This window comes from Conger conger, chromosome 10 (assembly GCF_963514075.1).
Source record: "Conger conger chromosome 10, fConCon1.1, whole genome shotgun sequence".
NCBI lineage: Eukaryota > Metazoa > Chordata > Actinopteri > Anguilliformes > Congridae > Conger > Conger conger.
Window position 1 is genome coordinate 32,531,394 of NC_083769.1, and position 72,089 is coordinate 32,603,482.

At 42.7% G+C, this 72,089-nt stretch overlaps 1 long non-coding RNA gene across 1 annotated transcript; it reads left to right on the forward strand.

Moving 5' to 3' along the window:
• Positions 1-36,981: 36,981 nt before the first annotated feature.
• On the forward strand, positions 36,982-55,421 carry LOC133139426 (uncharacterized). The gene is made up of 2 exons (XR_009709816.1): positions 36,982-37,108; positions 54,237-55,421. It is a non-coding gene; the product is annotated as an uncharacterized LOC133139426 (long non-coding RNA).
• Positions 55,422-72,089: the final 16,668 nt, after the last annotated feature.

The following is a 72,089-nucleotide window of genomic DNA, read 5'->3' on the forward strand; positions in this document are numbered from 1 at the left end:
AGTGCTGACTCCACTCAAGCTGGTCTGTCTCTCCCTGGCTCTGTCTTAATCATAGCATTGATTCTTTGAGCTCAAAGCTCAGGACCTGTCGGGAAGGGAGGGGTGGAGGTGGGGGTTTATGTGTTGTAGGGTTGGGACTGCAGGGAGCACAAAACTGTCCCCACACAACCCCCCATTTAACTGTGTGTGTGCCAGGGAAGCATACAAATGCGTATACACGGCATTAATCTCTGTGTGTTTCTGCCTTTCATCCATGGTGCATACTTGACCAAACAGTAGGATAATACAAACACGTTTTTTTCTAAAAGATAGGTGAGTGTGTCTGTGTGTGAAATCATTTGTTTGGCAGGTATACCATATCTTCAATTAAAAGATTGTGGCCAGTGTTGCAAAAGTTTTTTTTTTTTTTCAAGTTTGCAAAAATATAAATGTTGGCAAATATGTACATATTGCATATATATCCCAGTATTGACAAAACAGTGAGTTACATGAGCTCAATTAAATTTGTGAATACTCTATATCTGTGGCAAAACATGTTGTAAGGGTTAAGGATAAAAAAATAATAATAATCCAAGATTTAGAATTTAACCTTTGACCTATTCAATACCAATCCACATGATTACAGGGCAACTGACTCCCATGGGAAGGGGATGGAGAGACACAGACTAGGGCTGCTACAATAATAACCAATGAATGTGCTTTACCTAAGCACAGAGAACCAATGAATGTGCTTTACCTAAGCACAGAGAACCAATGAATGTGCTTTACCTAAGCACAGAGAACCAATGAATGTGCTTTACCTAAGCACAGAGAACCAATGAATGTACTTTACCTAAGCACAGAGAACCAATGAATGTACTTTACCTAAGCACAGAGAACCAATGAATGTACTTTACCTAAGCACAAAGAACCAATGAATGTACTTTACCTAAGCACAGAGAATCAATTCATGTACTTTACCTAAGCACAGATAACCAATTAATGTACTTTACCTAAGCACAGAGAACCAATGAATGTGCTTTACCTAAGCACAGAGAACCAATGAATGTACTTTACCTAAGCACAAAGAACCAATGAATGTACTTTACCTAAGCACAGAGAATCAATTCATGTACTTTACCTAAGCACAGATAACCAATTAATGTACTTTACCTAAGCACAGAGAACCAATGAATGTGCTTTACCTAAGCACAAAGAACCAATGAATGTAGTTTACCTAAGCACAGAGAACCAATGAATGTACTTTACCTAAGCACAGAGAACCAATGAATGTGCTTTACCTAAGCACAGAGAACCAATGAATGTAGTTTACCTAAGCACAGAGAACCAATGAATGTGTTTACCTAAGTACAGAGAACCAATGAATGTGCTTTACCTAAGCACAGAGAACCAATGAATGTAGTTTACCTAAGCACAGAGAACCAATGAATGTACTTTACCTAAGCACAGAGAACCAATGAATGTACTTTAGCTAAGCACAAATAACCAATGAATGTGCTTTACCTAAGCACAGAGAACCAATTCATATACTTTACCTAAGCACAGAGAACCAATTCATGTACTTTACCTAAGCACAGAAAACCAATTCATGTACTTTACCTAAGCACAGAGAACCAATTAATGTACTTTAGCTAAGCACAAATAACCAATGAATGTGCTTTACCTAAGCACAGAGAACCAATTCATATACTTTACCTAAGCACAGAGAACCAATTCATGTACTTTACCTAAGCACAGAAAACCAATTCATGTACTTTACCTAAGCACAGAGAACCAATTAATGTACTTTAGCTAAGCACAAAGAACCAATGAATGTAGTTTACCTAAGCACAGAGAACCAATTCATGTACTTTACCTAAGCACAGAGAACCAATGAATGTGCTTTACCTAAGCACAGATAACCAATGAATGTACTTTACCTAAGCACAGAGAACCAATGAATGTAGTTTACCTAAGCACAGAGAACCAATGAATGTACTTTACCTAAGCACAGAGAACCAATGAATGTAGTTTACCTAAGCACAGAGAACCAATGAATGTACTTTACCTAAGCACAGAGAACCAATGAATGTGCTTTACCTAAGCACAGAGAACCAATGAATGTGTTTACCTAAGTACAGAGAACCAATGAATGTGCTTTACCTAAGCACAGAGAACCAATGAATGTGCTTTACCTAAGCACAGAGAATCAAGCACATAGGGGATGGAAATAAACAGTCAACTGTGAAATGGGTTCAGAATATATTTTGCAGGATGTTTACCTATTTTTAAATATTTTGCTATACAGTTTGAAGATGTGTAATATTGACATAAATAAAAAGGCATTCAAGAATGAGTGAATGAAAAATATAATAAAGGAATTTCCAATCCATGAACTTAAAAAACAAAAAGCATTTATGAATAGCTACATGAACCCATGGAAATTAAGTTTTTACTTTTGTATTGTACTGATAAAGTCACAAATATCTGGATAGAATAAAATCATTTTATATATTGTACTGTGTAAGACTGACAGCATGCTGTGCTATCCCCCATTTTGCAAGGGGGTCAGAGGATAGATAGCTTGAAAATATCATTTGAGTCATTCAAGAAATAGCACCTCACTTTAAAGAGAAGATAAAAAAACACACACTGCTGTTTATGGACAATAAAACAAAATGACAGACCCTGCTGTGCATACGTTAAGAAATGATGAGAGGGAGCAATGCAAAAGCTCTGGGGGAAAATGACCTGAAAAACTCAAGAAAGACTGTCCCCACCCACTTAGGGCAGTCCCAGCCCACTCACAAGCATAGTCACACTGAGGAGAGAGAGACAGAGAGAGAGAGAGAGAGAGAGAGAGAGAGAGAGAGAGGAGGGGGGGAGAGGGGAGAGGGTCAAGAGCAGGAGCATGAGGAAGTAAAGAAGGAAGAGGCTGGAGGAGAGTGGGAGGAGGAAAAAGAGATGAAAGGAGTAAAAAAGGAGAGTGAGAAAAGGGGGACGGAGAAAGAAAAGCAGGTGCAATGTGCACAGAGCAGCCAGGGGACAACCAACCCCAAAATGGAGGAGCACAGCGCACCCGTATGGTATATGCACACACACATACATACACGTGTACACACATACACAAACACAAACACACACACACACACATACACATACGCACACACACACAACCGCACAGAGACACACACGTGTACACTCACACACATACACCACGCATGTTTGCAAAGCCATCTATTCACAAGTGTTGCACATTCAGGACTACCGCAATCCTGCTAATCCCAGGTAGAATTAACCCAGTTTTAATTTTGAGCACATGTTTTAAATTATCTCCTTTAAAAAAATCATCTAAACCATTCAGGATCTCTAAAAGCTTGGCTCCAGTGTGAAGGAACCAAACTGCAAGCTAATTAGAAAGTGCACCCACCTCCTGAATCCATTAGGTCTGCTGGTGTCCTGCTAATTTGTATTTAGCTGTCTGTGGGCCCAGGGGAGCGGGTGATGGATCCATTTTGCATTGACTACAGTTCAGTGTAGACTGGTGCAGCAATGTCTGTTTCTCTCAGCATTTCCAAAAAACCCCACAGAGAAAATCAGGAAATTTAGGCAATTTACTATCATATCAGTGATGAGGTAAAATGTTTTTCTTTAACATGATTGTGGGTTGTGGCAGGGGGTGGTATAGCAAAATTAATATGACTTTCTTCTCATAAGCAGAATCTCTTGACTGATGGCAAAATGCAGCGCACATAAATTTACCCTGCCTCCTATGAGACCGCCGTTTGCAGGATGCCTTAGGTTTTAAAAGAACAAAGGCAAACACTCATTAATTCTGCAAGATTTAGTCTACTATGGATCATTTCAAATGGGTAGTAATGATCATTTTGGCGCATAGATGCCACAGTGGGGCAGGAGGCTGTATTTACAGCCATCCATGCTGAAGGAGTTCCCCGTCAGGTGAGAGGTGTGTGAGGAGGCTCCAGGTTTTCACTGGCAGGTGTGTTCATAGATTCCTCCAGAGCCTAGTTTGGCTGCATTAGACACGACCTTGAAACACGCGAGGCGCAATAGACAATAAATCAACATGGAGTGAAAGGAAGCGGGGTGAAAAGCAGAAAGAAAGGAGCCCAATTCCCGTGACACCTGTCATTTTGTGTTTGCTTTATGGACATCAGTGGGCAGCTGGGTCGCAGGTTTCTGTTCAGTGGACTCAGCAGAACAGGAGCCCAGCACCAGGGGCTGACCTTCAGGGCCGAGGGGGCCGCAGACAGGGTGGCGGGGGGAAGCCCACTGAGACCCCAGCTCCTTCACAGACCTGCAGCCTGAGTCCACCACAACACACTGACACAGAGCACAAAGCACTGACAACACACACACACACACACACACGCTCTCACACACACAACACACTGACACAGAGCACAAAGCACTGACAACACACACACACACACACACACACGCTCTCACACACACAACACACTGACACAGAGCACAGAGCACTGACAACACACACACACACACACACACACACACGCTCGCTCTCTCACACACACACACACACACACACACTCTCTCTCTCTCACACACACACGCACACACTCTCTCACACACACACATGCACACACTCTCTCTCACACACACACACATGCACACACTCTCTCTCACACACACACACACTCTCACACACACACACACACACACTCTCACACACACACACACGCACGCATGCACACACACTCTCACACACATGCATACACACACACGCACACACACACTCTCACACACACACACACATGCACGCAGACGCACACACACACATGCACACACACCCACACACACGCACACACATGCACACGCGCGCACGCACACACACACACACACACACACATGCACGCAGACGCACACACACACATGCACACACACCCACACACACGCACACACGCACACACATGCACACGCGCGCACGCACACACACACACACATGCACACACGCTCTCACGCACACACATGCTCTCACACACACGCACACACACATGCACACACACGCACACACGCGTGCACACACACAGACACGCACACGCTCTTGCACACACATGTGCATGTACACATGCACATGCACACACACACGCACACACACGCTCAATCACACACACATAGACATACACACGCACACACATGCACACATGCATATACACACATGCACACACACACATAGACATGCACACACACACACACACACACACACATAGAGATGCATACACATCCCCACACACACACACACATACACACAGAGACATGCATATACATTCACACACACTCACACGCACAGACATGCACATATTTGCAAGCACACACACTCAGAGGGAGAGAGAGAGCGAGAGAGAGATAGAATGCCTGGATATTTCACAGATTGGATCAAAATTCAATCAGTCAAATCCTGCAAAAATGATAAAATGATGCAGAACTGGTTTGATGACACAACAATATAGTGTATCCGTTCCAACCAATTTTATTCTTATCAGCAATATATTATAAAAGCCGGAGTGATTTCAAACAAATGGAACTTGTGTCATGTTCAATTTTCAAAGAATCTGTGTTAGGAAAATGTATTCATAAATTAAATGCATGCTTGGTAAATATTTCTGTCACCCTTGTTTTGCATGATTTTTTCCCTGCCTTTTCCCTCAATAGTTTTGAGATTATAGGCTGGGAATGCTCAGAGCAATCAGACAGGTTTCTGTTGTGCTGAGAGAGAGCCTTTTTCAGCTATTGATGGACACCTGTTTTCTGTGGTCCTGTGTATCTATGAAGGAATACAAATTGCACCAAAATTAAAGTTTTAATCCAACAATAGTGTTACCGTTTTGGCCATATTAAGTGTTAATCAGAATAATGTTCATTGGAGCTTTTTGCATGATATGATATGTGGTGATACACATTAAAAAATAAAGTGCCTTTTATTAGTTCATGCTGGAAAATATGCTTAATAAGACAATAGGTAAATTGAGCTTTTGCCTGAATATTTTTAAACTGAGCTAAAAAACATTCTTACGAATGCAGCGCCTCATTATTAGATGCAGAGTATTTAAAAAGCCTTTGAGTGGAAAAGAAATCCATCCTTTCATCACCATACTGTCAGGTTAGTCCTACATCTGATATGCTTACAAAGGGGTTGCGTTGTACACGCAAACGTTGTGGCTAAATTTGTCACTTCTGAAAATCCTTTTAGGCTAATGCAAAATAATTAAATTAAAGCCATAAGGATATTTTGTCAAATAATAAGACAACAAAGAGTTGAGGTTATTTTTAAAACAGCAGATACAGAAATGCTGATTTTGGGCTCCTGGTCAGGTATCAGATCTGGGCCATACCAGTGGTGGCTGCACTCACAGACCCAGGGGAGGACGCAGATATGGCTCCTGAGATGCTCAGAGAGAAGGAGACTAATACGGGAGGTCCATATCTCATCGTACTCCAGTGACACCCCCTGGTCTATTGGGTGACCACGGTCTGCCTGCACAAGCTACACACAACTCAACGCATGCGTGTGCTTAACTGACGAACTGTGCCGTGAACAGAAACTACTGCTTGACAAAACACAGAGGAGACTCCATGACTCCATGACTCAGTGGTGCGCATGAACCCAAACTGGGTGCTTAAAATTTGGAGAATATAGAGGGAAAAAGTAAAAAGATTATTATTATTATTTTTTTTTTTTTTTACAAATGATGAATCAATGCCACACATAAAACACATTATGTTACACATGAAATTTAGGTTAACACCTCAATAACACCTCAATTTCATATTTTGTGTTCATGGGTGCCAGAATATACATTTTAACATACATTTTTAAATTTTCTCTTTAAAATGCATTATAGATTTTGTTGTACATGTTTCTGCCACTAAATGCTAATAGCCTTCATTACAGCTTCTTTGGGAGTGCAGATGGAGGGCAGGGGAGGGAGAGGAGGAAGGGTGCTACTTTGGCTCAGCAAAGTCATAAATTTCCTCTGAGAATGGACGTAAAAAACCTCTGCATGTTTTATAAAATACATTCATAAGCAACACTAAGTGAAATGCTTTAAGGACGTGATGATTTGCTGCCGAGGTCATTAATAAGGAAAATACACGCGCTGCAAATTTATTAACACTTGGTCCCGACATTCATTATGGGAGACAGCGGTTCTACTGGGCAGCATGAAATATACAGAAAACAGCTTGCCTTGGCAGGAGAATTGAGAAATATGCCTAATATGCTCTTTAGTCAATGCAGTTAAAATGTCATTTTAAGCAATAGGAGTAAATACTAATTGGATAGTGTCCAATTTAGAGACTAGAATCAAAAATCTCACAAAGCGCTTATAAAAGGAAATTTGTTGATGTTCTTTCCTTGAACTTTCACATTTTTTGACTGCATTTGACTGCAGAATGACACAGTCTAGTGAACTAGAAGTCAAATTTACTTTAATCCACTGCAAAAGTTGCAAATACTGGTTTGAAAGATCAATACATAAATTGAAACATAACGATATACACACATTGCCTGTGTCACCATATGTCCAAGAAATATTTAAACTAGAAATAAAACTCCACATACGTACATACAGTATATATAGGGGGGGTGTCAGATAGACAGATAGAGACTGAAATAGGGAGATACACAGATGTCATGCTCACACAAACACACAAACACACGCGCGCGCACACACACACACGCGCGCAGGCACACTAATCTTTCTCGTTTCAGCTGCAATGGCAGATTAGCTCAAAGCTACGCCACAGACTAGCGCGGCACTAAACTGCTGACAGCAGCACAGATAGCATCGCGACACGGCCCCAGCCTCTGTGACAAGGGGACCGAGCGATTGTGTCACTCCACAGCTATGCCACGGCAGCCAGAGAGAGACCTGCTGTCACAACCGCTTACCGGGGCCCTGCCCCTGACCAATTGGGCCCGACCCACGCAGGGCTGTCACGAGCCTTGGACTTTAATAGAACCAGAACCAGTGTTTCAGCCCTGGGAATGGGATCTGTCCAGGCCCCTAACATTTCTGCTTCTGCTCCCACGCATTGTGGGACAGTCTCCACTGTTCAGCTATAAGAGAAACAAATAAAGAAAATATATGAACCAAGGAATTGAGTTAGCCTCATTCGTTTATTAAAGCAAGGTGAATTCATGTGTTTATGTGGTTAAACTTTTATCTAAATACCATATATTCATAAATATGAGTATGAACAAATATCTGAGTCATATCATTTGTCATTATAACGACAGCTAAATGTAATTCGAAGTTCCAGTGTGTAATATGCAGTGACATAAATACTGAAAGCAGTGTTGTAGTCGATTTAAATTCTTGCTGATGCTAAGACAATAGCCAGCCCCACACAGGGGATATATGTTTTAATAACTATAAGCATCACTGCTTCATAAACCATGAATCTCAAAAGATGTCACTGGAAATATCAAATAAAATGCTTTCAAATGAAATTAATTGATGCCATAGTCCATATTCAAATGTGTATGGTAAATCATATATACATTTTCTATGAATTTTCATTCAAATAATATATATCAATGCAATGTTATTGAATCTGCACCGATAAAATGTAAGTTATAGTTGCTGGATTATAGACTCTTAAAAAACACAGAGCAAGGCAATTTGTTCAGTTTGTTCTTCATATCTCTCCCTGATTAATTTTCACAGTGCTACAGTGATCCCTAGAAAATTCTTGTATCAAGAAGTGTCAAGATTAGACAAGAATATAAAAAACAGCAAACTATTCTTCCTCCATAATCAAATACCCTGGCAAAAGTAGACAGAAATAACATACAGTTATTACTTTATCAGTGCTAAGGCACTTACCTGACCGACACACCTGGATGACCAGAATGACCAAATGACCAGCACCGTGCGGAAGAACAGGACTATGGCAAAAATAAAAACTACCAAAGCCACTGTGGGAATCCAGATACCTTTATACACTCCCCAAAGCAACATAAGACTTGACTGCAGTAAGAATCCACAGAACCTCAACATGGTGTCGTTCTATCAAGTAGGATTCCACAAAGTGCAAAACCGTAACTATTGCAGGATCAAATTTGCCAGTCCCTGCACTTCAGTGTTCATTATCTGCAGGCTTCATGCATAATAAGCTCCTGAATTTTAAAGTAGAATTGATATCATACCATCATAAATTTCAACAGCAGCATATTTTAAGTGGAGCGTTTTTGTGTGCCTGTCTTGGCACGTGGGAATCCAGTATCGCTGAACCAAGCGAGAAAGGAAATTAATAACACTCTCTAATGACTAACACTGCGGCCTATAAAAATGCAGATAAGTGTTTTACATCTGAACAAAGGGTGACAACACCTTAAGAGAGTATTAAACACTTCCAGCAGTCAATTTTCATAATTGATTTATTCCAAAGTAAACCACTGCTCAAAAATGCTCATGAGTTACTGTCAATTTGTCTTGAGAATGGGACAGAATCCCGCAGTTGTACGCGTGCAGTGACATACCCGAGTAGAAAGACTACGCACTCAAACAACTAATTCTCTCTCCCAGACACACAAACACAAACAAACGTAAAACACATCAACATACACTCAGTGATCACTTTACTAGGTAGACCTGTACACCAGTATCATGCCAATCATGTGGCAGCAACTAAATGCATAACTTTGACTGTGGAATGATTGTTGGTGCCAGAGAGAGTGATTTGAGAATCTCAGAAACAGCTGATCTCCTGGGATTTTCATGCACAACTAGAGTATGGTAAAAAATAAAAAAAAACAACAAACAAAAAACATCCAGTGAGCAGCAGTTCTTCAGGTAGAAATGCGTTGTTAATGAGAGAGGTCAGAGGAAGGGCCAGACTGGTTGAAGCTAACGGGAAGGTGACAGGAACGCAAATAACCTCGCATTACAACAGTGGTATGCAGAAGCCATACAAAATGTCAAACCTCTTAGGGGATAGGCTACAGCAGCAGAAGACTTCATAAGTTTAAAACAGAAGTCTAATAAATACCTAATAAAGTGCTCACTGAGTGTATATACTCATGAATTGAGGGGCAGACTAATGCCTTTTTAATGTCCTTTTCATAGTTCCATTGTATTGTACTAATACTTGATTACCCTGTCTTATTTGTGGTAACTTTTCAAGTGTTGTATTTCTATGAAGCAGTTTGTGTTACAATGAAATGTACAATAAACAAAATAAAATAAAATAATATATATAGCACAGCTGAAGAATGATAACATAATACGTGTGAAATAATAGCACTGGGAAGAGGTAGAATAATAACATATCGCCACTGGGGTGGGGCTTGTGTAATGGTGTATGAAATATATTATTTATGGTATGGGGAAGAGTATAGATTAATTATAATATCATTGGTGATCGTGTTTGAACATGGTTTCTGAAATATATCATGGGGAGAAAATGTAATAAGAGTCTATGAAGCATAGAATTATAGAGCGGGATACAGCGCATAAATAGCATTGGTCATAAAACATAATTCATGTATTAATGTAATACTATAGTTAAAAATATGGTGTATGAAAGTAAATATCACAGGAGAAGGTAGGGAAATTATTTATGGAATTATGAACATTATGAAATGTAATATCACATGCAAGATGATATTATATTGCATACACCATTTTCCATCCCCTCCCATTAAATATAATATCAGTAGAATGTAACAGGGTATAGCAAATGCAGTATTAATGGGAAGGTGTGGCAAAGTAACAGGTTGCACTAAACATAATATGGGGAGGGGCAGTATACATTAATAACCAGCTGATGTATAGATGGAATTAGTGGATAGCAAGCAGGTGGGAGGGATTATATGGTCACGTGGAGAGGTGGGACGTATCAGTTTGTTAATTAGTTCAAATTAATTATTGGGTTGTCTTAATAAACTGCATATCTAAAAGGTGTGTGGTGATCGTTGGAATGATTGTTGGTGTATCACTGTATGGTGGGAGGGATTATACGGTCATGTGGAGAGGTTGGGCTTATCATTTTGTTAATTTGTTTAAATTAATTATTGGGTTGTTTTAATTAACAGCAGATTTAAAAGGAAAATCAAAGGTTCTGTGCCTGTGATATAAGCATCAAGACGAGAGTTTGTGATTGTGCTTAGTTATAGAGATTTTGTGTTAACTCCAATGGATGCCTGATCATGGAAGCCGTACCTGGAACAATACCGAGCGGTGGAAACAGCTGACACAGCAGAGCGGAGACTATATTTTCCAGCTTCTATCCCGCATGGAAAGAAACAGAAAAAAGACATTTGTGATACTGCGGGCCCGGACGGATGACTGAAGCTTGTTTAAAGGCTCCGGTAGTTGTGCTCAAAAATAAACGCGGGGCCGCTGATTACAGCAGGTGTGAGAGGGGAGATTCCATTCTGGGCACAGCGACATGTGTCCACAGAGATGTGCCTACACCCGCCGAGGCCTGACCGAAGCTTTTAAAACCCCTCTCAGCTGCTACCGTGCCTCAAGCCGTGTCACAGGCCTATTAAAGGGGCTTAATAAAAGTCTGGCCCAAAATATCCTCTGACTGAGGGTAGATTTTGGGATGGTGGTAGCTCCTCTCTCACCAGGGTCTCATTACCAAATCTCCAGTCCGCTTCGTCTTTGTGAACAGCTTATTCACGGGGAATGGTGAATCAGGCCGCTGATAAAACCACACACTAGCTAGCGAGAAACAGTTACTCCAAACTGCAGAAATATTGTACAACACTTATTTCATAGGCTGTAATGTGGCTATCTTTTCCTTATCTCCCACATATTTTAACTTTTGCATATCATGTGTAAGGCAATAGAATAGTTAAGCACTATTTAAAAAATACAAGGAATGTTACATAATTGCTAACCAGACATCGCTACGGGACGAACAAACTGCACTTTCTTACATATCTCACAAACATGTTTGTGTGACTTTCTAAAATGTTATTGTTTTAAAACAAGCTCAACATATACAGGATGTATAGTTCCCTTCATGGACAACTAAGACCGCATAAAACATCTATCAGCTTTTTCACTGTTACTGAAATCGTAAGATAAAGTGACATTTTCACTCCAAGAGGCCATACTCCTCCCTACCCCTAAGTAATCAAAAGAACAGAAAATACTGTAATTAGTTTCATACACTAACTCTACGGATTTAAAGAACAATATCAGGTAGTTCTTCTGAAGTCATTTAGTATATACCGTGAACTGTGATTCACTTTGAATGTTGTACTGCTTTGTTCTTCTGAGCTGGATGTTCAACTTCCACGGGACATCTCCTACTGTATTCATTAGTTGAGTATACAATTATCCTGTTTTTGGCAAACAGCTCATGGTTGAGAGCAGTTGCAGGGGAGAGCAAGGATCAAACATTTCCTGGGGTTGTTCAGGGTTATGAATAGCTGCAGATGAGTAACAAATGAGCGCGCTCCTGTGCATGACGACTGAGCGGGCACAGAGTGTAACTGTGAGTCTCTGCACAAGGACAGACTAATTCAATTAAAGCCCTAATCATCAGCTCAAATTGAAAGCATCCATTAGGATTATGCTTGTCTGCCATTGTCCGCACAAATGGTGGAATAAGAGAACGCAGGCAAGGCGAAAATAATTTCTGAATGTTTGTGTAATTACCGTACGTGGTGTCGTTTAACGTTAATTCATCAGGTTTACAGATTGTATTTTGCTGAAGCAGGCACACACCTGCTTCATAAAGTAGCCAAATGTGTATTTTCTAGTAATAGTAATTTGAATAAATTGGTACATTATATGTGATGTATTTTAGAGATGTCACAATGGGTCATAATAAGTGGTTTAAAAAAAGCAAAGCACATTGCCTCATCCTGTGTTTTATAATCAAGCAACCATAGCAATTGTATTTGTGCAAATTCAGTAATATTACATTGATACTATATGGTCATTAAATGGGTAATTAAAAACACATAAATTAATAAATACATACATGCATGCATGCCCTGACAGCACAGCTGCATAGTGCCAATGTAGGCCCGATGTTACCCTCCTTCTGTGGGAGGTAGTTACAATTTAGTGTGGAGGTAAAATGCCTACATTGACCCTATGTCAGTGTGCTGTCTGGGCATATAGTATAAAGTATGTATACGTACAGTATGTACAAAGTAAATATGACATTTTGTGACATTGTGATATTTTGTGGTGAATCTGTTGACATTCTGGGGTTATAAATACTATTCAATTAATTAAGTTGGGTTATTAAGACAACACATGTTAGACAATACCTTGTTCAAGCAGACAGGTTTGATACTTCTTGAACCCACAAACCATATAATTTGCTGAAATTGATACTTAGTCTCTTTACAATGCACATCCCAACATATAAAAATGATATATTTACATTGCCTACATCAACTGTCAGCTCCAAAACACAGTAAAAGGCATAACTGAATAAACTGAACAGATACAACCTTCAATATGCAACAGAACTAAAGATTGAACTAATAAAATGCTGATTGTGATAACATTATTTTCTCCAACCCTTAAAAACATCAGTAAAATTGCTATATCAGTTCATTAAACCCATGAAATGGCAAATTAAGATAATCATAAAGGTGGATATATTGCGCCCCACTCTTATTGGGAATTCCTCATGAGTACAAGAGCGCTTCCACTTCATATTCCTCGTCTGTTGTTTAATCCTGTTGGGGGCTTGGTTTTTAGGAAGCGAGAATGGCACACAGCTCCCTCCTGGGGGTTGGAGACCATACAGAAAAACACAAACAAAATTTAGCAAAACAGCTGGCACTCACTGGAGCTGTCAGGCCGAAGAGAACGGATGTCCCTTCCGATGAACAGGGAAGTAAAGACAGACAGAAACACAGGTGGAGAGATGGGGAGGCTGTGGGACTGGGGGGCCGCAGGTTGGCACGGCTAACCAGAGGGACAGCCAAATCACTGGCCCTGTCTCTGCCAAAGTCACCTGAAGGTCAGGGGACATTGGGCTCCTCTCCTCAGTCAGCTGGTCAAAGCTAGGTCAGGCACAGACACTCCCAACTGCCGGACAATGGCTCTTGTCACTGCAGAGATTGTGTCTAGTTCAATCACCCGAAGACATGCATTCTTTCCTGCTAATAGCTGCACTTGGAGGAACAGTATAGAAGGATGAAATTGATATGTTTTCTCGCAATTGGCATTTTCCGTTGTGTTCATATGGTGTGGCAGGTGGTGCTCAGTTTCCGGGAAGGAGGCAGGGCAATCCGAGGACCAAGCCTACTGGTTAAGTAGACACACACCTGGACTACATGAGGAATTAGTCCAGGCTGCGTGTGACATATGGGTAAGGTCAAAGTAAGATCTTGCATGTGTGGAATGATTCTGTTACAGTGTAATGGTGCAGATGAGTGTGTGCATATTGGGTACAAAAGCTTCACAAAAGCATATGTGAGAGGATTAATGAACAGAGGAGTGGATTGATGTGGTGGTTTTTGGATAGGATATTACTGACAGTTTTGAAACTCCTCACACAAACTTGAAATGACAAATGGCATGCTGTCATGACTTGAGTAGTTACTTAGGCAAATGCAATGCTGAGCAGTTAAAAAGAAATGAGAGTGAGAGAGAGAGAGAGTGTGTGTGTGTGTGTGTGTGTGAGAGAGAGATGCTGGCATTACCACCAGCACCAGGGAGCAATAGGAACATGTCGTTCTAGTCTGTCCTCTGCGTGTATCACCACGCCCTGGTTAGGCATCAACTGATGGGTGCTGATAGAAACTGAGCAACTGATGCTTCAGTCTAACTGTCAGCACAGTTCTCCCTAAAAGTGAGTGGAACAAACAGTTCACTTCCCACCGGCCTTCTCCACAGATCTGCTGAGGAGGCCCTGCAGGACAGCTGACCTGAGAGCTGTTCCTGGGCTCACGGCTGGCCGTGACATGCGCTGCCTGGAGGGTGTCGCTGCTAGGCCAGAGGACAGACAGCCCAGGCAGGCGACAAGACAAGCAGCTCGCCAGGCCTCCCCTGGCCCCTCTCAGGTTCAGAGACGTTCATGGCATGCCTTAGTGAGAGAAAATCTATCAGCGTGCAGGTAAAAAAATAAAACAACCTTTACTGGAAATGTTAAAATCAAACAGAATATTCAACACTGAATTGATATTCCTGCTACCTATGCGTATGGTACAATATGTCTATTTTATAGAGACACAAAAGGAATTAACATTCAGATCCTGCATCACCATATGAGAACATGGGGTTAATGACAGTGGGTTACAGCCAGAACTTCTAGCCAGCATTAGTCGTCATTACATTGAGTGTGTTAGAACATTTGTGCAAATTTCTTTAGGATTTAAAGCATAACTTGACTCAAATTAAGTATTGAAAACATCAGTGCTTCCTATGGGATAGTAGGTAGGCATCCATATTGTAAAGATTTCTTCTAATTGTTCAAGGCTGGCTGCCTGCACATGCTTGAAGGCTGATGTGAAATGACAAATCAATTGCCCATTCAACATTCAATAGAGAGGGGAAGTGGCATGTGCCCAAAGTTTCCCTTTTTTATTTTACAAGCAACTTTACCTGGGATATCATTCAGAGGATGTACGCAATCTGCATTCCAGGTCACCCCTGTGACATCTCTGCAGATGTTCACATTCTCATTGACTTCTTAAAGTGGCATTTCTTCTTTTTACCTTTTGGGAAAATAGAGCAATTAGTTTCAACAAAAAACCAACCAGATTAAAGCAGCCTTATCCTGTATTTTTCTCTCCACTCTCCCTCTTTTATTTAAAAAAGAAATTAAAAGCACCCAAAACTACCAAACAAAGCCACTGTCAGAAACATCAACAATGACAACCAAAGCAACGAGCACCTACTTAATTTAATTACACCTACTTATTTAATATATAAATAAAATCGCCCACTAAACTTTGCAAAGTGAATTCGGCATGACAAATCCATTTCACCAGATCATCGGATTATAAACAGATGTTTCAGCAAAGCAGACCTGCGTACAGTGATGCCTCCTCTTCATTGGCTGATGGGTAAAAACGAGCACAATGGGAAAGAGGTCTCTCCGGGGTCGTTTGGGGGAGCGTGGCGTGTTGCTGGCGACGGCTCGGCTGCATTAACATTCCGGGCGTGGGGATTTGCTGAAGGGCCAGTATTAGTCAGGTTGTCCTCTTCATGCCTCAGCGCTCCTTCAGGACGAGACTCAACGGGACCTGGTGTAAAATACAATGGGTGGCGCGCGCGGCTGACAGAGGCGTCGGTCGAGGGGGAAAATAAGTCAATTTAACAGCAATCAGCTTCCAAATCAAAGCTCGCTGTAAGCTGTCATCTTCTCAATGACTTTATTACAGGCGCCTCTTTCTCCCTCTCTTTCTCTCCCTACCCCGCCTGTCCTGTTCTCCATCTCTTTTGACTGGATCCGTATCATCAGTCTTCTGCGGATGTTCTCTCTCGCTCGCGCGCTCGCCGGGACATCAGCAGTCAGCTCCAGAGAAACCTCCCCGCTTCTGTGCCGGAAGTTTCTCTGAACGATGGTGTATTACAACCCGTACATTCATTTACCCTACTGTCCTTCCGATCCACCCATTCTGGAGGCAGTAACAGAAATGAGGGGACAATAAATAATAGCGTGAAGAATTCCCTCTGTCCCTTCATTAAACTGGACCTGCTAGATATAGATAGCAATGTGCAGATGCTTCACAGGTTATTGTTAAAGTGATAAAGGTTCCTGCAATGGTATGGTATGTGATAACACAAGGTCATTTATGTGTTGCCTTTTATTGTTCAGTATATTTACAGTAAATACTTTCGATACTTAAAAAGAAACGCTACTTGGTTGTATAATAACTTCAAAAGCTAAATATTTGAGTGTGTACTGGTGTCACTAAATGGAAGCATATGAGAGGACATCCCTAAAGAAAAGCTCAAGTGAAACCACAAAACAAGCTTTGCACTTGAACCACAGGCACAAAGACAGACGCACTGCAGAGACCAGGAGGTACATCTGGCCAACCTGTACCAGCACTGCAGGTCTACAGGGGCTAAGGGTAGGACCCCCCCACACACACACACATACGCGCACATACACGCACACACACACACATACGCGCACATACACGCACTCACACACACAGAGACATACACGCACATACACACACACACACATACGCGCACATACACGCACACACACACGCACACACACAGGCACACATGAGCAGACACACACACATACATACGTGCACATACACACACACACACATACGCGCACATACACGCACACACACACGCACACACACAGGCACACATGAGCAGACACACACACATACATACGTGCACATACACGCACACACATATGCGTGCGCGCACACACACACAGACATACGCGCACATACACGCACACACATACGCGTGCGCACACACACACACACACACACACACATACGCGCACATACACGCACACACACACACACACACGCGCACATACACTAACACACACACACATACACACACGCACACATGAGCAGACACACACACATACATACGTGCACATACACGCACACACATACGCGTGCGCGCGCACACACACGCATACACACACACACACACAAGCACACATACACACATATGTGCAAACAAACACATACGCACACACACGCACCTGCACACACACACACACACACACAGAAAAGAGAGAGAGATGCTAATACAGGGCTATTTTGGTCCCCAATGAAAGTTTAGTAAACTCAGCTGGCCTTCCTCTGGCCAGGACAGAGGCTCCCCAGCACATGGCCCATATCCTGAGGTCCTCCTGCATGCACACAGGCAGCTAAATCACTGTCTGACAGGGGTCTTTCCATTTATAGCTGCCCCCGATTATAACAGGCCCAGAAAAGGGAAGAGGGAAAGGGGACCACTTGCCATTTCTCCCTCCCTCACATACAGACAGATGGGCACACACAGCGTAGGTTAGCCAAAACAGTGAGAACACATACTAACTATTGACAAATACAAAAATGTGCCCTGTCACTCAACTGGCTGCATACATACACACAAGCACACATAATATCAGGTGAATGTGTGCCCAAACACACACACACACACACACACACACACACTCACAAATGCATACAACTTGTATGTACAAGCATGCATGCACACACACACAAATGCCATTATGCAGAGAAAGAGAGAGAGCGAGATAGAGAGAGAGGGCAAGAGAAAGAGTTGCTGGCACAATCACAGTTCTCTGGAGAAGAAGGATGAGATACAGCATTGAGCAACTGTGGGAGCTGCATCTTAATTAGCCATTAGTGCATGTAGTGGTGGAGATAGTTGTAATAACTATTATTTACTACTCTTCTAATTATGATTATTATGATGTGCATTACGGCAATTAGCTGCAAAATTATGGATTTGGTTACAGTGGTGTGATAAAATATTGACACATTTAAACCGATTGGGCAATTGGAAAGAAAACGCTTTTAGTATTGAGCATTACAGGAAAATGAACTGAGTCCCATTCAGCCATTTCAAAATGAATTATAGCAGCATTAAAACAGAAACAAATTATGACATTCACAGATGTTCTATACTTTTGAACGATATGACGCAGTGCCTGAAACACAACAAAAACACAGACAATAAATGTCGGGTAAAAGAAATGAAAGGGAAAAAACACAAAAAAAACAGCATTGGGAATATGATGAAGGCAACTCTCCCAGTGAAAGAAAGAAGGGAGGCAGCTACCCAGCAGTGATGAATTTAATGGCATGTGACACATGGTAGCATTCCGCCAAGCCAGGTCATTAATCTCTCGCCTAGACCCACATGAATATGGTGCCAGTGTTGTGCATGTATCGGGGGGGGAGGGATTTTTTGGGGGGGAAGTTACTTCTCGGCACTACTTGTTGGAGGACGCAAGGTCACAATACCTAGAGGAGAATGTCCACATTGTCAATGTGTCATTTTTCAGCGCCTTTCAATGTCCCCCAAAGGGCAAACGCATTTCCACTCCATTTATTAACCCCAAAGTGCTGCTGGCAGACACCTGGCTTTCAGGGAGAGGCTGTTTTGGTCACATTATCTAATGGAATGCCACCCGTGTTTGCCAGAAATGCTGTGACCATGGGAAATATACAACACAACAGCAACACAACACGTGGCCATCGTCAATGAGCATTAGGAAGATCGTATTATAAAGCGTACTTGTGTATCTGTACACAGATATTGTGTTTAAATGTTGTTGTGGCTGCTAAAGAATCACTTATAAATATAGAAATAGCTTTTTTTGTTTTGCTCAAAGGTGCCAGCATTCCATAGGTATAAATGCAGTACTATACATTCATCTTGTGTGATTTGCTGAAGCTTTCTACTGAATTCTCAATAATCTAATCTCCTCAATATTTTGAATGTCCTAAAGCATCATTCCTCGTAATTGGCTTTCCAGGCTTGAGTGAGAAAAAGCAGGCATCTGATAGCATTGTAAATTGGTGGAAGAATGCCCACTGACTCTCAGATCCACACTATGTGTGAGGAGTCAGGAGGTCACCAGAGGCCGGCAAGGCAGGAGGAAACCATGGGGCGTGTTATCTCACCTTTCTCTTCTACATTCTCTAAATCTATCTGTCCATCCTTCCTTCTTGCACTTGTCCTTCCACTTCATTCCTTCATTTATTTATTCTCCATACCTCCATCCCCTCCCCAAAGGTTTTCCACGGTTTGTGAAATGCTATTCCACTTATTTTAAACAGTTTTGCAGGCATGGGATTAGTAGCAGAAAAAAATAGTTTCATAACCAGAAGGTTAATCTTCCACTGCATTCCTGCTGTAAACATTGCATTCAGTACAGTAGATAGACAATATGTGCAGTATAATTATATTGTGAGATTCTCTGGAATTAACCCACTTGCTGCTTGGTATACATGTCTGTTTCACCAATACAGTACAATGATTTAGTGTAAAAGCTGAAGTGAAACTTTTTTGTGAATGAACAGTATGTTGTTGGATTTCCACACTGGTCCTGCAGAAAGCACTGAAAATGAAGAGTAACCACTGCGCGCTCTTTCACTAAACGGAGCTGACGTAGAGATTGCGCTGAAGGGCGTCCAGGATCTTCCACAGTGCCCAGGATGTGCTTCCGTATCTCTTTTACGGGTTATCTTTCCCACTGTCGCCCTCCTCTTCTGCATGTTTATTTGATTTTTTTTTGCTGAGCCGTGCAGTAACGCTGACGGGCTCCTGAGCAATGGTGTGTCAAGGAGTCAAGGAGACCCCCTCTACCCCCACACTGTCCCCTCCCCCCGCCACCAGTCAGCAGCGTCGGCCTAAACTGGAATGGAGAGCGCGTATCTATATTTAGGCACCTCTGGTAGTAAAGTGATCCATTGCCGAACGGTCCCCCTATGAGCCAGCAGAGCAGGTCACCTGCTCATCCAGCGAGTCCATCTTTTTGAGTGAGGGAGAGGGAGAGACAAAGAAAGGGGGGAGCAGGGGGAGAAGAGAAAAATGCTTTGATAGATTTCTTTTCCTTTTTTTTTTTTGGTTGGCATTTGCCACCGGGAGAGGGAGATTAAATGGAGCAGGTTCAGGGCATCACTTACGAGATGAATCCGGCGAGATTGTGGCCTGTCCTTCAGGAGGAGTCCAGTCTTTGTTTCCTCCTCGTTCCCTCCCCCTCTCCTGCCCTCTACTCTCTGTCAGCGATCCATCCCAATTACGCCTCCCGTGAAGGCGGGGGGGGGCGGTCCACTCCCGTATGCTCCACGCATACCCCGTCAGGTTTATCAATGTGGAATGTTTTCCCATTGCGGAGTACATTTGTTAAAGCCCTAATGGAATTACCGGGTCCCGTTATGTCAGCCAGTGACCAGATGCTGAACCTCATTCTTGCACATTACAATTAGATTTTTTTATATACATAAATGGAGTTTGTTACATTAAAGAATTGGAAACGTCTCCCCAAAATCCATTTTTACCTCCATTGCGGCGATGTGATCCTGCATTACGTGTCAACAGTTCCCTGTCCGCGGGCTTGGGTAGGGGAATGCGACGGCCGTGGACTTGGTCCGCTCGCTGCATTATCAGCGCTGCGCATTCCTCACCACACTCACGGACTCACTCCTTGAACCCTACTTACGCATTTCCCCCATAACACCCCTGCTCGCCTTGTCAAACGAACACTTCACAGCACTCTCCTCTCTCAATTTAACATTGTGTCTTTTTTTCACCCTTTCCTTTTGCCAAGTGTAGAGATTTCCTCAAACCTCGGACACTGATAAGAATATTCATAGGGTATCGATTGAGTTGCACATCTCTCCTCCGCCTCTCTCACCCTCTCTCTCCCTCTCCCGCCCTCTCCCTCTCTCCTGCTCGGTTTCTGTGTGTCTCTAAGAGGAGCTAAAAGGTTAATGGATAAAAATGACCAAAACTTGAAACAATAGTCAATAAACTCAATTTTATGAAGGCTGGTGATAACTGCGGAAGACCCTTTGTCTCAACCCAAATGTACAGTATCTACACTCAGTGAGCAATGTATTAGGTAGTCCTGTACACCAGCTTGTTAATGCTAATATTTAATCATGGGGCAGCAACTAAATGCATAAAACAAAAACAAACAAAAAAACCCCATAAAAGACATGTTCAAGAGGTTCAGCTGTTGTTCAGACCAAATGACAGAATGGGGAATAAATGTGATCTTAGTGACTTTGACCGTGGAATGATTGTTGATGCCAGACAGGGTGGTTTGAGTATCTCAGAAACTGCTGATCTCCTGTGATTTTCACACACAAGCATCTCTAGAGTCACATTAACTCGAGAGACATAGAATGTAAATGCCAACCATGTAATGTTAATGAGAGAGCTCAGAGAAGAAGGGCCTCTAAGTGAAGAGGCTACAGCAGCAGAAGTAAGTATAAAAAATGTATCTATTAATAAAGACCTAATAAAGTGGTAAATAGATTACCAAACATTAAACTCTTGTTGAATGCTTGTAGAGATGAGCTGGAAGCAGTAAGGGCTGATCTTATCTCTTAAAGCCGTTTTTCACCGCATGCAGCGCGATGCAGCACAGCTGCTGTTCGGCTGCTGCACTGCACCTGCAAGCAGCCAAAATACGTAAATCAGAATGGTAGCGGACTGTGTGTATTTATACCAGATGCGGATGCAGCAAGTTGCAAGTTAAACACACATTTTTATATCATTATATTACTGTATTTTTTCCTAGATCCCTCCAATGGTTATAAAGCAGCTTACATTTTTTTCATGGTATTTTTTTGTCATGGCCAAAAATAAACATGAAAATGTGAAAATGTACCTTTTGTGTGTTATTTTGGGCTGGTTGAATTTGAAAATATAAGACTGTTAAATATAAAACTACATATTACTAATGTATATTTGACTTCTGCATAATTTACTTTGACTAAGCCTTGTTACAACATGAACAAAGTCGGTGTAAAATGTGGAGCAGCTTGCTGTACTGATGTGCTGCATAAGCACTGCTGATGTGCTGCATGTGGTGTAAAATGTGGGGCAGCTTGCTGAGCTGATGTGCTGCATGTGGTGTAAAATATGGGGCAGCTTGCTGTGCTGATGTGCTGCATGTGGTGTAAAATGTGGGGCAGCTTGCTGTGCTGATGTGCTGCATGTGGTGTAAAATGTGGGGCAGCTTGCTGTCCTGATGTGCTGCATGTGGTGTAAAATGTGGGGCAGCTTGCTGTGCTGATGTGCTGCATGTGGTGTAAAATGTGGGGCAGCTTGCTGTGCTGAGTGCTGCATGCGGTGTAAAATGGAAGTTAGCTAGGGAGGCATTCAGAACCTTGGACAGTGGCATCCTTACCTGCTGAGATACACATGTAAATGTCATAATCAGCCCACGGTTTGCCCATTGCCTTTGTTTTCCCCTTATAATGCCTATAAAGCTTTTAGAGTACATACCTTTATCGGCACGGCCACGGTAATGCTCTGTCTCTCTATAGCTGTGAACCCAGTCTTATGTGAGTTGTAAAAGCCATATTTAAACATGGTCTGTGTTTCATTTAGTTTTGCTGTCCGTATTTACTTAGTGTAGTGTCACGACCCTATAGAGGGAGGAAAATGGCGGTTGTCCAAGTCAGTATTATTTTTGCTCCCTTTCCCTTATCCTTTCCCTGCCTGGCACAGAGGGCCTGTCTGTCAACATCCCAGCTCTTGATTTCCTCAAATGAGCTGAATTAAGCACATTCTAGTCAAACATATTATTGTCTACATTATCAAAGTGCATTTGAATGCTTATGAAGTGTGATCTCATTGCTTCCAAGTAGAATTAATACAAATTAGAGTATGGCTGGAGTAATCAATAAAGACCAAATGTCAGTAAAACATGTAATCAAAATTATGTATTGTACATAATCTTTAGTACAATCATTTCCTCTGATTTATATTCTGACATTTTGTTTATTTTGAAGGTAGATTTCACATGGACAGTGTACATGTGCGTAAACATGTACACAGCTGCCATGTTGGATCACAGTGAGGGGCAGCTGACCTCTGAGGCTGTAAGCCTGGTCCCACTGTCAGCTTAACCTGTAGAAAATGAAAAAACATATTTTGGTTCCTGTGTTCCCAGAAATAATAGCTGTCATTTATGATAGCTGTCATTTTCACAATATGCTTTGATGCACAGTTTGGTGTAATCTATGTGTTAGTCCAGGGGGTAGTTTGCAAGACTGCTGAATGGACTCCTGCAAAGAAAGCCATGCTAAATCACGGGATGCAGGGCGATCATGCAGAAGGACTAAAGTCATAGTACTGACCAATATGGGATACCGTTAATCTTACTATGTCACATTGCTTCTGCCTCGTAAAATGGCAACCCGACTGGACCAAATGGCAAGCCATCTCACACACGTCCATTTACACTCCAACAGGGGGACTGCATTTAGGTTTGATGTATAAAATGGGACACATACAGTAGATCAAGATCAAAAAATGATGGTTCAGCATATTCAGATTTTCCAACGTATATATCTTAATATTGGGTTCTGTGTGATGCGCAATACTATGATATGATAATTCATGACACACCATTTTGTGAGAGTAAACATGCAGACCCATTCCTTCAGCCAGCCATTAATTCTACCAAAAACTCTTTATATTTGTGTCTAGAAGCCAATTATTTGCTTAGATGTTCTGATAATGGCCAGGGACGAGTAGATTAATGTACCCATATAACAATATTAAGACTAGTGCACTGGCCCAGTGCTCACTCAAAATCAATGACTGGTGAGATTGAGGGTGACTCTTGCTCAACAGGAATATATTTATGGGGCAATTATTCCCTTATAAGCATTTAATTAACAGGGAGCTTTTCCTGACTAGAATTCTGAACCCAGCACCTAAAAGGAGGAGCCATATTCTGTACCAAAGTCATCGTCTGCATCTCCATCTGGATCTCACCACAGTTTTGCTCACCCCTTCCTTAAAATTTAAAAACAGGAGAGGATTCACCTTTGCATTTTCATTCTGGGCGTGTGTGTGATACCCAACCCAAACAATTTTGACTGCAAATCTTCAAAGTAATATTTTGTTTTGGTGGAAGAGGGGAAGTAAGGGAAGGAAGGTGAATTATAGATGAGAGAGAAGGAATGTAAGAAGTGACTGAGAGGAGAGGACTACAGCGCGTTCACTGAGTTTTGCTCCACGGAAGCGACCTTGGTGCAGTATGCAGCAACTGGAAGCAGGCAGTTGGCCTGTGAACACGTTCACCCTGACAAATCAGCATTCGGCTCCAGATGAAATGTGACAAGCACAACCGTTAGAGGCCGCACAAAAATAGTCACCATACGGCCACAACAAGCTCGGGTGACAGAAGTTAGGTTACATGTCTGACAGGATCGCCTTTCAACAAGCAAAGCGGAGGGGGGGGGGGGGGGCAGCGATGTCATGGAACATAGGAAATTCAATTACACTTTTATTCACATTGTCTCCTCTCACCAACTACTTGTTGGAAACATAAAACATATTCAAGATTACCCGCAGTCAGGATTAGGAAAAGTTAATCATGGATTAATCATTTCAGCAAAAAAGCAGTGCTACCATTGAATATGATACAGTATTAAAAAGTACAAAATGTCATCTCAGTAGATCATAACAACAGCATTTTGAATTCTAGGATTTAATAGACAATCTATAAACATAACACAGAATAAATAGGTATATAAAAATGAAATAAAAAAATTACTTTTTTTATAACTATTACTATTTTTATCAATTCATTTTTAATGTTCAAAAGATTCTAAGCTGGTTCAAATTCTAAGTAATCTGACCATAAGCAAACATTACAATTCTGCCACGTAGAGCAATTATCCTCCAGTGTAGATTATACCTCAGCATTTTTAACTCATTTACTTTCAATTAGTGTTATCTATATTATATGATAATAATGTGGACACCACACACATTTATTTACTGATTTGGGGTATTTTCCTAAGAAACAGGATCATTAAACTGCCACCGGATAGTAATATTTCTACTTAAACGTGTTTAGGTGTGTATAATGCAGTGTATATCTGTGCAATAAACTCTCTGTTAGAAGATATAAGGCATTTCCATGAGAATCCTCTCCCTCCCATTCTTCCCTTCTGCACACCATGATTCTGTCATGCTAAACTCCTAATAGACCCCTATTCTTATGCAATATGCTGTGAAGGTTGCTTTTACTTTTTAAAGACTGCAGTTTTTGCACCTATGAATTTTTCAGGAATACAGAAACAGATTACACCTTTTTTCTGGTTGGAGCACAGTAAATGCGAAAGATTGGATCTCAAAAACATTCGTGTGAAAAACTTGGCTGTTGTGCTACTATCTATCAATTATTCCTGGTTAAGTCTATAGCTGAGGATTCTTGGTGGTACTACAATGTGGAGTCAATGTAGTCATATCTGAGACAATTCATTTCCATGGGCCTGAGCTGTGGTCAGAGCGCAGTTCTCTGTGCCTGAAAATTACTTTCAAATCCCAGTCGATGGTTAATTTATTGTATTAGATTAAAAGCCTTTAATCTATACCAAGGACTAAAACTCTTCCTGGGTTACATAAACACTATGCTTAATGCTGGTGACAAAATAAGCTGATGCAGTAAATGTAGAGCTGAAATGTTGCACATATAGAGTACACATTCATAATTTATTGTAAATAGTAATGATATCATACCACCGAAACAAAGGTACAAAGGCAATGTATATACATACACTCACTGAGCACTTAATTAGGAACACTTATCCATGCGATTATCTAATCAGCCAATCGTGTGGCAGCTGTGTAATGCATAAATTCATGCAGATACGGGTCGGGAGCTTCAGTTAATGTTCACATCAACCATCAGAATGGGGAAAATGTGATCTCGGTGATTTCGACCGTGGCATGATTGTTGGTGCCAGACAGACTGGTTTGAGTATTTCTGTAACTGCTAATCTCCTGGGATTGCATGCACGACAGTCTGTAGAGTTTACTCAGAATGGAGCAAAAAACAAAAAAAACATCCAGTGAGAGGCAGTTCTGTGGAAGAAAATGCCTTGTTGATGAGGAAGGTCAGAGGAGAACGGCCAGACTGGTTTGAGCTGACAGAAAGGCTACAGTAACTCAGATAACCACTCAATTATGTGCAACTGTGGTGAGCAGAAAAGCATCTCAGAATGCACAACACATCAGACCTTGAGGTGGATAGGCTACAACTTCTGTCGGCCAGGAACAGAAAGCTGAGGCTACAGTGGGCACAGGCTCACCAAAACTGGACAGTTGAAGACTGTAAAAAACGTAGCCTGGTCTGATGAATCTCCATTTCTGCTGAGGCATACAGATGGTGGGGTCAGAATTTGACGCCTTGTGTCAACAGTCCAGGCTGGTGCCTGTGGTGTAGTGGTGTGGGGAATGTTTTCTTGGCACACTTTTGACCCGTTAATACCAATCAATCATCGCTTGAATGCCACAGCTTATTTGAGTATTGTTGCTGACCACGTGCATCCCTTCATGGCCACAATGTACCTATCTTCTAATGGCTATTTCCAGCATGATAATGCACCATGTCACAAAGCAAAAGTAGTCTCAAACTGGTTTCATGAACATGATAATGAGTTCGATGTTCTTCACTGGCCTTCCCAGTCATTGGATCTGAATCTATAGGACACCTTTGGCATGTGGTAGAACGGGAGATTTGCAGCATGAATGTGCAGCTGACAAATCTGCAGAAATTGTGTGATGCAATCATGTCAACATGGACCAGAATCTCAAAGGAATGTTTTCCACATCTTGTGGAATCCATGCAGCAATATTATAGCGTTCCTAATAAAGTGCTCAGTAAGTGTATATTAACATATAAAAATGCAGCTCATGAAAATGTATGGCTGTTCATGAATTATGCCAACAATACATGCTTATACAGAATCTGCACAGTGGGGAAATGGGGAAAATACAAAATGCAGAGAGAAAGAGAGGGAGAGAGAAAGCAAGAGGGAAAGAGAGAGAGAGAGAGAGAGAGAGAGAGAGAGAGAGAGAGAGAGAGAGAGAGAGGGAGAGACCACAGTGTATAAATAAATACCAACATCATCAACAGCACAGAGGGAGAGTCAGGGAATGGTTTTGTGGGTAGTGGCAATAAATCATATTGCTTGGAGACTTCTGTTTCAGATGCAGTAGTCTTAGAGTGCTGCACTGGGGAGTTTTAACCATTTTTCTCCCCCTCCACACCCACTTTCCCCTAACTCCTCCCTGCCCCTCCTCCGGTCGTGTAACTGCCCTCACACCCCGGGGCAGACAGCACGTGCCCCATCCCACGATCTAGAGTAGCCCAAATCTGAAAGCTTCTTTTGTACCTTTCCCTCACCAAACAATTTTCATATACTCAAATATTTTCTGCTTGTACTGTATGTCATTGCTTTGCTTGTTCTATTTACTGCAACTGCATGTGTGCATTAAAAACACAGGCACGTGCAGACACACACACGCACATGAACATGCACCCACGCACCCACACACATACACACATACATACACACACACACACCCACACACACACACATACACACACACACAGAGTACACCAGCTGCTGACTCAGGAACTTCCTCTTCAGAAAAACGAATTTGGGCCTCATGCACCACATTTGCAGCACACCTACTATAAGTTTGCAGTTATTTCAATTCTTTCCTTAAACACGGCCTCTAAATGATGGCTCTTTCTTATCAATAAGAAGGGACATCACTGTGTGGAAGAGCAAGAAAAGATACAGGAAAATAATCAAATGATAACATTACTTTAGCAAGACCTCAGCTCCACAAATACAGTACTTCTTTTTGTCTTCCATTTGTATCCTGCTCTGAGTCTCACTAATTTCTAGACCTTGAATAAAATGCTAGTGATAAATCAGACCTGTCAGCACAAAAATACACACAAATTCATCATCGGATTAACATTCTAGTTTTATTCATTCCTCTTTTATTCATCTCTCCCTCTCTTTCTCTCACTGCCTTTTTCCTCCTGTCTCCCCTACCCCTCACAATTCTCTTTGAATATAGCCTGTGATGCTGATGATAATAAATAAACAAATAAATAAATAACCAAAACTTAATAATGGCACACCATGTTACACTTGTCTACTGGAGCCATTGACGCTAACTGGATAAGTGAACTTCCCTCTGGTCAAATAAACAGAAATGCCACAGTGCAGTTGTTATGTCGTGTGTGCGTTTGTGTGATGCTTTCTCGTCTTTTTCTGATTCCACTTCCCTGTCTCTATCCTGCTACACAGTTCCACTTTGCCGGCAATTACTCCATCTGAGCCAGAATCCCTTCTAGCCAGCCAACCAGAATCCGGCCACCAGTTTAAATCTTCCAGTATCTTCAACCCAGATTTTCTAATGGCCATTTTGATACTCAATTCTGTTACATGTTTACTGCGTGTTGTCCCATTGTCTCTGCTCAGTTCACTTTTGTCAGTGATATGTCACCACATAACCATGGGTTAAATATCATGTATGAGACACACTAGGGTATGAGCAAGTGCCATACCCTGCATTTTCAGTTTTGTTATATTACAAGAGTAACTTTGTTAGGGCTTTATTTTTCCTATTCATTTTTTGCATTAGTTCATTCAAGCATGATTGGGTAGCAGGGAAGTTAGAAGTGTTTATTTCAGTTGTTATTGCTCTCATTCCATTTCCCCCTTCTCTGCGTATCTTTGGTTGTTTACAGTTATACATGGAAATAGTCACTCTTGTGGTTCAGCACCAGTGTACATGCACCTTTGTTTAAATAAAGCACATGCTTAAGTCCTGTTTTTTTCTGTTCCCTGGCAACACTGATCACAGTACACCTTCATTTTATCTAATGTTATGGTCCATAACCCCAAAACCAAATTTTGAGTCATAACAGTAATACTATCATAATTGTAATCACATTTTTCATTACAAGACACATAAATACTGTGAAACATGTGTTTTGTAAAAATGTGTACATGACATGCTTCTACATAGTAATTTTGGTCTGCACACCAAGGTGTAACCATTTGTGAAATCTTTTCAGCATGAGATTTGATGACTTTAGAATAAGTGAAATATTTAAACAAAGATTGTCTTATGAGTATTTTTTTTAGCCTTGATGCTATGAAATCAGACATCATAATCAATGTTAAGCACTAAACATCTATTACAGCAAATACATCAATTATGATGTGTGTTTTGTAGTAAGGAGTGTAGCCTGAAGAAATACAGTGAAGTAGGAAAACAATTATTCACAATTCACATCTAATGATTTATTGATGAGTGATTTTTCAATGTTTGAAAATGGCTGCTAGATTTTTAGGCATCACGCTGATCAACAATTTATGACTGTATAGCATTCTCTCCCCCCTTCATCAATGAAATAACAATTTGTTAGGTCAAATATGTGTATACGTATTTATAAACAATGAGTGTGTGAGTAAATTGTATGCCTGCCTCTCACCTAATGCGTGCTGAGATGAACAACCCTTACCCCCCACGACCCTGACCAGGTATAAACATGGTAGGAAATGTACAGATGGATGTATTAGAAATAACATTTTGAGACATTCATTTTGTGATGCTGGTTAGCTTGCTAATTAGCAATCTATTAAGATGGAAAGCTGGATAAATATGCATTCCTCCAAGCAGTACCATCAACAGCTCTTGTACAGAAATGATGCATAGAGAATATAATATTACATTGCTGCCATCAATATTTGCATGTCTCTGGCCATTCAGAGCCTTACTAAGACATACAGGATACATCCTCTCCTCATATTGAAATGTTGGAGGGTGCAGATATTGAGGGACTGACGCCATGCCATTCTTTTCCGTGATGCTGCTACATGTTTCATTGGGGTTCCAGTGAGGATTTGCCATGTATCTGAGGGAAAATGAAGGACGTGACTCAGCATATTCAGTGAACACCTCTATCCCGCCTGTCAGAAAGCACTTGTGCAGTCTGCTATAGTGAACATCAGTGTGGTTGCTGGATGGGGGAGACCGAACCCATTCAGAACGCTTTCCTTACTGGGCAATCATTTTATATTTTATATTTTCCTGCTCATGGAATTCTAAATTCAAGGCTGGTTGGCCAATCTCTGCAGAAACAAGTACTGCCAAGCGAACTGTCCAAGGTGTATGAATAACGGGAAGAAATGAAGAATGTTATAACTGCACAAAGCATACAGTACAAGTGCATTTCCACCTGTCAACCTGGAAGAAACATGGATACTATTTATCTCCACGACCAGCCTTCAAAAACACCAGTCACGAAACCAAAAAGTGTATCGATTCAGACTCACGTGTATTCACTAGCAGTCTCTGACTGCCCCCCCCTCCTTCTCTCTTCTACTCCTTCTCTTTCTCCCTATATTCCAGAGAAGATGACAATGCAGTGTTCCCTCCTTTCCCCTTCTGTTCTCCAGTGGTGGGGAGAATGATTATGCGAGCAGAGAGTAAGATCCATCAATATGTCATGCTCTTGTTTCCTGGCCCTCAAAGGAACGACTCCCGCTTGACCAGCAATACGTTCCCCTACAAAAATAATAACAATAATTGAAGCTTGGCCTGATTTAGCATTTCTGTTATTTGGGAACCATCTGGGAAATCTTTTAAAAGTTTGTTGTTGCGTAATTCCGAGCGACCTCCCTTTGTACGTATGACCTTGCTGTGAAAATTATACTAATATGGCGTCAAGTTGACAGATGATAGACTGGGTCCTAGCTTCGCAACACCTCAAAGAGCTGTATAGTTCAGAGGATCCACAGTGAAATGATCTGCACCTGCTTTCCTGCACCACCTCCTCACTCACCTTCCCTGTGTCGGCACAGAGAGAACCATATCTCCACTGCTCACTGAAGAGGGAGAGCTCTGTTTAATCTCCTCTGCTGAATGATCAGATGGCTTTGTCAGTGAGTAAAACAACTGCCCCAATACCCTCACCACATTTCATCCAGGCCTCTGAGTGCCCCCCACAACCTCACTCTTAACCCTGCCAAAAGCACTGCTGTTAGGAAATAAGGGTAATAGAGACAGGGCAAAAGACTAACACTTGGACAGAAAAGAGGGAAGCAAATGGAATGCTGTAACATAAACATTACAATGGGCAAAAGTATCATGGCCTCATGGTCACACTTTATTTCCTCAATGCTACTGCCCAATACACAAGTAGCACCACGGTACCATCATGTGCACACACACACACACACACACACACACACACACACCCGTGGACGCACACACATACACACCAACACATCCAACAAAATGTATGTTCTAGAATATGTACAATGACCTCCATATAAACATAACACTCACCAGTATCCTCCTTCTACAATTACATCCAGACCATTTATTCATAGAAAAAGTATTTTTCCCCTCTGTTACAAGAGACACGTTTAAATTTAGAACCCTGTATTGATTCTATACTGACACACTACACTACCACTGTCTGGGGCTTATCATTCAGATTCAGTATTGGAGATGAATAGCACACAGCAAGAACATACAATGACTGAGGTGGAAGTACCCTCAATCCCACGACACACTCATGCCTTGGACAGGGGACACTGAACCCCAAAAGAAGAGCTGCCCTCCGGACCTCTGTCCTGTGGTGGGCCACTGCGTGAGAAGTCCGGAGCATGCCCAGTTTGGAAGAAAAAAAATCACAAGAAGGGCAAAAAAGAAAAAAAACTGGGAACCAGAGACTATCTGTATCTGAGCCACTTAACCTTCCGTGTTCCACCCTGACCCCTCCTACAAACACCATCTGGTTGCCATGGCTCCAGTGCCAATATGTGATGTCATTCTATGGCCAGAGCATGCTGATTTAATTACATACCATGCTTGCAAAATGACCTGAAAAATCTGCCCTTGACACTGTCCCAAATCATTCAGGGCTACCTAGGGCCTGCTGTTAATACATTGAATATTTAGGTATTTACCTGTTATTAAATATTTTATTTTACTTTAATTTTTTTATCAGAAAACTTCTGCCTCTCTTTGGGTTAAAAAGGCCTGAATTCAGCTGGGGGGAATCCCAACATTTAATCCATTTCTTTTTTTTCCCCTGGCCAACTTGTAATGTGGAGAAGGATTAATCTTTCACCTCATTTCTTTTCTTTGCTCCTTTTGGATGTGCAGCTGTTGAAGTTGTGTTCCTAGGGGAGAGCTTTAAGTGCATCTTTGAGGAGAAGAAAAACAGCACAAATAAGCAAACATTATGCGTTTGGTGTCTCCTGCAGTCCGTCTCCCTGGAGCTTCTTTAGGGACTGGCTCTGCGGGCTGGCAGAGCAGAAAAGCGCACGGACACGGAGAGTGACCAACTGGAAGAGTTCACCTCCACTCCTATGCGCGTTATAAAATGGCGCTATGTGAGAGCGTTTGATTCCATTTCTTTTGATACGGCTGCGTTGCAGCAGCGGTGATGATTACTTCCTCCCCTTCCCTGACCCTCTCCTTTCCGCACTACACCATGCACCATGGTCTGCTGGGATGTGAATAAATCAATTTTCTCTTTAGATAATTTTTACACGGCAGCTTTGTCACCGAGTAAAATAAATAGGCAAGCAACAAATAAGAACAGGTTTGTTTATGAGTCCTTAGGCCATGCACACCCACCTCCTGTGACACACACACACACACACACTTACACGCACACACACACACACACACACAGTGGAAGCCTTGTGGAGTCACAAGAGAGCTGGAGAACCTCATTACCCACTCCCGCTATTGCTTCCCTGTTGCTCGCTTCATGACTCAGCTTTAAAAGAGTCTTACACAAGCCATGTTCTGGTTTATTCATAAAGAATTATGCCCATTTTCAGTTTGCCACCTGTTCCTCTTCTTAATTCAAACACTCAAAACACCAGGCAGTGATAGTTCTTCCTCCTCTATACAGCGGGAAGCTAGTTATGGCGCATGAAGGTAAATTAGTGATGCACGCATCAGTTTCTACTCATTTAAACTGTCAAATAAAGAAACGGTGCATTGGGGATAATGATAATGATGACGATGATGACGATGATAATGATGATGATAGTAATAGGAAGTCCCAGTTTGTCTCCTTCCATCTTTGCGACAAAAAGCTTGGGCATATGAATTTTCAATGAGAGCGTTGTGACTGTGTGTCTCTGCATGAGCGCCATTCTCCCGATATTATTAGCCGTGTAGCTCAAGGGTCCCGTCACGTCATCTGATTACGGCCAGACTGCCCTGTGTCTGTGCCCTTTGGCCCGCCTGCGTTTCTGGGGCTTTGTTAGGCTGTTGCACTGTTGTACGGTGTCACCCTTTCATTTGTGGCTCTAATATATACATTTTAGAGCACAAAGTAGCTGTATCATGTAATCGACTTACATATATCTAAGCTCTTCCTGACTCATTGTATTTATTATAAGTTTTTGTTTTCTCATAACTAAAACCATATTTGTCTAATGTGATCATACATTCAATGTATTCTTCTTATAATAATTATATGTATTCAATATTAAGACAATATTCATTGTATCAATGGATAAGGGAATCTATTTTGAGGGTGTAATAATTATGATGCATAGTCTGGGCTTGGCATCCCTCAAGAATTGCAGGTGACAGGCTATCATGTTAAGTCCAAAACAGGACACAGATGTCCATTCGCATAAAGCCATAATGTCCAAAGGATATTTGGTGTCACTTAAAATATACAATATATCTTTTAAGATTTTTTTCTAAAGAATTTTTCAGAGATTACCAAGCTCAGAGCTGCTTTAAAAGAATGCCCACCACTATATTTATCTTGAGAAATGCAGGTTACCGGATGCTTTCATTTCCCATTTAAAGCCTGCATGAGGCATGTGAGCAGTTTACGCAGCTGCCAGTGAAACATACTGTCCTTAAACTGCTGCATAGATCTCCTCTGCAGTCACGCCACACAAATGCTTACACACACGCACGCGCACACACACAAATGCACACAGGATATTTGCTTTCCCATACAAATACTCACACTCACACACACACACGCACTCACACACACACACACACACACAGACTCACACACACGCACACACACTCACACACACTCACACACACTCACACACACGCACACACACGCACACACACAGACTCACACACACAGACAGACACACACACAGACACAGACAGACAGAGACAGACACACACTCACACACATAGACAGAGACAGACACACAGACACACACAAATGCTTACACACACGCACGCGCGCACACACACAAATGCACACAGGATATTTGCTTTCCCACACAAACACTCACACTCAAACACACACACACACACACAGACAGAGACCGAGACAGACAGACACACACACACACACACAGACATGCACACGCACACACACGCACACACACACACACACACACACAGAGACTCACACACACACAGCCGCATTCCTGCATGTGACAGTGCACACAGGAGGGGGAGGACAGCAGCACTGCTGCTCTGTGCTTTTGAAGATTACTGAATGGGGTTTACAACCATCAAACGTAATCCAATTCTAAAATCCTGTTATTAAGGAATGATATGACATTATACAGATGGATATACAGAGAATGTAATAGATGGCAGATAGATTAAAGTTACTACAATGCAGCAGATTATTATGACAACCTTATAACACATACACAGACACACACACACACGCACACACACTTTTTCCCAGGAGCTCTTGAGCGGCGGAGATTGCCTCTTTAAGGTGGAAATCAATATCTTTTCTTTTCCCATCTCTCCCCTCCTCCCGTCCTCTCAGCCCGCTCTCTCTCTCTTTCTCTTTCTCTAAAGGCATGCTCCCTCTGCAGAACTGCTTCCTCATCAGTTGTGGGACAACTGAACACACACCCGCCCACACACACAGGCATACACGCAAACACACAGACTTATACATACACAGACACACACACACACATACACGTATATGCAAATAAACAGATCGACTGATACAGGCACCCACATACACAAACACATGCACAATTCCCTGGCCTACCTGCAAGCCCACACCCCACCCCCGCCCTCCTCCTCTCTATCTCTCCCTCTCTCTCTCCCTCTATCTCTCCCTCTCTCACCCACAACTCCCATAATCATGACCATACATAGCTGAGACTGGGATGGTCACCCAATCTCTGCCTGCCCCTCTGCCACAGCCCAGGCGCTGGGACGGGGCTGGGGGGGGGGTGGAAGTCCGGACACTTCTTTATTTGGGTTGGCTAAAAATAAGTGGGGATGATTGAGTTTGGCGGATGGCGGTGTGGGGTGCAGGTGTGTACGGGGGAGGAGACAGCGGCTGGGTGATGACGGGGGGGGGGGGGGTGGGAGACAACGCAGGCCACGCTAGTCTATCCGCAGAGAGAGCGATCACAAGCCCAACACCCACTCAACCCGTTCCCTGCCCTGCCCTCTCCACCCACCCTGGAACTCGGCAATCTACACTTGACAGGCTATTTTTTGCCACGCTTCACTAAATATGGCCAGGGAGGGCCCGGTGTGGGGCGTGTGAGTGGGGAGAGCGAGGAGGGGTGCAGCAGGGGCAGGGAGCGCGTGTCTGTCGTGCCTGCCGGCATATATAAACCCCGGGAAAGTGGCTGTTTATTCCGATTACAGTGCCGAACCTATTTGTTTTTGGGCTCGTTTTCTTTCGCTTTTTATTTCCACCAGCATACAGTTCGAAGGTAAACCCGTGTGAGTACATGCACATAACTACAGAAGGCGCGTAAGAATCTGTTCTTTTTCTTATTCACTAGATCTGCGCACTTTTTGGCCGTCATCGCTCGCCGCTTTCTCACTGCTCCAGGACCAGTTGACTTTCCTACCTTCTTTTTTCCTTTGGGTCCATCCTTTCCTCCTGCTTGGTTCATTCTGAGTTCACTCTGACCTCTTTTCTGGGCGAACACCTCTGGATGTGGAGCGTAGGGAGCGGTAGTGTGGGACAGGGTGATCATTGCGGACAGGAGATGGGGAAGGAAAGAGAGAGACTGGAGGTTTGGAGAGAAAACCTCTGAGCTGCTTCTCTCTGCTGCTTTCCTACCCCGAAGCTCTAGGGAAACTCTCTCTCTGTCTCTCTCACACTCTCTCTCTCTCTCTCTCTCTCTCTCTCTCACAGACACACACACACTCTCTCTCCCAGCTTTGTCCTTCAGCTCTGCACATTGTCCACCCTCACTCTATCATTTATCCATTTCTCTCATTATGTTTTATTTAGGTAATTCTGATTGGACAGGTTCTGAGAAAGCAATGGCAGCGATTAGGTGCGTTTTTTTTTTTCCCAAGGAAAAAAAAAAAAAATACTGCACCAATAAGATTTTTTTATTTTTTTTTATTTAAATGGGCTGAAATGATTGGGAGCTTCTCGGAGGGGCCTTTTCCATCCTCCCCTCCTGCTCAGCCCTTTCCCCCCTCTCTCCTCCCCTGCCCCACATGAGAGATTGACCATGAGTGCTGTCAGACAGCGTGCGGGGAGAGCGGGTGTGTTTCCGCCTCCCTGACCCTCCTCCCTGCGTCCCTAACTCTCAAAAGCTGATTCAGCTCCATACAACGGACCGGCTCTCCTCCGACCGCTCCGCACGGGCTGCTGCTCCCGGCGCTGGATCACCGTCACACCGGTACGTGCCTGCGCGCGTGTGTGCGTGTGTGTGTGTGTGTGTGTGTGTGTGTGTGCGTGTGAACGGTCTGTCTGACAGCTCTCCCTCTCGCTCTGTGGTTCTGACACTTTCATGGTGACGGCGGAGAGCAGGGCATCCTGCGCTTGTCAGAGTAGTTTTAGCTCACATGAAGGCCGGGACGTGGGCAGCGCCGCGCTGTGACTGAACCGGACCGCAGCCAGCGCAGGCTGTGGAGGGGCAGACCCGTTAGCTCACAGGGCTTTCAGAAGGGCTGTGAGGTTTTACCCTTTTTAAAAAACAAATTCGCACCCTCCCCAGCCCCTTAGTCGCCCCAGCCTTACGTTTATTTTATTTTTTTTAATTGTTAATTTTTACTTAATGATTTACCGATATGTTACGAAGAAAAGAAAAAGGCTTTTTATTTTATCGCTTTTTCTCTCTCTTCCCCTCTTTTCTGTAACACACCGCATAATAAAGGAATCTGCCGAGCCAGCAGTCCACATTGGAATGATCTACATTGAAACGTTAGACCTTTGACACGCGATCACTTTGCAAGGTTAGAGAGAGAGAGCCTTTTAAACACAGCCCACAGGACACAATATGGGAGGTTTAATGGACACGGGCAGAATAATGGATTAAAAAAAAAAGAGCAAAAATGTTTGTCCTTTTTCCTTGTTTTAATGTCTCTCCGCTGTTTGATAAACCAGGAAGTTAGACTAACTTCTTCCTGTGCAAGAACAGACTCCTGTCTTTCTCTCTTAGATGTTTTTGATTTTTCAGAAGATTACAGTGATGATGCATAAATGTTCATTCTTTGCATTATTTTAATTACATGTTATATTGATATTGACAAACATTGATGGCTTTGGTTGTTTTGAGGCATTATTATTATTATTATGTTTAAGAGTGCATAAAAATATATATCTATGCGTGTATGGATGTATGCGTACTGTCATTTGAGATGTGATCATAAGTGGAGGCCAGCACACTGTGTGTGTGTGTGTGTGCCCGTGTAACTCGAGAAGGAGCTCAGTGGTGAAAGGGACTGACTCCAGTTCTGGGAAGAGATTGGGGGAGTGGAGGGGATAGGTGTGAGCTCCGTGTGTCTCTGTCCTTGGGTATGGGAGTCACAGGGTGTGCACAGCTAGTGGAGGTGTTGAAGGAGTTAGGCAGATGGACCCTGATTGAAAGACTACAGCTGCACTGAGATAAGACATTTAGCCCGCGTTGCGACTTTGGAAGTAATTGAGACAGTGCTGATCTTTTTCAGTTTGCCACTCTGTCCTTTTGTCTCTGCCTCCCTCCCTCTCTCAAATACTTTTAGAGGGAACACAACACTGAGCTGACCTATGCGCATGTATTTTACGTATAGATACCGTGGGCTGTGCAGGTACGTGCAGCGGACTGGTGTTGCGGTAGCGTGTTCTACTGTGAGTGGAAGGACACAGTTGCGCTGTACCCTTGAGTAAAAGCGTGCTTTAACCCAGTTTCTCCTGCTGTATAAATGGACTGCGGTGTGCGTAAGATGCAAAATTGTAAATCACCTGGCTTTGGGAGCTGGTACAGAACATGGGAGAAGTACGAGGGACATTCCAGTTAATCTTAGTCTACTTGGTTATGTGCCATATTTATTTATTTATTTATTAGTTTGTTTTTAAAAACCATACAATGCGGTTGATAGGCAGTAGTGGAGCATAGATGTGCTCCATTTGCGGTAATGGGGAAATGGCAGGAGAAACAAGGGGTCTCCTATAGTTATTATCTCGGGCTGTGATTTACACAAACCTGCTTCTCATTGACAGTAGGGGGGAAAAGAAGGAATGAAACCAGTGTGATTTATGAGGAAGACTTTTAGCTTAATTACTCACAAGACACACTGATATACACAGTGCTGGGGTCCAGTGTTCAAGGCAGGCAGCTGTGCATCCATGTGCTAGGCTAACGCAATGTTTGCCATTGCGTGTTAGTTTTAATTGTTTTCTTGTGTGTTTTTTTTGCCTGTTAATATGAATACAGTTTGTATCAAATTTCTCCCTTTTGTCATGAAGTGAGTGTATGTTACACAAGCCTTGCGCACGCTCTTTCTCTGGCTCGCCTTTTCACATGCACACGAGGCGACTGTCGCATTTGTGTCGCATTTACTCTTCATTGAAAAGCCAGTATGTGCCTCACCATTCATTAATTACATGCTATTGTGTTTTTGCCCTCAAGCTAAAAAAAAAACAAAGGCAACATTTAAAATCATAGTCATCATCGTGTCATACAGTAACAGCGCCACAGGCGACACATTTAAATCTCCACTTTACCTTTGGGGCAAAAATTCATAATGTACAACATTGTGTTTGTTAAATTTCATATTCAATGGCCTATCAAGCCCATCTCTGCGAGTGTCAGAGTAATCACTACCAATACCATCACAGCCACGGCAGATCCCAGTGGCAAGCCCACAGTGGATTGTGCCAGACAACACATAACGTATGTGCCTGGCACTTCAGTCGCACATGCACATGCTTCTGTCGCATCAAAGCAGAGGCAAGCGGCCGCCATTCCGTGTCAAAATGTCCCTTTAGGGAAAGCTCCGCTGGGGCAGGCATGTCGCCCTGCCCTGCCCTGCGCACCCCTCCCCCTATGAGTTCACCCAAAGCCCCAGGAAGAGTGTTCCTGAAAGGTCCAATGTGAGAGGTGGCAAAATTCATTAGGAGAATGAGTCAGCCTCTGCGCATTTGCCTATAAATTGGTATTGATCTGTCAGGGCAGGGGTGGGGAACGGGTTTAGGTCAGGATCAGAGGATGGGGGAGGGGGTACCTCAGGTGAGCAGAGGTCACTCACTTCTGAGTTAAGACACTTACTGTAACACCCAATCAAAACACATGCCTTCATGTGAATAAACGTGTATGCACACACACACACACGCACACACAGATAAACACACACAATACACACATATACAGGTGACCTGAAAGCGCCCTGGGTTCACTCAGTCTGCTCCTCACACCTGACTATAATAGGCTGCCATTCAATACCATCATCACTGTCTGTACATTCCTCCCGGACTACATTGTTACAAGAGCTTTAGAGCTCGGAGAGAGAGAGAGAGAGGGAGAGAGAGACAGAGTGGGAGAGAGAGAGAGTGAGTGTGTGAGGCAGACAGAGAAAGAGAGTGTAAGAGGGGCAGACAGAGAGAGAGGGGGGTGAACAGACTGAAAGAGAGAAAGGCAGTGCAAGACATAGACAGATACAGAGACACAAGAGGAGAAGGGAAGAGAGATAGTGGGACAGGCAGGCTGGATGTAAGATTCTCCCATCCCAGCTGGTTTCTCCTGTAGCTATAACCTTCACAGTCCTCCGTGGGTCGGAGCCGCAGACTGGAGAGCCGGTGAGGCTCTGCTTCGGACAAAAAGTTTTTGGAAGGTTTTGGGAGCCGGATGGGGGGGGGGGTTCTGGGGGTGTTCTCACAGTAAGAAAGACTGCAGAGGCAGCACCTGAACGCTGAATGACTAAATGGAAAGGGAAGAAAAGGAAGAGGTGTTCCTTCTTTGTTTTATTTTTTCATGGTACATGGTCTTTCTAAAGAGAGGGAGAGCTCTCCGGCCAGCTGCATACTCGGTAAGCTGAAATCCTACTGCGTCTTCTACTGTAACTGTACCTCTGACGTTACACTCAAGGTGAACACTGTGATGTTCTGCGCATGCAAAATATACCTTGTACAAAGCCAAGGAGAGATGACCCGCTCATTTTCCTTAGTGGCACTGCAATGTTTTAAAACGCAGAGCAGCTGCGATGCATAAGGGTGAACTAAAACAAGTGTAAGATGATACATTTCTAAAAGTGCACCGTACACTGTATGTACCAGTATGTGTAGGGTCTTATTTATTAATTCATTTATTTATTTGATTATTTCATTTACTATTTTAATATTTCACAGATTTTACAGATGTTAAATCTGATTTTCAGTAAGGTGGATAAATGATGCATGGAAGTGTGAAGGAGCACCTCAGAGAACAATATAATAGGATTGTAATTATTGTATTTTGAGATATTTATTAGCATTTTCCATTTTATGTGTGCATGTGAGTGTGTGCGTCTTTGTGTGTGTATTACATGACAGACTAAGAATGGCTTTGAAGAATTTATGCTAAAGACCATGCAGCTAAAATTACTATATTACATACAATGAATATGGTGGAATTGATGAGTTTGATAGCGAGGGTGCTGGCTGAGCGGCGTTTGGGGAATTTCTCCGGTCGTGTACTGAGGGGCACTGGGAAGTCCGAGGGGAAACGGCCTGAATCGGCACTTTCGCTCGCAGTGGAGTGGAATGGAGGACCAGTGAATGTGTGAAAAGTACCTGTCTGGGAGACATACTTCTTTATATGCCCATATGAACAAGAGCAACTATGGAATGTAAAGAAGTATGTATCCCAGGCAGGAGAGACCCGGCGCATTCAAGCACACACACAGACAGACAGACAGACAGGCTGGAGGACAGAAAGGCAGACTGAGACAGAACTTCTCTGGGAACCGTGCGTGTAGAGAGCACCGTTGCCGTGAGCAGAAGATGGTTTGCGTGCCTCCCTGGGCCGCGCAGGAGAGCGGACTGCAGAGATGCCTGACAATCTGAAAAAACAGCTGCCAGAGTCAGCGTTTCTATCGCCTTCCATTGCCATTTTACAGCATCCTTGTTTTTTAATGAAACTTCCTGTAAGTGTTGTTGAGTGAATGATTCTCTTATGTGAATTGTTTAACTACCCGTGGACGGAAACCGTTTTCTCTGGCCTGTTACAGAAATACACCAAGACAGGAGTCTAAATAGCGTAATATTCAAATGCTTACTAATAAACAACAAAATTAGCAAAGCATGGAAGGAAGGAAATAAGGCATTTGCTGGATATTTGTGGCGCCTATATCTAAATGTAGCGGTTGTGTGTGTGTGTGTGCGTGTGTGTGCGTGTATCTGTGTGTTCATGTGTAATAGCAGCACCTGTGCCTGGACAACAGGGATCAGGGTGGAGCTGAGCCCACTTGATTCATTAAGAGAGAGAGAGAGAAGGTTAAAATAAGGGAGAGAGAGAGTGGGGGGGGTAGAGACGCGCGCGTGAGGGCAGACTGGATTGATGGTGGTGTTCCGGGCAGCGGGGGTGGGGGGGTGGGGGGGAGGTTGGGGGGGCGCGTATTGTTCTGTCACTTTGCCTGTGTCAGCAGGTGGAAGCGCTCATCAGGACATTAAATATGCAACAATGCTGACTGCGGCACGGTGCTGAGACAGGCAAAGCCATCGGACCAGGGGGCCGCTATACCAGCGCTATACCAGCGCCATGGCGGGCAGTCTGGCCACGCTGAGGGCGCAGCGCGGTGAAATACGGCGCAGAGTAGCGCGGGGCTGTCCGCTGGGCTGCAGGGCGCTGCACTGCAATGGGGCACAGAGAGGTGGAGCCGCTTTACAGGGTGCGGAGGATGGGAGGCCTAGGTGAGCGCAGGGCATTTCGCTGATGCGTGGTGGTAATTACTGGGGTTTGGGGCAGGGTAGGGGTGATTACGGAAGGGTGCAATGGGGCGTAGTGAGCCATGGCGTGGTGTAGTGTGGTTGATCAGAAGGCGCTGGGGTGTAGTGGGATGAATCTATAGCATGATCTCACAGTGAGGTGTATTAAACTCAAACCCACTGCAGCATTGGATAGCAGGTAGTTTGATGTGCCTGGATTTACTATAGCTCAGAATGCGGTGCTGGCATCTATCTGATATAGTGTATATTGCGTCATTCTGACATTATTCGAGTTCACTTTAACTGTAAAATATTTACATGAAAACCAGTGCATGCAATAATGTCTCTGTGTAAACTCATGCAGTAGATAAATAGGCAAGCATAGATTTTTTCACTACTGACTGAGAAAAGAATGACAGTTTGCCATATGAGCAAAACAGCCAGCTAATAGTGCTACAGAGTGCTACCCGTCACCCAAATATAAAAAATTATTATTTTTTTAATTTCAGCTAAATTATACAACAGTATGTGGACAGTAAGTGTAGTTGGTAATTTTCATGTATCACGATAAATATATATTTTTGGTGTAAACTGTTCTCGCCAGGTCTCCACATTGGATAAATTGTCTATTCTTGCATTGAATGAACATTGATTTTGTTTGGTTGCATAAGGCCTATATAAATTTTCTTACTACTTCTACAATTTTTGCTGTCATAGTAATGAATTTTCCCACGGAAATCACTGTTAACTTTATATATATATATATATATATACACAGTTGTAAATTAATGTCTAGAGCAGGTCACTTTTTATCTAAAGACATAAAAATGTTTGGACGTTTTTTTTCCCTTGATAGCTCCACATCAAAATAAATGTGCGGACCGACTAAGGGTGAACAAAGGCATTTTAGGCAGCCATCTATACCTAGTGGGAAGGTCAGTCACAATACAGGGCACACAGGCCCAAGTCAACTACTGTATGCACAGCTAATGTACCTCCCAGCATGCACTGCTTTGAGTATCCCCTGGAAAATTCAAATGAAGAGACGTATACTTTGTCACAGATTATCACAGAAAATGTTTGAATAAATATTTCAGACATTGAATTTCAAATACATTATTTACAAACTGATACGTAAATCATTCCAATGGTGTAAGCAAAAAAGAGCTAAACTAAAATTAAAATTACATTTTAAAACAATTCACCCTTTTCAAAATGACAGGAAAAAATTAACTAATAAAAACATCTAGAATTATTACGTGAATTGAGTGCTGATAAGGACTTGATTCCAACTTTTATCAACATTTATTTATCCACCAGCCCTCGCTTGAGGACAAGTCTTCTGTTGAAGAGTCAATCAGAAAGGTCCTCCACTTTAATGGCTGACTGCATCAACTCACTCCAATCCTTCCCTATTTCCCATCACACGTGTAGCGGATGGAACAATAAAACCAGAATCAATGTAGCGGCAATTTGTTTCAATCAATTAAAGGGACATCTGCTCGTATTTAAAATCCAATAACACCTAGTTTAACATGGTGCAGAGGAAAACAAACTCTGAAACAGGAATTGAGAGATCATGTATTAAGAATTATTTTCCAGAGACGCATCTTGTCACCTATTAAATTTTTAACAGTTAGCACATTTCAGACTGTGCATGAATTCATCTGCCTGCGTTTGCATTGGGCTTGCACATTTGTGTGTATAAGCGTGAGAATAATTGTGTGTCTTTGCAAATTTGTGTGTATCGGTGTGTAAGAGTAAATGTGTGCCATTGCAAATTTGTGAGAATAATTTTATATTTGGGTCACAGTGAGTGTCTGTTTGTGTGTTAATATGTGTGTGTGTTTGCACATTTGCGAGGACCTGCCTGTGTGTGAGGAAGTGGAAATAGAAGCTGTGTTGGGTAACCCCGGGAACAAACAATTTCTACGTCCAATTATGTTCACTCCAGATCCTCAGAATTACTCCACAATATGAAATGGATATGCTTCCAAAAATTAACAAGTTGGATAATTAAAATTCATTGGAGCTGTAAACCAGCAGGCTGTAATTAAAAGAACAAGGGCACTCAGATGACAGAATTCGCTTGTCAATGTCGGGGAAAAAAAAAAACTTTTCTGTTGCCATTTTCATACCTCTGCATTTTCAAGATTAATTCACTTACTGCTGCAATTACTTCTCTTGAAAATACATTTTTTAATGTCTTTGTCCTGAAAGGCATCTATCTTTTATCAATATTTATGAAATTATTTTTTATTATACATGTTCTTTATTATACGTGTACCACATGCAGTGCAGGCTTTGTATTTTAAAAGCTATGCAGTACTAAAGTGTAGAAGTCCTTAAGATTTTTTTTTTTTTTTTTTTTTTTTTTTTTCAGAAGTCTTAAACCTTGGACAATTTCCCTTCATTGTGTATTTTATTTTTTACAGTAGACTCTTATCTTTAACAAAGTACACAGAATGGGAAAATTATATTTATATTAGTAATAAATGGTAAATGGTTGGCATTTATATAGTGCCTTTATCCAAAGTGTTGTATAATTGATGCTTCTCATTCACACATTCATACACACACTCACACACCAACGGCGATTGGCTGCCATGTAAGGCACCGACCAGCTCGTCAGGAGCATTCAGGGGTTAGGTGTCTTCTGTCGCTATAGAAACAATAGATATAGTATTTACCATGATGGCTGAGAAAAGCATATGAAGATGACGGCTTTCAAGGCAGTGCCGTTGTGTTTAATTAATTTGATCATAGGAAATTAGTGTGACCAATAGTTACAGCCTATATAAGATCAATACAGGTCAGTAAATAGGACAGGTGTTTACTTGATGTTGAAGTACATGCCGCACGCACAGATATATTACTTCTGTTGATGTAGCATTAATGTGTTTGCGTGTGTCTCGGTGAGCATCGGTATGTGTGTGTGTACGTGTGGCCTGTGAACTCTCCTTGAGCTCTCCTGTAAGAGGGGTTTAATTGGGAGCAGCACTTGTGAGTGTTGTGCAGCCGGGTGTCAGAACTGCTGCACAGGTGAGAGGAGACTCGGTGCTGCAGCCTGCATCCCTGATCACACAGACTCCTTTAAGTGCACATATATTTCAGGAGTGCAGCGTCAGTAAGAACCTTGTTAGCATTCCACAACCGTGGCGAGGTTTAGGTTTAAAGCTGAAAGAGAGAGAGAGCAAGTGAGAGAGAGAGAGAGAGAGAGAGAGAGAGAGAGAAAATGGGGGGTGAGAGAGAGAGATGGTCGTAAAGAGCCTTGGGAGAGCTAGATATTGAAAATTAATCACTCATACACATGAAGTATTATGTTTTTGATCTAGTCTAGCAGTTATGGAGTGTTTTAAATAATTGCTTTGCATTTGTACTCTAACTATTATAACTGCTTTATTATTGCAGTAATCAGTACTGTAAATATTAATACGACCATAGTGATAATAATTATTGTCTAGACCCATCTGTATGTAGCTATATTGCTAAGACCTTGGCTGTGTTTCTTCATTAAAATTGTAATGGAAGGAAAGTCTGGTAGTTATTGGAACAATATAGATGGGGTACTCAGACTTGTAAGTGTCTTTGAAAGGACTTGGAGGTGAAACAAATTGATGGGACCTAACTATGTCCTTCCTGGCAAGAGGAAGAGTTAGGTACTATAGGGTACCTAACACTTCACACACAAGCACAGGCCTAACAGGTTAGTGTAACACTTCACACACAAGCACAGGCCTAATAGAGTAACACTTCACACACAAGCACAGGCCTAATAGGTTAGAGTAACACTTCACACACAAGCACAGCCCTAATAGAGTAACACTTCACACACAAGCACAGGCCTAATAGAGTAACACTTCACACACAAGCACACCCCTAATAGGTTAGAGTAACACTTCACACACAAGCACAGTCATAATAGGTTAGAGTATTCACACACAAGCACAGGCCTAATAGAGTAACACTTCACACACAAGCACAGCCCTAATAGAGTAACACTTCACACACAAGCACAGCCCTAATAGAGTAACACTTCACACACAAGCACAGCCATAATAGAGTAACACTTCACAGACAAGCACAGCCCTAATAGAGTAACACTTCACACACAAGCACAGTCCTGATAGAGTAACACTTTGCATACAAGCACAGGCCTAATAGAGTAACACTTCACACACAAGCACACCCTTAATAGGTTAGAGTAACACTTCACACACAAGCACAGCCCTAATAGAGTAACACTTCACACACAAGCACAGTCCTGATAGAGTAACACTTCGCATACAAGCACAGGCCTAATAGAGTAACACTTCACACACAAGCACACCCCTAATAGGTTAGAGTAACACTTCACACACAAGCACAGGCCTAATAGAGTAACACTTCACACACAAGCACAGCCCTAATAGAGTAACACTTCACACACAAGCACAGCCCTGATAGAGTAACACTTCACACACAAGCACAGGCCTAATAGAGTGACACTTCACACACAAGCACAGCCCTAATAGAGTAACACTTCACACACAAGCACAGCCCTGATAGGTTAGAGTAACACTTCAGTCTTGATGTCCGGCAACTGTTTCTAACTGCCTGATCATAGCTCTAATCACGCCACAAACTCTCACATACAGTATGTAACTCCAGTCGCTCAAGCGAGTGAGAAGACTCTGCAGTTTTCTTCTCAATTGAGCAGATATACTTTTTTATTTTTCATACATCACACATTTTTCTGCTATGCTCCAGGATTTGTATCTGCATTCCTGCAGTGTGGCATAACACAGGTCCTTTCTTCAGCAGAATCACGCTGCCCCGTTCTGTGTGGATCTTCATGGCTCCACCTACCCCAGCTCTTATGCTGAAAAATTCCACAGCCCATTGACTCAGTAGTACATTGTGTTCCCCTTCAACCCTGCTATCTAAGTCCTTACAAGTTCATTTTAATGAGTGCAGTCAATAGGTGAATGTGTCAGCTTCCCAAACAGTTAATCTATTGCATATAAACTAATTCATCCAATTAATCCATTTAGTGCTAAAATCACCCAGTGCTAGCACCACATTGCATGAATCAAAATAAGAGCAGCACTTTATTTTACTAGATTTTTTTGTAAAGTTTGTAAGGGATTATAAATAGCGCAATATAAATGTATTTTCTTATCTACAATATCTTGACACTGCCATTTCATCTCAGCATGGGTTTTTGTCCGGCTCCCCTTTGGGAAAGAGACTGGATGAGCCTGGAAGAGCTATGAAAGGCAGAATTAGGTTTGAGGGCTATGTCTGGATCAGCAGTGAGAATTCTCTGCCCAAAATCCTGTGGCAATAGTTACCAAAGTCCCAAAATTTCAGATACAGAACTCATACATCACGTACATCACTGGTGTTAAAAATCAAGGTGAAAACAGTCCTGTATTGACTGCTACTGTCTTCTTAGACCTGCATATTGCGGAAAGTCGCTTCCTTTAATTCCGTAGAAGTGGAACCATCTTTTGAGTTACTTTATTATATTGATGTATGGTAAAATCCATACTAAGAAGGAAAACAGATATACATACATCCAAAGAATTCAGACGGCCATTTAGATGCATTATTTCAAAAAAAGTCAAAATATTTAACGCAATGGCCTTTTTGTTCTATGAGCAGAATGAAAACTGTAAGAGAGGAGCAGCCAGTAGTTCAGGCGACAATGGGATGCCACGGCGCACAATAGAATATGTGTCACTGAGGCATTTTCCACTCGACCTGCTGCAGCAGTTTAAACACACTGGATTTATTTCACAGTGAAGTGTATATCAGGCCTTTTGTGCTCCTGCCATTGATGGTAATGAATGCACGGTTAAAATATTTAAGTGGCCGTACTTCGTTAAGGGGAGATTGGCTGGCGGGCCACAGAGGCGTGATCGGTGTGAGAATCAGGGGAAGGTGGAAGCGCGGCTCGCTCATTCGCTGCAGAGGGAGAGAGACAGCAGACCGGCCGGGCAGGGACACCGCTGGAGCAGAACAGCACAGTCACTTACTGCAGCTTTATTTCATTCCTCTATCTATCTTATTTACATTCAACATTGCCTCTTCCAATATATATGTTTATCTACAACACAAGTACTCTTTGTTCTTGTCTTTTTCTGCATGGCTTCATTACATTTTCCCACCGTCTTCTTTTTGACTACCCACCTCCTCTTCCCTTCTTCTTCGTGATTGTCCTCCGCATTCGTTTGCATCTTTCCGTTAGTTGTTTCTTCTTCTCCTTCATATTTTTATTCTTCCTTGCGTTCCCTTTCTTTGTTGTCTTCCCCTTCTTCCTCTTCCGTTAAAGGTTCTTTCTTCTTGCTCCCCCTCCTTTTGTCTGGACTCTGCGCTGCGACAGGGAACATTAAATGCTGAATATATACATTATGTCCCTGCCAGACAGAGTAGGGAAGGAGACAGCAGCCTGACAGCAGGGCGAAGCCACTCGGCAGCGCAGTTAGAGATCTCTGTCCAACAGTTCTCCCGTCCACATCCGTAAAGAATTTTACTGCACGAGTATCTAAAGGCCCGGGCCAGCACCAGTAAAAGCGTTATTGAGGAGAGAGATTCAGCAATCTCATTTGAAACTGTCGAGGCCAACAAGAAAAATGTTGCGTCGAAGAGTAAACTGCTATTAAGCAAGATTAGATTGACCCATAGGAAGGTTTTTTTTCTTCTTCTTCTTCGCTGGCTGCGGCAGCAACGCAGTAGTCTCAGATCATAAAAGTAATACATATATCTGTTGTATTTTATTCAAAGAAAGAGAAAGAAAATAATTAAATATGTAATCTAAATTGCTATTGATTTTTTAAAAGAGTGCTATAGTTAGATTAAAAGGTTAGGAAATAAAACTGTTCTTTGGATTAAATCATTCTAAAGCAATTTTTTTTTAGAAAGCAGTATTTAACACAGCTTATCCCCAATAAAGCAGCAGGATGGTAATTTTTAGAAATAATTTCCGATAAAGCACAATAAAAATACTGGAAACTCATGAAAGAGACAGTTGCTCATTTTCATTATTTTCACCAATCGAACGAAAGGGCTCGAGAGAATAGACTGCAGATGGGGAGAGATTTATTTATTTTTTATTTATTTTCAAGTTTTTGAACAAATTGAAAGGGTAGTTCCATACAGGCTTTTCCGTGGATCAACCAATCAAGAGAGGAAATAGTGCTGAGTCAGGGCCAGAGCGGCGCTCACGTCCGAATGCAGGGGGGAGAAGCTGGCACTGCACTGCAGCAGCTCTCCCCGTTCCCCCTGACCTGGGCTGCCTGAGCAGGGCATCCAACCAAACTCCAAATCCCAGGCCTCGCCCCCAGGAGCAGGCCTCATTCCGGTTACTTTATACACACAGGGAAGCCGTTTCTCACCCCTGCTCACCTGCCTCGCTTGTCTTTTGTCTTTTCCGATAAATAAACACAGAAGATAAATAAAGTCTTTTCTCAACCTGCTGGACGTCAGGCGCCCACCTTGTTAAAGTTTATAGCTGGATCAAAGGTCAACTTGTGACTTTACAGGAAGTCAATTAATGTAATTAGCTGGCTGGCCAATTCAAATTTACAGGCCATGAGCATGTACTGTTTTCCTCAGTTGGAACTGGTGAGTTACTTCTCAGGATACCTCACAATAACAATGAATTACAGCTCCCAGCACACCTCTCACTCCACAACACTGCATTTTTAGCAAACACTGTATACTCCTACACAATGCAGTCCGCAAAAGAAACATGCTGTTTTTCTATATAAAATTATCGATGGGATACCAAACATGCTATTGCTTTTGGTAAAAAAAATATTTTAGTTAAAAAGTTTTTAAAAAAACCTTAACACAGTAACAAATTATTTAGATATGATGATGTTGGCGAAAGACCCAGCTTGGCAGCTCGACAGGGCAGCGCGGCCTGAGTGAAAAAGCGTGTGTGGAATCTGTCAGTCAGAGTGTCAGGTGATGTGCGGCGCTGAACTCCGTGTCCTTTGCCTTTATTGTCGCGGCTGTGCCTGAGAGGCGGCGGTGTGTCAGGCCGGGAGCGCCGAGCGCAGAGCGCAGAGCGCAGCCCTGTCCACATATGGAGCGAGAGACTGGAACGGAGCTCAAAAAAAGATCAGAGTGTAATGGAGTGACAGCGGCCCCAGCGGGGCTGGGTTCAGGGTGTCAGCCCCCTGCGTGGCTATTCATAGCACCCCATTCCCAGCTGTCAGGGCCCTCCAAACCACCACCTGTGTGAAGCACTCTGGGGACCGCGTAGCCCCCTGTATGAGGCGTCCGCCTATCTCAACCTTGGATCGCTCATTCCGAAAAAAGGCAGGGAATGTTAAAGTCATGCTGCATATAGTACCAGAATAGACCTAGCCTTCAAACCTATGTGAGAACCACGCAGTCCCACAACGCCGTCATTTATTAAATATACGTACCGATCCCACATTCTTCAGTATGGAAACTATTAGTTTGCCAGATAACAGGTCCTGTATATTTGTATTTCTGTGTATGTGTCCATGTAATAATGAAAAAAGAAGTGCTTCTGTGTCAACAGCATGTATGTAAAAATTAAGTTAACACCTGTCCTTTATACTGTACTCTATCTATCTTATTCAAGATAGATTAAATTATTTGAATTATGAATTATTTAATTTAATTGAAAGCTACAATACTTTAGGTAAATATCCCTGCAGGTAACTCTGTGTGTAAAAAAGAAAGATGTGTAAAAACCGATATTGTAATTGTGCCTATGTAGCACAATCAGAGTGGGGTTTAGAGCAGAGCAGTAGTCACAATGTAAAAGCCCTTCAGAAAAAATAAAATAAAAACACATCAAAGGATGAGCTAACTCTCTTATCTGCACCTGGAATAAAGCACATGAGAAAATTGGATTTGCCGTGTGGGACGTCACCCCTGCAAGACACTACTTTGGTTCCTGTGCCTTTCCTCACCAGTGTCATTATCTTTTAACATTATAATTAAATCCATTTCTGCTACTTTCTGCCAGTTAAGACACACACACACAAACACACATGTATGCACAGAAGCACACAGACACATGCACATGTAAATAGAAAGAAAACACAAAGAAAAAGATCCTGCTATACTGCAAAGTTAAGCAAAAAATAAAAAAACCCTGGGAAAGAGGGAATTCTGGCCAGGTCCCTCTGTCCTTCAGCGTGTGCTACCCCATGTTCCTCTTCTACGGACTGCTATCTGTGCAGAGTTGGCCCCTCATCCATTTGCTCTGCTCTCAGATGACAAGTTTATTAGCTGAGAGAGGGGAAAAAAGATGCCCGTTCACTTGTTTGGCTTGTTTAGCTTTTTATAATTATTTGAATTGTACTTTGATTTACAATGTGCGGCTGTTATCATCGCATACAGGAGTACTCAGAGGAAAAGGGCTGGGAATGCAACCCCTGCACCCTCCCATACCCTGTATCCCCCATTGTCCCGCTCTGTATAAAAGCATGTACACATTATAAAGAGCACATCTCACTTCTGTACAAGCCCTGCCTGGAATTGTGGGGCGTCAGCATAGTGCAGGCGTGCATAAACACACAGGAGCGCTTTTCCGCTGTTCTCCGTCCTGCTCTCTTTTAGGAATACGGCAGCACTGAGCAAAAGGTCACTGTGAAAGCACTCGGTCATTTGGGCGCTGTGAGCTGCTGAATGGGGTGGAATCTGTGCTGTGTGGTGTGGGATCTGTGCTGTGTGCTGGTGAATGGTGTGGGAGCTGCGCTGTGCGGTGTGGGAGCTGCGCTGTGCGGTGTGGGAGCTGCGCTGTGCGGTGTGGGAGCTGCGCTGTGCGGTGTGGGATCTGCGCTGTGTGCTGGTGAATGGGGTGGGATCTGCGCTGTGTGCTGGTGAATGGGGTGAGATCTGCGCTGTGCGGTGTGGGATCTGCGCTGTGTGCTGGTGAATGGGGTGAGATCTGCGCTGTGCGGTGTGGGATCTGCGCTGTGTGCTGGTGAATGGGGTGAGATCTGCGCTGTGCGGTGTGGGATCTGCGCTGTGTGCTGGTGAATGGGGTGAGATCTGCGCTGTGCGGTGTGGGATCTGCGCTGTGCGGTGTGGGATCTGTGCTGTGTGCTGCTGAATGGGGTGAGATCTGCAGGCTGCATTGTGCGCTGCTGAATGAGGCTGGCTTGGTGGAGCAGTGCACATGTGGAGTCTTTGCGCAGCTGTGACATCACTGCCTCCCCCTCCGCAGCAGTGTTGAAGTTGTGCCTTTGGCCACGCGTCAGAAAAAGCAGAGTGCTTTACTGCAATCGCAACTGCAATGATTTCCACCGGGCTGGGGGACTGTGGTGGGGAGGGGCAAGTATGGGGGAGGGAGGTAAGGTAATATATAGAGTGGGGAACGGAGGTACCACTGCAGACATAACCTACTCCTGTGTCAGGATTACTATAAAGACAGAAAAGAAAAAATGTCTGAGAAAAATTCCAAAGCTGTTTATTTTATATGGCACAGATTCTATTTACAGGAAAAATATATCACCAACTCTTCCAGGGGCCAAATGCAGTGGCGATAAATGAGAGGACAGTTTGAGAAATATCTGGTTAGATAAAGAAGGGGGAGAAAGAAAGAAAGAAAGAAAGTACAGAGCAGAGCGACATTAGAAAATGGCAAAGCTAGAGGTCATCAGGAGTTAATTCCAGTTGTGCTGAATTGTCCTGCTTCATTAGCAGTATTGACAAGGCTGTGATAAATTATTTGTTTTCAGTTTTGTCTGTAGCTCTCTCTTATAAGCACCGGCTTATTAGCCTTTCCCCTCTCTCATCTCCTCATTCACCCTCTTCTGTATCTCATTCCCCTTAGTATCCCTTCCTTCTCCTGAATCTTATCCCTTCTTTTCTCCTGTCCTCTGGTGCAGCAGAATGGTAGACAGCATGTGGAGATGGTGTGTGTGTGTGTGTGTGTGTGTGTGTGTGTGTGTGTGTGTGTGGTAGGAGGGGGGGGGGGGTCATTGGGCAATATCGCACTACCAATTTATCACAATTGTACAGTACTTCCCTTATATACTGCCTTCTAAAAGTGGCTGTGTGAAAGTCCGCACTGTTCATATGAATGTTCACATCAATGTTCACGTAAAGAACACATAGATGTGTTCTTTACATGCTGTGCACAATTACTAGATGTGCACTGTGCGCACAATCGCTAGATGTTCACTATGCACACATCTTGCCATTACAAATATGCGGCGAGGAGGGCTGGGTCTTTTTCTCACAGATGGAGTAAACTGCTCCAGTGTTTCGTGCTGGAGAGCTGGAGTGAGCCTACCTTGTTTGGGTCATTGCACCTTGCTTAGACTCCAGGTGGCTTCCTATCTTTTGTTTAATATGATTCATGTCAGCTCAGTTTCCTACCCTTTCTGATGCTGGCCTACTTACTGTGCTGTGAGCTGTGGGTGGTGGGAAAAGCTGGTAACTGCATTGCTTCTAATGACATTGGTGTAAAAAAGCAAGGAGACCAACAGAATAGAAAGAAGGTTCTCTGTAACACTGAAAATAAAATATACAGTATTTATTAAATGTATAAATCACTGTATAGTTTGCAAATATGAGTCCATGTATTCAATGCAAGTCTCTCTCTCTCTCTCCCTCTCTCTCTCTCTCTTCCTCTCTCCTTGCACTCTCTCTGTCTCTCTCTCATCCAGGTTACGGCAGTCTTGAAGTACAGCAGTCCAAAAGCCCCAAAAATGCTTTGCTAAAGCTGGTAAAATGGAACCAAATCAACTGTTCAATGGATTTGGTCCCCTTCAACCAGCTGTAGCTGTGCATTGATCACCCCGATTCAGGAGTGAAAGTGAGCTGCAAACAGCACCAAATCCCAAAGGAAGAGAAACCAAAGCGCCAATCCAGGGATTACTCAGGGGAAAGACACACCTGCATGAGACCTGGAAGCTGCTTTTCTGCTATAAATACAGGTTCACAAAGTAATCACAAACTGGCAAACTATTTCCTACGTACATGTGCCCACCTGGTTTTGTTCTATATATTGTACTATACGTGCAGTCTTTGATCCCAATCTTCACTGCAGCCATCTTTCAGTAACCTGAAATAATGGAAGTCTGCATGGGACAGGACCGGGCAGCTACTGAGAATTGCTTCCTCCACGTATAAATTAAATACGCGCAAACATATTGTCTGATACATGGCTGTTGAAGAGAGGTAATATCACAAAGGACACTGTCAATGAATAATGCATCTGGTAAGTAATAACATTGGGTCACCTTTCTACTTTTTGTTTCTTTTAAAATTGATGCCAAAAAGTGTGCAATCTATAAGTCACCACAACCCTGAATGATAATGAGCTGACCCTGTCAGCAAGTTTCCCTGAGTTGTGAAAAATATGGGTAATATCAGTCAAACACAGTATCTTGTTCACCTAGTGTAGCTTAGGGTGTAGGAAATGTTTTAAATGGAACTCAACTCACTCGTGAATTGAATTGACTGACAGAGCAAGAAACAGATTGACTTGGTGTGGTACAGTCTCACTGACCCAGAGAATGTTCTGCTAATCCTCTTTACTGGCAATTATTCTGTTCATGTTGTACATTACAAGAGTAAGAGTTCTGTCCATTTTATTTTCCTTTTACCAGTCTCTGCCAGCAGTTATATTGCAGTTGAAAATAATGTATGTAGGCTCTTTATAGAGACATTGTCATTTTCATTTTGATTATGGTGAGGCCTTGTTCTTTATTGCCTGTGATGGATTTTGTCTTTCTGTTAGGGAGGGGTGGTGGGACAGTTCTTGAATAAGTAAAGTGGTCATTCTTTTGCTTAGATTTTTAATGTACAAGTCTAATCAATAAACCTTCCTCCTGAAGTTCATAAACTGCTGAAGTGGTCTTGGCTTTAAAGTGTGGTCTCATTGGGGGGAGGGCAGGGGGGGAAAGAGGGAGGGGAGATGAAGAGAGAAGAAGAGAACCTAATAAGAGGAGAAGTGCTGCACTCAGGGAAAGTGGAAACACGGAGGTGCTTATCCACCCACTGATCCCGAACAGACAGCCTGGGTCCCCAATAACGTCTGAGACATGCAGGTGTGCACACCGCCCCACTCATCTCACACACATCCAACGTCTCCACCGAAGGTATGGGCGCGATAACGCATCCCAAATTTACACTTATAGCCTCCCCCACATAGCCCAGACCTTTCAGGCGTCATTCCAGTGATTTCTTATCTTTTTCTGACAACAAAAAGTATGGGCTAATAGTAATTGCTTAGCTTTGCAAAAAAAAAAAAAAAAAAAAAAGGTGGCGCATAAACAAAAGAGTGTGTCCGTCGTGAGAAAGGGACGGGCTGCTCACTTGGTGAAGGTTGGACTGTTCTGTCCTGCTCGATGTAAGAGCCTCGTAACATAGCAAGCATAAATAATATGTCAGTCAATAATAGTCATGTACATTTTATATTTAATGATGGAAGCTGGTACTCAAGGAACTTAATGCTTCTGCACACGTGAATTTGTTGAAATCCTCCTCCCTCTCTCACACACAAACACACACACACACACACACCTACACACATACACTCTCTAAGCACTTTATTAGGTATTTATTAGACTTAATTGTTTTAATTATTGGTCTTTAGCTGCAGTCTAGAGACAATCCCAGGAGACCAGCACTTTCTGAGATATTCAGACTACCCTGTCTGTCACCAATAAACATTCCAAGGTCAAAAGTCACTAAATCACTTAGATCTCATCTGGTCTTAAAAACAGCTGAACCTACTGACCATATCAGCACTTTTATGCATTTAGTTGCGACTGATGAATGGCTGATTAAATATTTGCATTAACAAGCTGGTATACAGGTCTACCTAATAAAGTGCTCACTCAGTGTACATGCACACACACACACACATACATATATACACACACACACACACACACAGCTTCTAATACTTCTATTGCCGTAGACTCTGAAGCTCTTCATTTGTATGGTAAGCATGCAGATGGGAAATAAATAGCTCCTTCTACAACTCTGGAGGAACGACATTTCCTGGCCTTACTGTCTGACCTTCACCATGCAGCTCCTGCCACAGAGTTGGTCAGGGAGAGTGAATGCTGTTCCCATGGACAGATCATGTGTTAAATATCAATAAACCAATCAAAATGGATTTACCCAGGATAAATGTGATCAGATATGACAAATAAACCAAATTCACAAAGCAGTCTGACTCCATCCAGTCTGGATTTATACAAAGTAATTTTACTATAAAGCTACTTACTATAATAAAGCATTTTTATTTTTATTTAGCATAAACATATTCTCTACACCTGTTATGCATTTTGCTGCCCCAACCTTCCATACAGACATAGAAAATAATGGCATAGAGAACATAAACATGTTCTTTAGCAAAACATTGCAAGGAAGTTATTATTAAGAGGGGGGGGGACAGGACAGAATGATCATTTCATCATTACACCATTTTGATGATGAAGTCATCATAAACAGGATGCTCTTGTGCAAAAGTTGTGTCTGACCCGATGCACAACCAGATCTCACGGATTCACGGATCACACAGAGGACACTGGAGCTCAGCATGACATAATATAATAACCCTGCCCTTTACTGTGCATCCATTCATCACTCCAGTGACTTTGGACAGCAGGGAATTTGCCAAGCAACATAAAACAATAGCAGACATTTTTAATATTGAAATTGAAAAAACGCATGAACAAGAATGCAATGTAAAACATTGAGATGCTTCATTATTCACACTGTACTGGCATTTGAGCACATCCATCAACCCTGTGTCTTGGCCCCATGATCGCTGATGGTATCTTTTCTCAAGTTTATTTCTGCCGCTGCCTGATGAAGCGGACAAATGAATGGTCGTTGCTGCTGGACAGCTCTCAGGGGTGAGGTGTAGTGAAGGATATAGGACATAGCGCATAGGTGGATGAATGTGTGGTATAATCAGTGGTGCCAAAATGGAGGGGGGGGGATTCCTGGACAACAGGGCCCCTCAAAAAACTGCAAGGACAGGGTGGCGTGGTGTGATGAGGTCAAATGACATCATCTCATGGGCCAGAAATCCCTGGCAATGCCAGGGGAGTACAATTTACAACTGAAATGAACTCTGAAAATACCAATGCTGAGTACCATAGATACCACCAAGAATAATACAATGTGTAGGCGCTGCCATTAACAGTGCACAGTCTGAGACAGGAGCTGGCTGTGCGCTGATTGTAAAAGCGTTTACGTTTTTGAAAATACACATATGTACTGAAGTAAAATCTTGCTCAATAAATCTTTCTGATTTCAAATATCAGAGTGAAAATGACGCCTTGAGAAATGAAGGAAGCAGCAGTAAGTGATCGTTTATCTGCATATTACGCTAGTGAGATGAAAGAAGCGTAATTAAGTCCTGCGTTGATGAATGACACAGTGAGCAGCAGAGAGACCGGGGGGCCCCATCGAGGAGAGACGTGTACACACTGCCGTAGCTCTCCCTCACACAGGGTTTCAAGAAAAAAATATTGATTTATCTCTGTCTCTCTCAATAACTCCTTCTTCAAACGAAAAGAAAAAGAGCAGCAACTCTTCATCCACAGTGTCATAAATAAAGGTTCAGTAGATATTCAATCGACTGCTAAACTGACATTCTGTATCAGGCAAAGTGAAAGTCGATGGGAGTTCAGCCTGGAGGTTTCCTCTCGCCAGCACACGTACACACATGTACACACACGTACACACACGCGCGCATACACACACACACACACACACACGCAGGCAAACACACACACGTGTATCTTAGACTTTGCTCACTGTCACAGCATGTTTATGTCTCCCAAAACCACAGTGATGTATCATTGGGCAGGTCTGAGATGGAGGGGATGGGGTGGTGGGAGATGAATGATCTGGAGAACAGAGTGCAGCTCTCCACAGCCCTCTGTCAATGCCACTACTGCCCAGGTGACGCTTTCAAGGAAATCACTTGCTTAACTCACGTACAGCTGATCAATAAAGTGTAGACCACAGATACAGCCGTTGTCCTCTACAGAATACATGCACAGCGTGCATGCATACACATGCACTGCCCAAAACATGACAAGCACACACGCACAGACACACACACACGCACACACACACAGACACACACACACACACACACACGCACACACAGACACACACACACGCACACACAGACACACACACAGACACACACACACACACACACACACATGCACAGACACACACACGCACACACACACACACACACACACACACAAGCATATACAGACACACTATGCAGTTATTTGCACAATCCTTGTGTCTCCTCCTTAAGTTCTGTCATTTAACTTCTAGAAATTATACCTGAATGTAGGCATTAACCCAAGCAAGGGGAAATATATTTTCAGCTTTGAAACAAGAGGGATTTAAAAATAAAAGTACATGTCATCATCACTGTGTAGCCCTTTGGGGTAGATGGAGTTCTACACCACACTCAATATTGCACCATGCCCAGAAGATTACATACTGTATGATTCAATAATTACAAACTTCCAGAATAAATGAGGCCAGCTATACACACTACACATATTAAAATGCTACACAGCAGCCAAATAATGTAAGAGTACACATGAAAAATAACCACCCAGTGTCACTCAAACATATTGCATGCTGCCCTATATGCTAAATAAATAAAAATGAATGGATTATCTCCTTGGCTATGACAGTAGTAGTTGCTCCACAATTAGGATAAAGGACAAAGGTTGAAAACCTCAATGAGTCTCATTGGAGCCCCCACCTCCCTCCTATTGCACCTTGCCCCTTATTGCACTTTGCCCAACTCGTCCAGTTCTTATTGCACAATCCCAGTAGATTACAGCCAGAGTAAACAGTGGTAAGGCATACACAACGCTAGCTAAGCTTGAGTGGACTATACAGTAGGATAAATGGGAAACTGTTACATATCAGATGTCATCATGGAAAAAAAATAGTGGCTAACAAATTCCGAAAAGAAAAGCTCATATATACAAGCGCCATCACACACACACACACACACACACACACACACACACACACGGAAGGGGTGTGTCTGCTCCCCCAGGTGGAACTGGCTAAAGAGCTTTGCTATACAAGCCTTCACAGTTGTAGTCCAGGCCCAATTGAAAGTCGAAAGCCACACCGCCTCAAAATATACTGCTCCAAAGCACACAAACATATATTTAACTTTGTTACAGGGAAAGACCATGGCTTCCTGCAGCTTAGGGAACTTCACGCAAAGTAAGTAACCAATACAAGTTCACCTGGGCCAGCCTGACAACAATCACATGGAGCCAGGGATTTCTGAATGGAACAAACCACCATGTGGTTTCTAGCTTGGCATTGTTTATAAACCAAATGTGAATGCACCCCAAGGAATGGAGCTGATGCCATGACACACAAACAGAAAAACATACTGTAATTGCCAGTGCTACAAGTAGGGTCCTAATGTCCTTCCAGTTACAACTGAACTGATTGGCTAACAACACAAGCATCACAAAGTCTGAAGTCATCGTGTAATGTTTTGCGTCATGTGACTTTACTGTTTTTCCTTGGGACTGAACCAAGTGGTGAAAATACGCATAATTCTTTTGAATGATTCATTCATTCATTCATTCATTCATTATCCTAACCCGCTTATCTTGAACAGGGTCGCAGGGGGCTGGAGCCTATCCCAGCATTCATTGGGAGAAAGGCAGGAATACACCCCGGACAGGTCGCCAGTCCATCACAAGGCACACACATCATTCACTCACACACTCATACCTATGGGCAATTTAGACTCTCCAATCCAGCCAAACCTGGATTTCTTTGGACTGTGGGAGGAAACCCAGGCAAACACAGGGAGAACATGCAAACTCCACACAGAGAGGCCCCGGCCGACCAGGATTCAAACCCAGGACCTCTTTGCTGTGAGGCGGCAGTGCTACCCACTGCACCATCCGTGCCGCCCTTTTGAGTGATTCCTGTCTAATATTCCTGACCAGTGTTCATAGTGATTTCATTATTAATACATTACATAAATTACATAAATTACATAAATTGCACATCCATATCTATCTAATTTCAAGCAAAACATTGCCACAAAAGTATGCCAATTCAATGACAGAACATCTTAATTTTGTCAATATGAGCACATTGGGAAGCAGGGAAGAAAGAGGAGCTCTGAGATTTCAGTGTTATTTGATACAAAAAAGGTGGAAAAAAAAACAATAATTACTTGACATAAAGGTCTGACATAATTAAATAAATCAATTAGTGCCTACTCCTAGGGACCAGTGAACAGGAAACATTTATTATACAAAGAATCAAAATTCCTAATGGCACCAAGTAAACAAATTGATTCAAACAATCTCAGCCAAGGTAGTCAGGCACAGCAGTGAGACACAGAAAGAGGCACTATAGTGTATCATGAGTGGCATAGAGAAGTTCTAGATGTATATAAAAAAGGTTGGTGCCACACATATGACATTTTATCACATTTATGATACATCAAAATGGAATGTTATAATCTGGCTTTAATGTCTTCAATGTATCTGAAATGTTTTATTTTATCTTGATGATTATGATACATTGTAATCAAACAGAAAGCACATCTGAGATTGTCTATAACAGCGGTCAGTCCCCTGGCCCTGAACAGCCAAAACTTCTAGACCGTGGACAGTGACCCGTGATGACTGTTGGGCCAGTTAATAGTTCAGTCATGAAGTTCCAGGATTTTGTCTTCTGTTGTATCAACAGACCCCTTTTCCGTTCACAGTTGGCCAGACAAACGTCATGAATAGGTGCCTTTTCTATTTTTAACAGTTGGGCTGATCAACTTCAAAAGATGAACGCCTGACAAGCAGTTAGAAAAATGTTTTTCAAGAGCAGAGAATCATTCTACAAAGGGCCTGTCAGTCCATATTTGTCTGTCATATCTGCAGAGGCGTGTCCACTTCTGTAGCCCCCAGTGCTGCATGTATATGCCTGTCCTGTACGCACAGAATTGACTGAAATGGACAGAAGGTGAGGGCATCAGCGGTGAGCAAATCTTAACTTTTAGGACCTCTTAAAACAATATGTCCCTGGACCCTTAAATTTCAAATCTGATAAACTCCGTCCTCTCTCCTCTCTGCCTGTCTCCTACTCTTTGGCGTCTCCCTCACTGTATTAATACATTTTAACGATGGCTAAAAACTTATACAGGTGAAACACATCACTCCTTCTGAGCAGGTGCCCCACATGCCCCCTCAATAAAAATGAGTGACAGGCCGAAGCCAGCTGCCTTTATCTGAGACGAAGAGAGGTGAGCTGTGCCCCTTCAGAGAGGCTGAGTCACTGCCCTTTCCTTCTACTGAACTCTCCACTGCCGAAATTTCCCATCTACAATTCTCTCACCCTCTCACTGTCCAGTTCTCCCTCTCCTCTGAACCACACTGTTCACACTGCTGCCCACTGCTGCTCCCAGCCTGCCCAACTCTCCCTCTGCCCTGTACCACAGGCAATATCCCTCCTCTGTATCACCGCTCCCAATTCTCCCACTTCACACCCCTTCACAGGTCCCTCTCCTTTATTCTGACAATTCCCAGTTGTTCCTACTCATTTTCTTTCATTGTCCCAATCTGCCAGTCCCTTACAACCAATTATCATTCTGTATCTCTGGTATCTCTGTTCCAGCGTTCTTTATTCACAATTCCACAATTTGAAACACTTCCTTATCTTTCCCCAGCTTCTCTAGCTTTATCGTAAGTTTCCTATCGAATAAAGCTTCATATCTCAGCATCCATATGTATTTCACATGGCAGTAATACACAGAGAATCATTAATATCAACTGGCACCCCATGCTTTCTTTCATGCTGGTAAAAACTGATATCACTCTGCTCTGCAACAAGTTTCTGTATTCCTCCAAAATCACAGAGACCACATGGACATGGTCTCGCTCTCTATCTCCCTCTCTATCTCTCTCTCACTCACACACACTCGAGACCATTTCCATTATTCAATGATATCTGTAAACCTATTCCCATGAGCCTTAATTACAAAACAATGTTAGTGGCAACATCTGAATTTCCTATTTCAATTTATTTATCTTTATCTTCATCTTGTCACTCTTGATCTTTCATTTCATTTCAATCCTTTGTTTACCATAATAAAGAGTTGTAAAACTGGGTTGTGCAGCTATATCTCTCTGTTCCTCCTTCAATGATATTCTTAATTACTGTCGTTAATGTCTTTTTCTCACTTCCAGTTAAATTACTTAATAATTAACCTCAATTAGCCTTCAAATATGGAAGAGCATGATTGGCAAGTGTATTATGGACGTTTTGTGTGTTTCAGTAATCAAATGTTAATTTGAGTTCATTATAATTAATTAAGCATTAGGAAACTAAAAATAATTTTGCAGATAACATAAATATCACTGAAGCATTATGTAAATGGCCCAGTGGCATTCAATTCAACTGAAACTCATTTCACAAGAGAATAACTATAGCCATGGAATTTACTCTTTTATGTTTTATTCAGGGCAATTTACATAAGGTTTAGAAAGACTACTGTGTTCTCATTGTTTCATTAATTAAACCAATGAATTACGACAAAAATTAAAGACACAATATTTCATACACTTACAAAAAATAGATCAATGAAATCTATTAATCCAGCCAAATAATATTGTCAGTTATTGTTCTTATTTAACATCAATTGGTTATATTTTTCAAAACTGTACATTCTAATGATCACAAAGACATGAAAATTAATGATGACACACTAAATCAAAATGTCCTTTTCACAGTAGTGAAATGTATGATGGTACAAAATGTGACAGAGTACTGGCTTGTTTCCCTGTCCAAAGCACAGCATTAGGCACAGATCCAGGCTCAGAGCGCTGATAAACCCAATAGCTGTGATTTGTGTCACATATATAAACCCCGCCCCCTTCCATTGGCTAACTCCAGCATTCTTTGAAACTCCGCCCCCTCCTATGGCTGGCTCTCCCCACCCTATTCTAACGGTCCAGAAACTCCCAGTTGGAACTGAGATAATGAATGTCCCCCATTCAGGAGACCAATGAGAGGACAGCTATTCATAGATCCACACTCACACCAGGCCTAAACACTTACTGCACTGATAAGGGGCTGGTGCTTGTGAATTGCACGTTTGCCAGACAGACAACCCACAGACAGAGGAGCTATGAAAAAACTATACACACCCAAATGCTCATTAGAGGTCTTTGTCTTTCCCAGCTTTGTCCAATATCTAATGAACTGCTTTACTGTCGGTACTCTATGCTTGCTGGGTCATTTTTGATCCTCACAAACTCACCTCTAAATGGCAGGAAAGGCAGCAAGACATCTGACCCCCATACAAACCCTTCCTGTTTCCCCCAGAGAGAGCACAGGCTTCAAAAACTCGCCTCCTGTTCTCCATGTGGCCACAGAACAGATCAGGCGGAGCAACATTAAAGGCTGTTGTACAGAATGAGTGCCGTTGGCCGGCTCTATACATCTCCACAGACAGACGACAACGAGTGGCACGGCGCGTCCTTCAGACGACCGCGTGCTGGAGCCCCCTGGGGGGGAGGGGAGGGGGCAGCACCGATATGAATAGTGTGGACGCGTCTTCCACGTCAGCGACGATCTCCAGCAATAAACGGAACAGCACCGTGTGGGAGGCAGGGGAACAGTGGACAGATATACCCACAGGTAGACATAGCATGAGCCCAGTTTATATCCTCTGATTTACAAATACATCCTAGTATTCCAGCCCACTTATAAAACTTCATTTTTTATTGGTGAGAAATGAGTTGTGGGTTCCATCACAACTTGCCTCGACAGTTATGCATCGCTCATTCAAGAATATATTCAATAGTTCATCTTTACAATTCTCTGGACAGAAAAACAAAGAGACTGGAGGGATAGAGCGTGATAGGAACCATTTCACAAATAAATTACAGCACATTCTGCTCAATAAAAATGAAGAAGAAAAATATTAAAGTCAAGTAAACTGTGCTGAATTGAGTTTGGCGAGATATTACATTCATGTTGGCACAGGGGTGTCCTAAAAATAACTGATTGCTAATAAAAATAGAATTTCTAGAATGACATTCACATTACGTACATGCAGTAGCTACAATATAATCTGTAATGATGTACAGTGCAGACTGTAAGTATTTGGACAGTCGCTGTTTTAGCTCTGTACACCAGTATATTGGATTTGAAATGAACCAATGTGCAGACTGTTAGCTATAACTTGAGGGTATTTACGTCCATATTGGGTGAACCATGAAGGAGTAATGCCTGTATAATACATTTGTAACAGGATTACACCAATTAGACTGTCAATCACAAGAATACAGGGCAAGTTTCAAACCATGTTTTTAGTATGCCCACACATTTAAAATCACTCACACACGGTCACGATCACACACACAGACACACACACACACACACACACACACACACACAGCTCCCATCTTTAGCACAGCACAGCGAGAGCAGCGACTCTTGCTCCCTGCCTCCACTGTGCCGAATTGTCCTCTGCTGTCCTGCATCGCTGTCTCAGGTCAAACCTAGCTCCCTCGACTCGCTCCCAGGGGAGCGCTGGGGGGGTAACCGAGCGCTAAATTCTGCTGCTTTACTCCTGAGTGCTCCTTCTCCTCCACCACGGCCCTCCTTCACACATGAGCTGCTCTACGCCATGCAGCATTACACTACAGAGCAGCGACACACAACACGCAACACGCAACATGCACTGAACAACAGCCTTCTAGCGCCAAATACCCAGTTTACTGCATCTAGCATGCAGACTCAAATAGCATTAGCAGTAGCATTCAGCACACAACTTCCAAAATATCTTGTAGCACCCAACAAACAACAACTTACTCGACGTCTCGAACAGTGTTCCACATCTAGTTCACAAAACCCTGCATGTCCAAAACTAAAATGAACACAGCATTTCATTTGGAAAATCCAATACCTAGCCTTAAAGACAAATCACATACACTCAGTGAGCACTTTTGTTTTTTTTTGTACTTCTACTGCTGTAGCCTATCCATTTAGAGATACAATGCGTTATGTGTTCAGAGATGTTCTTCTGCATACCTCTGTTGTAATGTGTGGTTATTTGTGTTACTGTCACCTTCCTGTCAGCTTTGACCAGTCTGGCCATTCTCCTCTCACGTCTCTCATTAACAAAATGTTTCTGTCTGCAGAACTGCTGCTCACTGGATTTTTTTTTCTTTTCTTCTAGAGACTAGTGTGTGTGAAAGTCCCAGGAGATCAGCAGTCTCTGAGTTACTCAAACCACCCTGTCAATAATCATTCCATGTTCAAAGTCACTTAGATCACATTTTTTCCCCATTCTGATGGTTGATGTGAACATTAACTGAAGCTCCTGACCTGTACCTATATGACTGTATACATTGCACTGCTGCCACACAATTGGCTGATTAGATAATCGCATGAATAAGTATGTGTAATAAAGTAAAACGTTTCCTAATAAAGTATACATAAAACACACAACATAAAAAACAACATCTAATACAACATCCGACTAACAAAATACGATATACAGAATCTGGGGTACAGCAGCAAGAGTTAAGAGGGCTCACTGTAAAACTCAAAAAGTGATTAGATTGGCGTTTTATTTGCCATTTTGCAGGCAGTTGAGTGAATGTCATGAGAGGATGAGCAGGGTAAAGCATGAAAGCACAGCTACTAGCACACACTACTTCTACACACTTCTGCCCATGCTCCCTCATTGGGTCAACATGTCCCATCAAAGACTCAAGTTTCAAACCTCTCACTGGGCAGTTCCCTACCACACATTTGTAATTTAATGATGATTTGGGTACAGGCTGTTCTGCAGTAGAAGTCAAAGGTCTTAGATGTGGCAGGGAAGGACACTTCCTGAAAATGGGCACACATTCCACTGCTCACTGACTGAGGGGAGAGGGGGGAAAGAGGGTATGGTGTAACTGGCAAGGATTTTGTAGTGAATAATCGAGAAAGAAAAAACAGCAAATGCAGCCTACACTTGGGGGTGAGGGGTGGGGGTTCAAGACATTAGTGATAGGTTAAGAGAAAGAAAATTGCAAGCACAGGGAAGAGAGGACTGTAGTTGCAGAATGCCTGTTTTTCCTCGCATCAACAGACCATCACTCATGGACTCACTAAGCAACACCTGCTGGACAACTTGGAAAAATAACTCTGTGATATACTATATATCCTATTATTCGGTTCTGCAAAATCCCATCTATCAAAAAATACTATACAATTTTCCATGCTTTAAACAACACCCTCATTTGAGTAGTTTTTTATGTGTTTGGTAAATTAGACATGCTACCTTTAATTCCATTGTTAGGATTACCTTAGGTGTACCTAGTATGCTTCAAAGCTTGGCAGTAGATTGACTTAAGCCCTGAGTCAACATCCCATTACTCCAACAGAATGAATAAATCTCTTTCATGCTCTTTGTTTCTGTAACGAGAACAACAAGGAAAGCAGACAAAGTCTTTATTACCCCACTTAATACCAAGAAGGTATTAATAGCAGAAGGTAAAAGAAGGCCCAAGGCTGCATCTTTATTTTACAACTATTCTCAAATCTGTGAAAAGAAGACAAATGATTGTTTTCAGGGGGTAAAGATAATGAGTTAAAAAAGATAAAGCACTTTCAAATCAGCAATCTGCACAGGCGCTGAAATCAATGCACTCCTTCTTATTTTCCTGCCTAAATTTTTGAGGGTGGGCCATGCTGAATGCTGGACAGCAGAGCACGGTGTAAATGATCTGCTGAGGTGAAGATTAATACGCAACCCTCAGAGCAGTTGTCCAGCCGACACGGTTTTCTTTTCTCCCTCTCTTTGTGCCAGCCCCAGAGATAGGCTGAGTCAGAGTGAGCTATCTCCACCAAGGTCCCCTGGCTAGGCAAGAACCTCTCTGTGCGACAATTAAAGCTGTAAATAAAGTTAATGCACACCAGCACCCAGCGTCTTTACAGCATGGGTGTAATTAACAGCATTGTTTCACCTGGGCACTGCCAGTGGTGGGGGAGATAAGCAGGTCTGTCGGCCTCTAAGAGCAGCGAGAAGCTGGCTCTCAAATGGACACCAGGAGGTAACTGAGGCTCACCATTCCTTAATGTTTATGTGATGTTGCCGGTTAAATGCTATGTATTAGCTTTGAGTGCAGCTACTAATAAGGCCCACGTTTGGACTTATAGTGCCAGAGTGGAAAAAATAGCACATCGTCTCTTATGTGTGCACAAAGTCCCATACAGAGAGGAAAAATAAGACAATTATATATTTATTACTTGTAATCTTCATTTGATTATGAGCTCTCTCTGGGACTGAGTTGATACAGGGACTGAGAGAAGACAGCAGTGCTCTAAGGAGAGATTTTGGCAGCCATTACACAAAATGGCTCAGAGTCAAATGTGAAAAGTTATTGAGTTGTTATTCAGTCCACTTATTCAGACTTCACACTTCAGACCTGTCTCTTGTACTTCTTTAGAGGTGTTTGACACTGAATAAAGTAGGACAAGTAATTGGGTTTTGGAATGCATGAAGGGTCCGTCCCAACCAAAAATAAGAAAAGCCCTGCTCTCCATGAATGCGCTTTGTTTGGTGGTTTTGGTCTATCATCCTGTGCTGAGAGACCACATGCAGGACCATGGCCTGCTCAAAGGAGACAGAGAAACAGAGAATATAAATACTTGGTAGTCAATACACACACACAGTACACTTCACCAAAGTCATATAATCCTAACCCACATAATCTCATCACCACACTTTACAGTTCTCAAGCACAGGTCTACACATCTCCAAATAACATCAAGTCCGAAAACCAGCTTATTGCGGCTATACAAACCTCACCCCATGTCATTGAAACTATGCCCACCAGTGTACAGTAGTCTACTTTTTTCATTGTAGTAACTGGTCCTTCGAATTCCCAGTCCACTCCATTTTTACAGTAAGAGAGGGAAGAGACTATATATTTACCACATCATTCACTGCAAGGACCTCCAGCATCTGGAGTAATAACATACTACATCAGTTTAAATCTTTAAATAATCCTTAACATGAAAGGCCATAAATTGTGTGCTGCTCGATATTGCAAGCCTCATACTTCAGTTCTGCATTACACTGAAATAATGATGTTAACACAAATCAAAAAGTCAACGCTGGAACATCCTAATGACATACGCCGCGCTTGTCACGGGAATTATGGGAAACTCTGGTGCAGAGGCATTAGAGGTGGAAAGAATGGAGTGAAATGACCCTTACAAATTAAACTTTATCGATCAATCACACAATAATGCACCACATCGGAATTCATAGTTTCGTTACCTGAACTTTCAGACATTGTACACTCTTGTTTCCTGCCCAGTAAAGCTTGTAGCAGGTTTTTAAGCACCCATTCATCATGTGGGGAATTCTTCTCCAGGGAGGGAAGGCAGAGGTACCTTTGGAGGGGCTGTAAGGCCTGGTCGCGCTGCTTTAACTCCGGCCTGGCCGGAAGGCGGCGAGGCAGTGCTCCCACGTTTCACGGCACCGTCCTCCGAGAAGCGCCAAACATGGCGAGACAATCCAATTACATGCCTGCCATCCAGAACAGCTCCTACAGGGATCTGCCTGAGCCTTGACCAGCTCGCCTCACAGCAACAAATACCATCCCTCCTCCTGCTTCAGTCTTATTGTTGCTGTTCGTTATTTCTCTCTGCTACAGTGTGCAAATCAGTGTATTGAGCGAGGCTACTGAGAACACCTGAGCCCCACGATCAGTATCCAAAGAACACGGTCAATCACTGTAGGCCCCACGGTAACCTGGTCTATCTTCAGTGACATCCATAGCCTAAGGGCTCCACGAGGACAGGGCCAAACCTGTGACAGGTGCACAACCGGTAGGAGACCAGAGAAGACAACATGATCCCCCTCCCCATCCCTCCATACCATGATGCACCCCATCCAACCGCAGGTCCAAGGTCTGGGACAGTATAATATGGAGGAGGGTGGGGGCCCAGAGGGTAGGGGCCCAGAGGGTAGTGGATATTGGGGGGGTGGGGGTCTAGGCTAATTTTGTATAAGGGTCACCAGCTGTCCTCCAATGTTGTTCTAAATGTCAGAGCGTCGTTTCATGTTTCTAACACCCTCTTCTTCCACCTTCACCAGTGTGCAGCCCAGAGAGATTCATGAAGACCGCCTGCATTGCCTAGTTTTCTCAACACAAAAGCTTTAAAAAGTCCATGATACCATGTCATACAATTTAACAGCCATGTAAAAGCATCTGTGGATTTTATTAGTATATTACTTAAATAGCGTCACTAGCGGTTGTTGGTTAAATACACAGGAAAGCGGCTAACTATAAACATGCTCAGTGCACAAGCCATTCAGCTGAAATCCTATGCATATTTGCTAGTAAAACTTCACTTAAGTCCAGCAGAGAGTTCTGACCTCAGCATCAGAAGAGAGAACAAACGCCACTGTCTCCATAAGCAAACTTTGAATGAGACCAAAAGCATCTCTGTAAATACACCGTCTCAGCTAATGGTTATCTCTAAAAACACACAAAGAGTCTTCTACTTTACCAGCATATTTCCAAGGCCCTCACAAGCATTGTCGCTCACAGGTACACACTTACTGCACATGCATCTGTGCACAATCATATGCACAAGCCTACACACACACACACACAAGAAACCATGGCCATCACTGCAAAAGCATTAGCTCTGACAGTGGTTCAGATTAATATGAGGGGATGAAAAAGGATTAGTGTTTGCCGATCGATTACCCGTGGAGTGTAATAATTAAAACAAGTCAGGCTGGGAGGGTCCAAGTGACGGATGCCAAGGGTTCGGAGCTCAGCATTCCACACTCAGCAGTATTGAACACTGACGTTCAGTGGCCAAGATGAGCCCGCCACTGAACTGGGATCAGCATTCAGCCCCACTGAGCCCCTGAAGCGCTTCCCTCATCTACCAAACACGCTGTACACAAAGTCTAAAATATCAAATGTCAAATTATGAATACATTCATTAGACCTAATAATGAATATAATTATGTAGTAATGCGTTTGAAAAGAACAGATACTAGAAATATCTCTGGCATGCCATGACCAGGGAGGCCTACCCCTAGTCTACCCCTCCTCACACACACAGAATATGGACTGCTCTGTGTGGAGTGTCGTGAGTGGCCTGGTGAGAAATTGCCTTAACAGCTGCACAAAAAATGGAACCCTCCCGCACCAGATTCCAAGAGCCATTTTTCTCATTCAAAAGAATAATCTATTTAGTCCATATTATACAGAACCTACTTTAACATCACTGCGCTGAATGCTCTATCTTGTACTGAATAAATATGACTTTGGGAGTGCTTCTTCCTGCCTGCCCTGATTGAGGGTCTGGTTCTCAGGCGATTACTTAATCCCGGTTAACCATTCCACCTAAACTCCTCTTTCATCCTTTTAGCCAGCGTGGAGAGAGAAAAAGGCTGAATAGCATGCCTCTCTCTTTCACTGCATGTACAGTATTCACATGGATGAATGTGAATCCGTGAATGCTAAGTGTCTATTTATATGACACAGAGAGAGGGAAAGTGAGAGAAGGAGTAGTTCTCAAAAGAAATTGGTGTTTATTAAAGTGAAGGGTATGACACAGTGTGTGCATAGATCTGTGTCTCTGTGTGCGTGCATGCGTATTTATGTATGTACGTGTGTGTGTGTGTGTGCGTGTGTGTGTGTGTGTGTGCACATTTGTGTGTGCATGTGTGTCCGTGCATGTGTGTGCACACATATGTGGACACTCCTTCTCTTTCCCTAAGTGTAATCTCTTGATTTGCTGGATTGACCCTACTTAATTCAATGGAACAGAAATGCTGTGACAGCAACACCGAATGGATTTTCAATGCACTGCACCTGCTCAAATAAGTTAAGGATAACCTCTTTCCTTCTGGAGACATGGCAAGGAGAGAGAGGTGGGGGTTAAAACACTGGCTGCTTGGATTAAACACACACACACGCACACACACACTCTCTTACACACACACGCACACACACATACACACACACACACTCTCTCTCAACAAAAAAAACAAAAACACAGAAAAACACATACAGCCACACAAGCATACACATTTACACACAACAGCACACACAAAGTTCCCAGGCAGCCTCTTTAAAAGACTTTGCAGCGTTGCTGGATGGGCAAAGGCAAAACTGACAGATAAATGATTGCTTTTTAGAGCCCTGTCACTCTGCAGTCTGGAAAAGGTCAATGCCAAATCCTACACACTGATCAGAAGGGGAACGGCAGGGTGGAAAGCCACACAGACAGACATAAGAAGCCAAGGGGAGGCACTGTGTGAATGAGGCGAGGAGCGCAAGGGGAATGAAACACACAGAATGACATGTGACACAGAATCTACAAATATTACATCCACTGCAATGACAAACAAGTCCAGCACTGTTACCATTCTGCAAATTCTTCAGCAAAAAATGTATGTGACCAAAGCCTTCACTCACAGCTGTTTGTGCCATGTT